The 60,948-nt window shown below is 37.0% G+C and overlaps 6 protein-coding genes and 1 long non-coding RNA gene across 8 annotated transcripts; 5 read left to right on the top strand and 2 right to left on the bottom strand.

Annotated features, from left to right (window-relative positions):
• The first annotated feature begins 17,324 nt into the window (after window positions 1-17,324).
• On the top strand, window positions 17,325-18,766 carry LOC112192044 (non-classical arabinogalactan protein 31). The gene is made up of 2 exons (XM_024331562.2): window positions 17,325-17,525; window positions 18,239-18,766. The coding sequence occupies exons 1-2, from the start codon at window positions 17,348-17,350 to the stop codon at window positions 18,580-18,582; spliced, it is 522 nt and encodes a 173-aa protein (XP_024187330.1). The 5' UTR covers window positions 17,325-17,347; the 3' UTR covers window positions 18,583-18,766.
• A 589-nt stretch (window positions 18,767-19,355) lies between these two features.
• LOC112194200 (uncharacterized mitochondrial protein AtMg00810-like) lies at window positions 19,356-20,408 on the bottom strand. The gene has a single exon (XM_024334444.1). The coding sequence runs from the start codon at window positions 20,406-20,408 to the stop codon at window positions 19,356-19,358; it is 1,053 nt and encodes a 350-aa protein (XP_024190212.1).
• Window positions 20,409-26,643: 6,235 nt separating this feature from the next.
• On the top strand, window positions 26,644-30,011 carry LOC112192043. 2 transcript variants are annotated; one of them, XR_005808060.1, is made up of 4 exons: window positions 26,644-26,894; window positions 26,984-27,304; window positions 27,667-28,480; window positions 29,789-30,011. It is a non-coding gene; the product is annotated as an uncharacterized LOC112192043 (long non-coding RNA). The 2 variants fall into 2 exon arrangements; XR_005808059.1 differs by having other exon boundaries at window positions 27,658-28,480.
• A 9,958-nt stretch (window positions 30,012-39,969) lies between these two features.
• Window positions 39,970-43,711, top strand: LOC112192041 (DEAD-box ATP-dependent RNA helicase 38). The gene is made up of 8 exons (XM_040517270.1): window positions 39,970-40,167; window positions 40,314-40,607; window positions 40,708-40,935; window positions 41,324-41,389; window positions 42,338-42,739; window positions 42,841-42,970; window positions 43,132-43,217; window positions 43,412-43,711. Exons 1-8 carry the CDS (start codon window positions 39,991-39,993, stop codon window positions 43,469-43,471), a joined length of 1,443 nt encoding a protein of 480 aa, XP_040373204.1. The 5' UTR covers window positions 39,970-39,990; the 3' UTR covers window positions 43,472-43,711.
• A 1,276-nt stretch (window positions 43,712-44,987) lies between these two features.
• LOC112194199 (DEAD-box ATP-dependent RNA helicase 38) lies at window positions 44,988-48,712 on the top strand. Its single transcript, XM_024334443.2, has 8 exons — window positions 44,988-45,280; window positions 45,414-45,701; window positions 45,832-46,059; window positions 46,301-46,366; window positions 47,001-47,402; window positions 47,499-47,628; window positions 47,817-47,902; window positions 48,430-48,712. The coding sequence occupies exons 1-8, from the start codon at window positions 45,119-45,121 to the stop codon at window positions 48,484-48,486; spliced, it is 1,419 nt and encodes a 472-aa protein (XP_024190211.1). The 5' UTR covers window positions 44,988-45,118; the 3' UTR covers window positions 48,487-48,712.
• A 292-nt stretch (window positions 48,713-49,004) lies between these two features.
• Window positions 49,005-49,954, top strand: LOC112192933 (dnaJ homolog subfamily C member 28). The gene is made up of 2 exons (XM_024332875.2): window positions 49,005-49,290; window positions 49,410-49,954. The coding sequence occupies exons 1-2, from the start codon at window positions 49,058-49,060 to the stop codon at window positions 49,834-49,836; spliced, it is 660 nt and encodes a 219-aa protein (XP_024188643.1). The 5' UTR covers window positions 49,005-49,057; the 3' UTR covers window positions 49,837-49,954.
• On the bottom strand, window positions 49,952-54,201 carry LOC112192932 (vacuolar protein-sorting-associated protein 37 homolog 1). The gene is made up of 7 exons (XM_024332874.2): window positions 53,952-54,201; window positions 53,482-53,694; window positions 51,589-51,676; window positions 50,770-50,809; window positions 50,621-50,667; window positions 50,411-50,531; window positions 49,952-50,273 (listed from the first exon to the last, which is right to left on the bottom strand). Exons 1-7 carry the CDS (start codon window positions 53,963-53,965, stop codon window positions 50,110-50,112), a joined length of 687 nt encoding a protein of 228 aa, XP_024188642.1. The 5' UTR covers window positions 53,966-54,201; the 3' UTR covers window positions 49,952-50,109.
• Between the last annotated feature and the right edge of the window lie 6,747 nt (window positions 54,202-60,948).

The raw sequence follows: 60,948 nt of genomic DNA, 5'->3' as shown, positions 1-60,948 counted from the left end.
TCCCAAGCCTCAACGCAACAAACTTGATCCCCGTGCCCGTAAGTGTATCTTTGTTGGTTATGCTGACTTCCAGAAGGGTTATCGATGTTATGATCCCCTTACTGGCACTTTACATGTCTCTCTTGATGTTGCTTTTCGTGAATCCGAGCCTTATTACTCAGGGGGAGCTTCTCAGTCTTCCCTTCAAGGGGAGAGAGGTTGTGAAGGGAATCCTCGTTCTATTATTGATTTTGATGTCTTTGAAGACTTGGAAAATTTGGAGGATACATTTGAGGGTAGAAAAAATTTGGAAACAGAAAATGCAGTTGCCGAACAGAGCATTGTAAATTCCGAAATAGACAATGCGACTGCTGAATGAAGTGTTGCGAATTTCGAAACAGAAAATGCGACTGCCGAACAAAGTGTTGTGAATTCCGAAACAGAAAATGTAACTGCTGAACAGAGTGTTGTGAATTCCGAGACAGAAGAGACGACTTTTCTGGATAGTTTGAATCAAAATCAAGATTTATCTGAAGCTCACACACAAGATGTTCCCCCTTCTACATCACCAACTGAAGATCCCGGTCAGAATGATCCTCCTCAGGTACCCCTAAACTTTAAAGAATCTTCTGGGTTAGAAAGTGTCGAACCTAGGAAATCACAAAGGGTTACCAAGGGAATTCCTAAGAAACAATATGAACCAGATATCAAAGCCAAAGCTAAATACCCTATAGCTAATTTTATGTCTAACTATAGGATTTCTGGGTCACATGCACTTGTTATTGATCAATTATCTACTATATCTATTCCTAGTAACGTGCAAGATGCATTGACGGATCCAAAATGGACAAAGGCGATGAATGAAGAATTGGAAGCTCTTCAAAAGAATGCAACATGGGAACCAGTACCTATGCCGGTTGGAAAGAAGACTGTAGGGTGTCGTTGGGTATTTACTGTGAAGCTTAATGTAGATGGAACTATTAATAGATATAAGGCGAGGTTGGTAGCCAAAGGATACACACAACGTTATGAGATTGATTATGAGGAGACTTTTGTACCTGTGGCAAAGATCAATACTGTTCGGATTCTAATCTCACTTGCAGCAAACAAAGATTGGCCCTTACACCAGTTTGATGTGAAGAATGCGTTTCTTAATGGGAATTTGGAAGAAGAAGTGTACATGGATGTGCCCCCAGGTGTTAAGAATTACCCAAGTGAAGTTGGCAAGGTGTGTAAATTGAAGAAGTCTTTGTATGGCCTGAAGCAATCTCCAAGAGCCTGGTTTGGGAGATTTTCAAAGTCCATGAGAGCCTTTGGGTACAGACAGAGCAATTCTGACCATACCTTGTTTATCAAGCGCAAGAATGGTAAGATTACAGCTCTTATTGTGTATGTTGATGACATGATTGTTACAGGGGATGATCCGAAAGAGATGAATGAGTTACAAAAGTATATGTCAAAGGAGTTTGAAATAAGGATCTGGGGCAACTGAAGTATTTTCTAGGTATTGAAGTTGCGAGGTCTAAGAAGGGAATTTCACTGTCACAGAGGAAGTATGTTCTTGACTTACTTACTGAAACGGGGATGCTGGACTGCAGTCCAATTGAAACACCCATTGAGATGAATCGCCATTTATCCTGATCAAATTCCAACTGATAAAGGAAGGTATCAACGTCTTGTAGGAAGGTTGATTTATCTTTCACATACTAGACCTGATATTGCTTATGCTGTGAGTGTTGTCAGTCAGTTTATGCATTGTCCTAGTGAAGAACATATGGATGCAGTTTTTCGGATTTTCAGGTATTTGAAGATGGCGCCAGGTAAAGGATTACTGTTTGAGAAAAAGGATGAATTGGAAGTTGGGGGATACACAGATACAGATTGGGCTGGTGATAAAACTGACAGGCGTTCTACATCTGGGTACTTCACTTTTGTAGGAGGGAACCTTGTCACTTGGCGTAGCAAGAAACAGAAAGTTGTGGCCAGATCAAGTGCAGAAGCTGAATTTCGAGGTATGGCACATGGAGTCTGTGAAATGTTATGGATCCGTAATGTCCTGAAAGATCTAGGTTACAAGCTTAGACAACCTATGGATTTGCATTGTGATAATAAAGCTGCAATTGAGATTGCACATAATCCAGTTCAGCATGATAGGACAAAGCATGTGGAGGTTGACCGTCATTTTATTAAAGAAAATCTTGACAGAAAGGTTATTCGTTTTCCATTTGTAAACTCAGAAGAGCAGTTAGCTGATGTTCTTACTAAAGAAGTGTCCAGGAAGATATTTGACATCTCAGTTGACAAGTTGGGCATGATAGATATATCTATGCACCAACTTGAGGGGGAGTGTAGAATAGCTGTAAATCTTATGTAATTATGATTCTTATTTATTTAGGTTATCATGTAATTATAGGAATGATTGTTTCCTATTAGAGTTAGACTACTCCTCTTGTCCTTGTATATATACCCCTTTGTGGGATGAATAGTATTATTATTGAAAACCCTAAAATCAAAGTATTCTTTTCTACTCTCTAAACGTGACATTTACTCAAAGATTTCTATATTTTCTGCTGTGTTAAAGAGTCTCCAGGTCACAACATATTAGGGGACCAAAACAGACACCATAAGCAAGATTTTCTGGGGAATTAATGCAATTATGGACAAAGTGTCAATCAGCTTCATACTATTCTGGTGTAGCCAATGCTCCCACTTGAGAGGTGTAGCTTCTATATATAATGTGAAATTTAGGTTAGCCATAACAAAGCCTTCATGTGGTATTTTGGAATTTTGGCGCAGGTCTTGCTCAATAGGTTTCTTAACTTACTCTTATTAGCACAACGTGGTTTAGATTTATAATGTATGACAAAAACTTGATAAATCTAATGGTTTCTACTTCAGTAATTACTAGCCTTCCTGCCCCACTTACACATGCGAGAATGTTTGTGCCTATTTAGTCTTTCCACATTATGTTCCCTACATTCATTATATTAGTTTTGAAATTAAACAAGATGAGAAAACAAAAGAAACTTTAAATAAATAAAAAAATATCCGATATTCCTTTGATAAACGATATATCTACCAATATTTAACTTCCTATCCTGATATATCCTCTGGCCAATATTTTAATCCTTAATCATAACAATAATACTACGACTTCAAAACGGTCTCTACAGTAGTAGAAGTTAACAAGATACTTCCTTAAAACAAAATTCATTGCTCAATACTTACTAAAAAAATGATAGAGAACTAGTCTATAAACACAAACCGAAAAGGCTGGAGTTACTGATTCCCTTCAAAAGATGACATATCCCTACACAAGTGAGGGTTTCAAGGATAAAAGATAACAAAAGCAGCAGTCTAAATCTAACCAACTAGCCTCAGTTAACAACTAGCCTCTAACAGCAAAAACCAAACAATAGCTCCAAAAGTCTTAGTTTCATCACTCCACCATTATGGGCTCTCTCATTCGCCACCTTGGATTCATAACCTGAACATGATTAAAACTACAAGAAAAGAACAAGACCAAGAACAAAGTAAGCCACCAACATAGAGCTTGACAACTAGGTAGACAAACATGCTTTCATAACAATCAAGTAACTTTACAAAACAATGTTGAACATATATATATATATATATTGGTTTGCTTATACTTTGTATTTGAACAAAATATAATCGAAACCACAACTTGTTGATTTGATTAATTTGCAGTAGCAAATGAAGCATGAACAAATCAACTTAACCCAACAAACTTGTGTACTTGAGTTTCTGAACTTATTCATACTTTTACATCAACCATCTCTTCCCTTATATAGGGTACAAGATTAACCTACAAAATATCTAGTAAAAGCATATTAAACTAGATTAAAAGTACTTTAGATACAAAATATCTAGCTTAATTTTGAGTGGAGCAAACAGTAATACAAGTGGTTGTAAAATATGTTTCACCGCAGCATGTTTCGCGACAGCGAACAGACTCAACATTCGAGAACAAACTTTGATATTCCCGGTAGTGACATCATCCTCGCGAACGCACTCATCTAGCGAATGCACTTTAGCAAATATTCGCGGATGGAGCAGGAAAGCATTAATTCTTTCAAACAAAACTTTAACACTGACTAGTCATCCTGGAGAGAAAGAAATATACCTTCAGTCATCCCTTCTCAAGTAATGGTTGAAGCACTGTTTCGAATAACGACAGATAACATATGCAAGGTGGTGAATGAGAGACAGAGAACAAAAACTTATCAGAAAAGATATAATTTTATCCAAATGCTTCCAATTCAATGAAATTTATCAGCAAAAAGAGATTACCATCGATTAGCCACTTTAACAGATGAAGAACAACGTCAACGATATATGAAGTAGAATGGGCAAAGATTCGTTTATACGTTGCTATCCAGATACTTGCAAAATCCCTCCGTCCAAAACTCTTGAAAGATAAATCTCCAAAGCCAACAGTGATCAATGTCATTAACGACATGTAGAATATGTCAAAGGTAGTTGACAACTGTTCAGTGGCAATCACATTTTGCTTCATTTATGTGAAGTAAATGCCCAGCATCCCAATTCCTACTCCACATTTGCCAAAAGCTATCATAAACTTCACCGCCCCTACCCAAAACTTGCCCCAACCACCAGACCAACCAAAATCTTCATTAAATGAAAAACATTTTTTCATCCAATTGGTCATGCTTTCAATGAAGTGATTGAGCATAACAAAGACCGGCATAGCAAGAATCAGCCAAATGCACGTATGACGCCTACCCTAGGAGTCCTTTGGAACCAAATCGCCATACCCCACAGTGTGATATAATTAATGCTTTCCTGCTTCATCCGTGAATGTTCGCTAAAACACGTTAGCGAGATGAGGTCATTGCGGAGAAAAGTTTGTGAAGTAAGTTCGTTGCGAATGTTCTCTAAAAGTGCGTTCGCGAGGATGACGTTATTGCAGGGAATAGTAAGAAGCGAGTTCACTGAGAAGTAGAATTCGCAAATAACAGTTCATAGAATATCTAAGTTTGTTCGAGAAGGTTGAGTCTGTTCGCTGTCGCGAAACATTTTGCGGTGAAAGTCTTAGCTGTGGTGAAACATATTTTACAGCCACTTGTATTACTGTTTGCTCCACTCAAAATTAAGCTAGATATTTTATATCTAAACTACTTTTAATCTAGTTTAATATGCTTTTATTCTAGTTATTTTGTAGGTTAATCTTGTACCCTATATAAGGGAAGAGATGATTGATGTAAAAGTATGAATAAGTTCAGAAACTCAAGTACACAAGTTTGCTGGGATAAGTTGATCTGTTCATGCTTCATTTGCTACTGCAAATTAATCAAATCAACAAGTTGTGGTTTCGATTATATTTTGTTCAAATATAAAGTAGAAGTAAATCAAAATTATATATATATATATATATATATATTCAACACAATGAAAGTTATCACCACCAAGAAATATAGACAATTAATAGCACCCTTCACATTGAATGTCCACTTCACAGGGGGATCTTTGTCGTTTTGGGGATCCATATCCTCATACAACTTAGCATTGTTGAGTGTGAACGACCAATCCAGAACAAAATATAGTAAAATGAGGAACACAGATGATACTGCAAATGTTTTCGACTTCAACACTCGGGAAAAAGAAAAAAAAACAACATGCAGGTTAAATATATTTAAAAAAAAAAACCATGCTTAGAAACACTTAGGGCTTGTCCGGTAACGTTTTTAAAAATGATTTTTCAAAAATCGATTTTGAAAATAAAAACGAGAAAACAAGATTGGATTTTTGATATCCGAAAATGTGTCCGGTAGCTTATTCCGAAAATAATTTTAAAAAATGAGAGAAGATTGCGACTAGAGATGAGAGAGAGACCTAAGAAGAAGATAGCAACGTGAGAATATGGAAGAAGAGAGCACATTCTTTTTTTTCTTTGTTTTGGAAATATATCTCCGTATTTTCTAAAATATGAGAATGAAAATGTGAAAACGTCTATTTGTCGTTTTCCTGTTTTACGAGTAAAATAAAAAATTATTTTCAAAAATTATTTTCTGCATTTTTGAAAACAGACCAACGAACGCATTTTCAAGCCATTTTCATTTTATAAAATGAAAAAGATGACTTGAAAACGTTACCGAACGCCACCTTAGCCTAATAGGAAAAATTTGAATAAAAAGAACATCAAAATTCACCCTCATTCTTCAGCCTCTCTTTGTTGCTGAATCTCTCTTAGCCGTGTCTCCCTCTCTTCTCGTAGTCTCGCCTTCTCTCTGGCAAGGTCTCCTTCTCTTGGTTCAACTGATCCTTCTCTTGGTTCAACTTACCTTTCTCAGTCTTCTCAGTCTCGTATGCAATGAAATTCTTATGTGCTGTCTCCAATCTTGTGTATTTGGTCTTTTTTGTTATGCTCCAACTAAAAACATTTGAGGAGTGATGTCAGATTTTATCCGTATCTATTACGTGTATTCATACATCAAGAGGTAGAGTGATTAGATATTGGACATTTAGAGATTTGATACTGACAAATGTGGTCTAACCGGCCCATGCCCAAGCCTACTTTGTTTTGTTTAGCATCTTTTCTATTTTGATTACTTTTTCTTGTAGAATAAGTTCAATCTTGTGTATGTGATCTTTTTTGTTATGCTCCAATCACTAAAAACCTCTTAGGAGTGATGTCGGATTTTACCTAAATCTATTACATGTATTCACACATCAGGAGGTAGAGATCGCCTAAGCACATGTGCATCCTTCAACGATTTAGAGTCATGACCCGGTTGGTATGTCGATGACTTTGTACCAACAATGATGGCCCTATGTTGGTTTCGGAATTTTCATGGTTGGATTGACCGTTTCTCTAGCCTTGTGGTATACTAGAGACTGTGTAACTTCTACATCATATTTATGGACTTAGGAAGTTAGATTCAAGCTTGTTGGTTTAGCATTATGTACTTGTTATAGCTCTTGTTTGTATTTTCTATATGGTTTGTAATGTATTCTTCCATATGAATAGAATCCTTTCATTTGATCAAAATCTAAATCAATGGCTGCAATTTATTTACTAAATACACTGCAATATCCAAGTACGTACGTTATCGATTTTGAAATTGCCAACGCGGCCCGTGAAAAAACAGAAGAAACATGTTTCCAATTTAGTATTGAATACTTTAGTCTATGGTTCCCTTCTTGGAAAACAAAACAACAACAAAAAGAAGGAAAACACATGTTATAAATTGCAAAGACAAACCAATCGAAAAACAAATGAAACTTCCATTCCATTCAAACAAAACCAAAAATAAAAATTTTAAAAGATGAAAAGAAAGAGTATAATTTTTTGGGTCAGGAACTCAGGATCAATGGACACACTATTTGACACAATTTTTTACATGTTATGTTAACCCTTAGATATTAACACATTCAATGGTCAAGATTAGTTATGAAAAATGACATGGTATTAAATTTCCTCCCAACAAAAACATAAAATTTGTTAAAAATTATTTTCTAAAATAAAATAATAAATCTAACAAGATATTAGAAAACAGAAAAACAAGTTCAAAAAGAAAAAGAAAAAAAGATCAAAAGAGCAAGAACTCATTTTCCGAACAAGAATGCCATTTTCCAGTCTTCCATTCATTCTTTGGCAAAATAATAAAGATGAAACAAATGAGAATTTCCTAAATATTGCGAACACAAGTTCTTCACAATTTTTTCTTTTTTATAAGAATTCTTTTGACAATCCATATTTTGGTACAGGAAATTTTAATCGTTCCATTACAAAATTGGTTTGTTGATCTTCTCCCAGATGTGCGTTTATATATGTGTGTATGTGTTCTTTGACTATTTACAATTCACAAAGCGTAAGAACGATTAACCCCAATCTCAAAACCTGAATCATGCAATAAAGAGAAACCTACAACCATAATTTTGATGGATATGGTTTTCTAATTGTTCTCTAACCTATAACTGAGAATCTTATTTTTTTTTTCTTGTTAAATGTTAAAAAAGAGGATCAAAAGATTTCACTCCTACCCCATGCTGACTCGAACCCATGACTTCGTACATAGGTAGTGGGTGCTCTAACCACTGAGCTATAACTGAGAATCAAATTTGTGGTGATCAATCATCTTCTTTCTCCCTCTCTACTTATTGTGGTTTTCTTGGCTTTATGTTCAATGCGAGATTCCTCCAAGAATGTTTATGGGTTATTCTTTATTTTCTTTTGATGTACTGAACAATTGGTCTATCAATCTTCCGCTTAACAAGAATATGAGATCGTGTTATGCTGTTCTTGCTTCTTTTTTTCTTTGTTCTTTTTTACTGTATTATCAATTCTTAATCATTTTTTGTTAAACCTTTTATTTTATTTTTGTTTTTACAAAAGTTTTACGTAATTTTATTTTATTTTTTGTTAAGAATAAATTTTATGCCAAGTCATTTGCCATAATTAATCATGACCATTAAATATCTTTATATTTGAGAGCTCAAATGAAGTGTCAAAAAGTGTGTCAAATAATGTGTCCATTGATCCTGACCCTAATTTTTTAGCTATATATAGCCCCCCACTGGCCTCAGCATTTCTCTCACACGCTAAGTTGAGAGGGAACACTATGAGTTGCAGAAATATGTTGAAAGTGAGTGTCTTAATGTTGATTGCCTTGGCTTTGGCAGCAACTAGTGTTCATGCTCGCTTACATCTATTTGGTCAGTTGCTTACCTCCAAGAACCAACCAGACCCTAATTCTGGTAACCTATTCCCTTGCTAGCTATAAATAAATTTAGTTGGTTTGTTGAGTCACAAATTACTTATGCAATTGTGTCCCATATTTATGAAAATTGATTTGTCTTCCATGCTATTTTGCCCTTTTTAATCTATTTCCTTTTATTTGTAGGAAACCTTGCATTGAGAATGAAATGACTATTTGAGGCTTGAAATGCGGAGATTTGAAGCCAGGGGAAGAAGACACGGAGATTGGAAGAAAATTGCAAATCGACTTTTCCGGCAGACTTTTCTGACAAACTTTTCCGGTGAGCCGCCACTCATGGATGGTCTTTTCTCTAGCAAAGGAGGACCATGGTGGTGAGAATCTCCCATCACTTGAAATTCGAATATCTCCCTACACCTTGTCCTTTTGTCACCTTGCCAATTTGGGACCATTTGGGGGACAATGGTGTAAGAACATCTCTTGCACACTTTGGGACCATAGAGGACACATATAGCTGATCAAAGAGAGACCAAAGACTAATTCTTCAGCATTCTTGACTCCATTCAATCATCTTCATCCTATCCAAGATCCATTTTTCTCTCTAGAGAAGACACCACCATTTCCACCACTAAAACCACCATCTCCACCTCTAAAACCTCCATTTCCTCCACCACTCAACACCACAACTCACCTTAGAGATTCCAAATTTCATTATTCTTACCAATATCAAGAGCTTGGAGCAAGGAGAAAGAGGTGACTACCACCACATCATGTTCTTGGAGACCCATCTCCACCACATCTTCCGGCATCATCAATAGTCACATTTTACTCCCTATCTCTTTATGTATTTGATGTTTAATAGAATATTGAAGCTTGCGTATCTAGCTATGTGTGAGTAGTGAACTAGTTAGGGCTAGGGTTGAAAGCCCTAGCCAAACTTACTTGTATTGATGCTTTTGATTATAAATTAATGCAAATTCATGTTGTCATTCTCACATGCTAAGTCAATTGTTGAATGCATTACTTAGACCTAATCAATTTGAGTTATGTGTTTGCCATGATATGAAGTTTTTCCTAGAGATTTATTACTTTTAGGCAAAAAGGGAGCATGAAAGCACACCATGTGTGCATGTGAGGGTAGTGAGCTAAAATCACCTAGAGATAGGATTGGTTTGTTTGCTTAGTTACCTAAACTCTAAGCTTTATGCATTTAGGGGCAAAGGATTGAGACCTATCCGGCAATTGAATTTGTCTCTAGGTAGTGAGCTCTAAACTTATCTGGTTAGAATTAATAAAATGAAAGGGGTTTAAGCCTTAGTAGTCCTATCCGGATGCTAAGAGTGTAGTTGGATAAATAGCTTTTCATCATTCATATTCAATTGCTTTAATGCTTGCAAGGGAGGCAAAATGTGAAACTCGATGCCCTAACTCCCATCCATTTGATAACAACTTGTTTAGTTTAGCTTAGTTTATATTATTGTTTTCATTGTTTCAATTTAAATAGAAACCAATCTCAAAGTCAAAATCAAATCTCTACACACCATCTTGCACATACTCACCATGAAATTTGGTTCACTTGTGAGCCTTTGTTTGTGATTGTACATTTGCATATTCTTCTAGTTTTTCCTTAGGTTTTCCCTATCTAGGAAAGCATTTACCAATTCTCGTGGGTTCGACATCCTTACTTAATCTCCTATTCTATAACTTGTACCTCTTGCACTTGAGGGTGGCTTCAATGCTAACATGGTTCATCTCCGAGATTTACATGTTCATTCTATTATATTATATGTTTTTGAATATATTTTATATTATGTTATATTATATAATAGATCTACATTACTGGTGCATGTAGTTGATTAACTTTATGTTGTTGAATTACAAGGACGAGGGAAAATTCCATATCTAGTTTGCAGACGCATCTCTGACAATTGCGTTATAGGCGGGCGCCTCAGTTTGCAGAGTGCTATTGCGAGGACCGAAAACCAGCTGCCCCACTCAAAAAATCTGGTAATTTAACTAACTTCTCGAGTAATTTGTACAGAGCATACGTCCACTGCTCGGCAAATTCACAACCAATCGAGATAAAGAGATCCAAGAACCAGTGAAACAATATAAACTAGACACTAACTATGTCCCTTCTTGGACATATATATATCTGATAAAATTGGAGTGTGGAAGTAGAATGACCGACAAAATATGAAGTTATTACTCTTAATTTATTTATTTATTAATTGCTAATACTAATATACCATTTCTTTTTTCTTTGTGTGAAGAAGAAGTGCAGGCGCAGCTGAAAGGAAAATCAGATGTCGATGAGTCCCGGAAGAGCATTCCATATCTAGAATGCATCAATAACTGTACATGATGACTGTGTATCTTGCACACGTATGTGGCCTCCTGAAGCCAGCACTTGCCTTTGCATTAACCACAGCAAGTCCAAGAAGCCAAATACTGCAGTCTAAGAAGTAGAAGAATTGCATAAAGAATTGGACTTGGTCTCCAAACCAGTTGCAATATCACATGATCGATGATGCCCTAGATTTCCTTTGAGTTGCCTCAATGACGTGTGTTAAGGCTTTAGTTTCTATGTAGAATAATCTTGCATGCTATGCCTATATGCATGCAAGCAGCTACGTTGTACTCCTGTTGTCATTTTCGATCAGCTAATCAGCTTGTTCTCAGTTTCCATCAGCTCATGATTAATTAACCAAAAATCCGATCCGGCTTTGGCCGTCAAACCCTACTCATAGGTGTAGCAAAAACAGGTTTGAAATATGAACGATAAAGCCTCAAGAAGAAGAAAATGTGTATGAAATCAATTAGACGTTTACAGATGATACAAACAACTCTAAATTACTTCAGAAGCTCATGTATGTGATAATGAACCACTTATCTCTAAAAACCTGGACCAGTTTCTAGCATATTCACGTCAATTGGTCATTTATTTATAGCGTATTCACCAAACGCATAAGATTATGGTTTAGAAATCTTATAGAGAGAAAAACAGTGTCCATATTATAGCATTGTTTGTCATCGATCAAAATCAAGAGCCGTGCAATTTCCGACCTAACTTTTCTGGACTACTGCATGCATGCATCAGCGTGGATATGACTTTGCACCGGAAACCAAAAAAAATAACAAAAATCTGGAACCCTGAAAAGTTGGTCTCAAAAACCGGGACCAGTTTCTAGCATATTCACGGTAATTAGTCCTTTATTTCTAGCATATTCACCAAACGCATTCCATTATTGTACTAGATCTTATAGAGAGAAGAAAGGTGTCCGTAATAGCAGCGTTTGTCATCGATCAATATACTCACGAATCGGTCGATAATACAGAATCCGACGAATCTGCCCAGCTTCAACATCCGTGCAATTTCTGACTTAACTTTTCTGGACTACTGCATGGATGTACGCGGTGTACCAACGTGGAAATGATTTTAAACTGAAGAAAAAAAAAAATCTGAAATTATGAAAAGATGGTGGTGACTGGTGACTCTAGCTCGTGATCGATAATATATAGGACATGCATGCTTCCTCTATATTGGAGCCTGCTAGGTATATATATACGATATATTGATATATATTTTTTTTGACTGTCGAGAGATATGTGTAGCTATGTAACTGTAGGTATTTTTTTGTTTTGGGGGGGTGGGGGGTGGGGTACATAACATGGGGAATTTTTTTAGGTATTCACGTGTTTGCCATACACCTATTTTGTTAAATATTTTGGACCATTAGATTAGTAATATATCTAATGATCCAAAATATTTAATATTTGGTAACTTGTTTAGTTATTAACCAATTACTATATTACATTGACCATTGGTATTGAAGAGGATGAGAGGGCCTCCAGATTTTGCGGAGCAATCCGGAAGAGCGAAACCTAGGTTTCGTGATGGCGGCGCGGAGCGTCGTGGTTTCCAAACTAGACAGAGGCGAGTGAAGGGCGGCGTGGACATGGAGAGGCCGTGGTCTCTTTTGCAACGAAGTCGGGATCTCGACCTGGCTTTTCAAAGGCTCCGGTTAAGCCAATGCTCGGCTGAGGGTGGTTCTATGAACATGGGGTGCTAGATCGGGTCGGAGCCTAGGCGTTGCTGTCGACTCCATCAAGTTTCGGGGCGATTGGGATTTGCATCGTTGTAGCGGCTTCCACTGACCAAGGTTGGGCTTAAGTCGGGGTTACTGGAGACGATGGCTCTAGTGCCGTCGAGCTATGGGGCTGTGCCGGGCTTTGTGGAGGAGGCAGGAGGGTCGGCGATGACCGGGTCGATGGCTTGGACTGGTATGCTGGAGATCAGTGCGGCAGAGGGTCACGGGTAAGAAGACAGTCCAGAAAAATCACCGGGAGACCCTAGTTTTGAATTAGGGTTGACTGGTTGGTTGACTAGGCTACTTTCTGGGCCGATGATGACTGGGCCTAGGGCACAAACTGGGCTGAAGATAGGGACTGGGCCTATTTGGCTCAAATCTGAAAATGGGGGCTATATGCTGCAAACTCTCAAGAAAAGCCCGAAAAGCAACCTGATGCCAAGGTTGTCAGCTACGGAGGAGGCTGCATATGGTGCTAGTTCCAACCCTACAGGGAAGGGACTTGCGCTTTCTTAAGTCCTCTCAGCTTTTAGACATTCTGGACTCAAACCTTTTGAAGTAGGGGTGATTTCTACATGCCTTTCTAAGACGTTTCTAGTTGATATTTGTACCATAATTGCATGTTTGGCAGATTAGACTAGATGAATATTTTTTCCTTAGAGAGCGAGATTATTCTTGCATAGATTAGGCTTGCTGTTCAGCGAGCGTCCCTTTAGACTTTAATAAGTTTAGTTGTGGCTTAGATAGGTTACCTGGATTATTCCGGGCTTTTTTTTTTTTTTTTTGGAAATAAGGGCTGATGCAGCTGCCCTCAAGCCTTCATTAATGAAACTGCTGAATACAATTGGGGGGGGGGGACATAAAGCCTAAACCCCGAACAATTAGTAAAAAGAGAACATCCCGAATAATAACAGGAGCCTCCACTAATCCTATGTATTCAAACATGCACCAACTAGCAAGAGTTGACATACCAGACATCTGGGCAACTCCATTTGCTTCACAACGGTGACATATTGGAAAGATAAAGCTCATACAAAGTCATAAAACAATTAAACCTGCTTTCCCACTATGCGCGCTGCCGACCAGAACAACCTCCGGCGACACTTCGTTTCATCCTGCCACTAGGAGGTTGCGTCCATTTGATAATGAATCGCCTCCTTTCCAAGACAGACGAGACACTTTGAGTGCACACATAGGCATACAGCCCGACTCTCCCTACAAAAACTAGATAGGGACTTATTGTAAACACAACTGAATGTAAATTTAAACCAAAACATAAATGAAATAAAATCCAAAACATAACATTAAAGGCAGCCCAACAAGGGCCCAAAGACGTGGCCCAGGACCCCCAACTAGCCCAACCAAGAGGATCCTATCGTCCTGCAAACCTCCAACCCCCGTGTCGCCGGCTTTGCGTCTCCCCCACATCACCACCACCTTGCCGGTAACTGACGATGAACGCCTAAAACATTAAAGCCCAAAGGACTAGGATAGATCTTGGTTTGGGACGCTCCAACACCAGCTCTGCATTTGCAGTCCCTTGCATCGCTGCACGAGCATCAGGCTCCATAACCGCCGCCACTTACCGTCCAGGATAGCTTCCACCAACCCACACCAAAATGCTGGGCACCACCACCTGCAGAGCCGCTCTCCATTCCACAACCCAGATCGAATCCGATATGACTTTGATCCCCAAACCTGCATCCCACCAACCTGATCCCGGTTTCTTCCACTCCCTTGGGTCCCGCTGCTCAACCATTGAGCCGCCCTTGAGCAGGAGTCCTGTCCGACCATGCTAGTCACACACTGTCGAGGTCAGAGGCCACCGCAGGCATGGAGGCGCAGCCGGACGAGCAAAATTTCTCTCTTAGGGTTGTCCTCTATGTTCTCTCTTGTCCGCCCCCGGGTTTCTTATGTAAGTTCTGTTAGACTCTGGCCTGTTTTCATGGCTTGATTATTAACGCAATCATTCCTATTCAAAAAAAAAAAAAAACAAATTACTGTTAGTTAAAAAGTATTTATTACTAATTAATTTTTTCATTAGCCAATTAATGTGTGATTATTAATTAACAATTACACTATTCACAATTACATTTTTTCTTTATTAAAAACAAAAAACTTCTAATCTAGGCTCACTGAATTAGTATTAATTAAATAGTCTTTGTTACTAATTAATTATAGCATTAGTATTTTTCTTAACCAAATATAATTCTTTTTACATGCATTTTACGACAACCACAACAATTAATGTAAAAATAGATAATCTTTGTTTTAGATATAGTAATTAATTTACATATAAGTGTATAACTTGTTATTACTTTTTTTGAACTAATTTATAAATATTACCACAATGTGTTATCATATAGGTAAACCATTATATTTTGACTAAAAGCACATATGTTCTCATTATTGTAATGAAGTTCTCCATTGAGTAATTTAAGTAATATATTGTGTAATTTCCATTGTCGAAGTTGTAATTATTTTCAGTCGACACAATTTACCACAAACTACAACAATTGATGTAAAAACGATAATTTTTGTTCTAATTGTTGTAATTACTCCACCTACAACCTATTTACTAGTTTAACAATTTAACAAATGTGACAACAAATTTGTTGTCAGAATGGCAAATCTTTATGTTTTTATCATTAGTGAAATGATTATGCATTTTACCACAATTTACGGCAATTTATGTAAAAATGGTCATTTTTGTTCTATTTGTAGTAATTACTCCACCGAAACTAATGTACTAGTTTGTGGACAATTTAGCAAGTGTGACAACAAATTTGTTGTCAGGGTGATAAATCTTTATGTTTTTATCATTAATGAAATGATTACTACAAGGACTACATATTTTACCACAACCCACAACAATTGATATAAAAGTAGTAACTACTTCAAAAACTATATCATTTACAAGATCTGACAACATTTGTGTTGTGAACATGGTAAAATTAATATTAGAGCAAAAGACATGTAAGTACTCAGTATTGTAAAGAGATTCTCCATTTGATAATCAATGTTATCCATTTGATAAAAGTTGTCCTACTATGATATTTACATCTTTGACCACTCGATTATAATAATGACAATAAGTGTAGTCATGTGTCCTAATTTTAGTTCTACTAGGTGTAATTTATTATTTTGACATTATTTATTACTTTTTTTTAACAATATTACATATCAAGAAAGAATGTGTTGTTAATATAGTAAATTTTATTTTTAAAAATGACACATCTCAATATTTAAGTGGGTAACCAGTTCAATAGGTTTTCTCTACATTAATTTATTAAAAAAAGAAATGAGGGTATGACATACATCAAGGTACCCTAGACGACCCCCATAACATGGATCTATTTACTCTATTGGATGTATAATTTGTAACAAGGAAGGACCTGACATATCCATTTAAATAGAGACAATGACTCACAAAAAAGAAGAAATAAAATAAATCTCATACATTTCACCAAAAGAAAAAAATTTACTGTCTACGTATGTATGGTTTCCTCTTCGTGATTTTTTTTATTTTTTTTTGTGTTAACCCCATCCCCCCTACCCTTGACGGTCCACTTCGAGAGTCATGACTAAACAGTGAAGAAGTAGCACTAGCCTTATGACCAAACATACAAAGGGCATCGCATCAACATCTTCCTCACTGGTCGAAGTATGAAGTATCTGCATATCCCACCTGCCATCAGCAGTAATCAACTCATGCAGTCTCATATAAGGGTTCACTCCCGGCTGTGATTGAATCTAATTAAAAGATTTATCTACCTGTAGCCAAGGATCATAAAAAACCCTAACAATCCTACTGTGCCCAAGTCCACCGAGACCCCTTTAATTTGCAACAGTTCACGTACGGCCCCATAAAAACTTCTCCACAAATCCACAATGATTTCTACCAAGGTGGGCACTCACAAAGTCTCACTCCAGAAAGTACTTGGCTTTTAGCATCTGGGCTACAAGTGACTAGGAAACTCCAGTAACCTCCGATCTTGCTTGATGCTTGAATATATACCAAAGCTTGATTAAAGGTGGACTATGTCTCGGATCCTACTCCACCTTCCCGTTTTGGTACTCAAACTCTCTCCAACATTCCTTTACCTTCATTATTCTTCCACCAAAATCTCACAAAAGAACTATTAATCTCCTCACAAAAGACACATAGTAGAATTCGGTAAGTAACTAAATTATTGGACACCAGGGTTAACCTAATTTAGTTAATGTACACATTTACTAATTTAAAAGTGTTTTTGGATCTCGGGAAAAAAAAAATAGAGATGCTAGCTAAGGACTAAGAAAAATTAATAGCAGCTAATTACTTGTTTAATTAATCTGATAATTTATTCAAGAATGTTAGCTGTTGACCTTTAATCGTATAGATGAATATATTCTAACATTCTACATGCCAAAATGCGATGCACGTCTCAAGTAGTGCCCTCCCACACTAGTCACGAACAAATTACAAATTAAGACCCATTGCATGGTTCTCCCATATATATATATATATGCTTCCTCTCAGTTCTAAATGAACTCTCAGAGAGAGAGAGAGAGAGAGAGAGAGACAGAGAGAGATATATGGCGATTCTGAAATATGCAGTAGTACTACTGATGATTGTATTGGGTTGCATCCATAATACAGTAGAAGCTTCGTTTAGTGAGGAACCAAAAGTCATACGTGTAGATGGGAAAGTACTATGCCAGGACTGCACCCAAGGTTGGAATGAATGGATTCATGGTGCCAGACCCATCAAAGGTACGTTAACACATAGTTTCTCTCTAAAATTCAAGTCTAACCCTGCTGTTAATTATGTTTACATCAAATTTTAAAATTCACCTTACTTAGGATTAAGAGTTGCAATTCTTGTTAGTGTTTTTTTTTTTTTCCAATAAGAAACAGCTTCTAGTGTCTACATCGTGTCATTTTGTGTAAAATGTTAGTTGATGTAACTCAATACAATATATCTATAATTGTGATATGTTTCGTGTTGATTTATACTACTGTTCCTTCTTATTTATTTAAATTAAATATTTCCTTTACTTCTCGACCAAACATAAAACTTCAGGATTTCAGACAGTAACTATTAATAATTGTCTTGTTTGTGCTTGAGACCTACCCGACCTACTTACGATTTGTGCTTAACCCACTCTGAATCCAGCTATTCGTGTGTAACGTACGGCCGGGCATATGTGATCTTCATTTTGGTCTCATCAATCTGTCCCAAACTCAATAACTGCTGTCATGCTCGAATGTGTAGTGCAAAAAAGTTGTTTTCCCTAACTGGAAAAGTCTACGAGTATCTTAGGGTTTTTACTAATAATGACTGACTACGAATTTCCTAAATCTAATCTGCGAGAATCATCCGCTAACACAAGTTTCATGTCTGCTATGCCAAACATGATATGAGAAGATTTGCAGTCATTTATAGAACCATTGCTTGTCATAATATTTCTTTTCAATCAGCGCAGGTGGTAAAGTATCTGTTACGTGTATGGATGAGAGAAGAAGAGTTGTGTACTATGGAAGCGATTTGACGGATGAGATGGGCCAGTTCGACTTGACCATAAACAAGTACACTATCCATGGTAGAGAACTCCAGGCTAATGGATGCTCGGTGAGGTTGGTGTCTTCCCCAGATGCTACTTGTAACGTTCTAACTGATTTTGCCGGTGGGCGTTCCGGAGTTAAGCTCCAACGCCCGAATTTGGTGTACCGGGATTTGGTCAAGTACACTCTTGGTCCGTTCTACTATACCACTCCAATGTGTGAAGAACCTGATACTCATGATGATGGCAAGGGACACAACTACTAATTCCACAATTACTCGATCAACCAAGTTCTATTATGTTCCGTTATTGCATGTGATTGTTAATTTGTCATGATATAAGCTTTGTTGCCTGATGTAGAAAGTATTGCATTTAAATCCATTTGGGCTTATAATTTGTTTCCAAGGATGTATTATATATACATATATAGAAGAATCCTGTTCATCAGTACTCGAAAAACGACAGAAAGCAAATAATCAAAAAGCAATGATTTCCCACAGATCGAGGATTTACTTGCGCTTATTTTTCATGAACGAAACGTGGCGAGAACAAAGTGAAAGTTTGGAGAGAAAAGAGAGAAAGCAAACTTGTATACGATTCTATTTGATCAATCTGAGAGAGTTAAGTACAAGAACAACTTATATACTTCTACAAGAGTTAGCAGAATTGCTCCACGTGTACTCTATCTAGAGGCTTCCAGCTAACTAATCATGCACTGTAACTAATTAACAATTAACAGCTAATTAACGACTAATAGCTAATTAACAGAATTAACAGCTAACTAACTAACAATATTAGATTTTAGCTCCAGTCTTCTAACACCCCTCCTCAGCTTGATGTGAGGGAACCAACATCAAGCTGTTGCAGAGATAAGAGTGTTGAGGGAAGCAGAGCCCTTTAGTAAACACATCAGCAAGTTGCTCTTTGGAGGCAATAAATTGTAGTCTGAGAGTCCCAACTTTTACTTTGTTCCTAGTAAAATGAACATCCACTTCAATATGTTTCAATTTGGAGTGATGAACAAGATTAGTAGCAAGGGCTAGTGCTGAAATATTATCACAATGGAGAGTAGGTACGGACTAAGTTTAATATGCAGATCTTGAAGCAAGTGTATAAGCCACTGGAGCTCAGAAGTAGTATGTGCCATACTTCGATATTCTGCCTCAGTTGATGATCTGGATACAGCAGCTTGCTTTTTACTATACCAAGAAATGGAGAATTGGTTGAGTAAAATAACAGACCCTGTGGTAAACTTGCGGTCATTAGGATCTCCAGCCCAGTCTGCATCACTATAGGCTTGAAGATTTACAAGGGGATCAACATCACCATGTGCTTGCAGTGTCAATGGAATCCCTGGACTAACACCCCTCCTAAAGACAATGCCATGATCCAAAGTGCCCCTAATATATCTAAGTACACGTTTGGCTGCATGAAGATGATCCTCAGTTGGTGCCTGGAGGAATTGGCAGATGCTATTAACACTATAAGCTATATCTGGTCTAGTGAAAGTAAGATATTGCAGGCAGCCAACTAAACTTCTAAAGTGAGCAATATCCTGAGAAGAGAGAGGAGTGCCAACATCTTTCAGTAGCTTAACACCAGATTGACATGGAGTAAGATGAGTGTGACAATCATTTAGACCAGCTTTGGGTAACAGATCCTTGGCATATTTATACCGAGAAACAAATAGACCATTTGTGACATACTTGATCTCCAGACCCAAGAAATAATGCAGATCACCCAAATCCTTCATTTCAAACTCAGTTTGTAACTGTGTCTTGACCTCCGCAATTAGAGCTTCACTATTTCCAGTGATAATGATATCATCCACATACAGAAGTAGGTAGACTTTGGATGAACCAGTAATCTTAACAAAAAGAGAAGGGTCTGCATAAGAAGATGTGAAGCCTAGGGCAGGAAGAAAAGCAGTGAACTTATCATTCCAAGCTCTAGGAGCCTGCTTTAAGCCATATAGAGATTTGAGCAGTTTGCACACATGATTGGGATACTCAGGATGTTCAAATCCTCCAGGCTGCTTCATATAGACCTCCTCATGTAATTCTCCATGCAAAAAAGCATTCTTGACATCCATTTGATGCAATTTCCAACCATAATATGCAGCTAATCCAAGAATGAGTCGAACAGTAGTGTGTCTCACAACAAGAGAAAATGTTTCTTCATAATCAACCCCATATTCTTGGCTAAACCCCCTTGCAACCAGTCTGGCTTTATGTCTTGACACAGTACCATGGGCATTTCTTTTGATTTTAAAAATCCATTTGCAAGAGACAAGATTTTATCAGGTGGAAGAGGAGTCAAGGTCCAGGTATTCTGATGCATAAGAGCATCATATTCTTCTTGCATGGCTTGATGCCAAACTGGAATGTGTAAGGCTGACTTGTAATTTTTAGTCTCAGTTTGATCAGAGTTAGCAGCTGTTTTGGTCAAGATTGACAGACAACAGGTTTTCTGCTTCACAATACCTCTCTTACTTCGAGTGAGCATGGAATGATCATTAATAATAGATGTTTCCAAACCAGCAATGGGATGCAAAATATTAGAAGTAGAAATGTGATGTGTAGGTCTATCAGGTGCACAATCTAAGACAATAGAAAGACCATTTCCAGGCTGAGTATTAACAGACACAGTTCCATTTTCTTCACCAAAGTGTATCAGTGTGTGTGTGTCTATGATATCTAAAGAATGATTTGGAGAAACAGTAATATCTTGTGACTGATTGGTCAAGGATAGAGTGTCTGACTGGGATGCAGGGCTGATTGCAGAAACATTGTGATTTTCATTAGGAAACAACTGATGTAAGCTTGTAGCAGAAGAAATGGACTGACCTGAAGAAGATCTTGTGGCAGTGAACTGAGGACTTGTGTGTTGAACAGGTGAGGGCAATACTGTTTGAGTTGTGGACTGAGTAATATTGAGAGATTGTGAGCAAGGTTGCATTGTTGCAGCTGGAATTGTCCTTGACTGTAGATTGCTTGGTGGAGAAGTGGACTGTCTTGCATATGGGTGTTAGCATTAAAGCTACCCTCAAGTGCAAGAGGTACAAGTTATAGAATAGGGGATTAAGTAAGGATGACGAACCCACGAGGATTGGTAAATCCTTTCCTAGCTAAGGAAAACCTAAGGAAAAACTAGAAGAATATGCAAATGTACAATCACAAACAAGGGCTCACAAGTGAACCAAAGTTCATGGTGAGTATGTGCAAGATGGTGTGTAGAGATTTGATTTTGATTTTGAGATTGGTTTCTATTCAAATTGAAACAATGAAAGCAAGTAATATAAACTAACCTAAACAAATAAAGTTGTTATCAAATGGATGGGAATTAAGGCATCGGGTTTCACCTTTTGCCTCCCTTGCAAGCATTAAAGCAATTGAATATGAATGATGCAAAGCTAATTGTCCAACTACCCTCTTAGCATCCGGATATGACTACTAAGGCTTAAACCCCTTTCATTTTATTAACTCTAACCGGATAAGTCTAGAGCTAACTACCTAGAAACAAAGTCAATTACCGGATAGGTCTCAATCATTTGCCCCTAAATGCATAAAGCTTAGAGTTTAGGTAACCAAGCAAGCAAACCAATCATATCTCTAGGTGATTTTAGCTCACTACCCTCACATGCACACATGGTGTGCTTTCATGCTCCCTTTTTGCCTAGAGGTAATCAATCTCTAGAAAAAAAACTTCATGTCATGGCAAACACATAACTCAAATTGATTAGGTCTAAGTAATGCATTCAACTATTGACTTAGCATGTGAGAATGACAACATGAATTTGCATCAATTTATAAACAAAAGCATCAATCCAAGCAAGTTTGGCTAGGGCTTTCAACCCTAGCCCCAACTAGTTCACTACTCACACATAGCTAGATACACAAGCTTCAACATTCTATTAAACATCAAATACATAAAGAGATAGAGAGTAAAGGGTGACTATTGATGATGCCGGAAGAGGTGGTGGAGATGGGTCTCCAAGAACATGATGTGGTGGTAGTCACCTCCTTCTCCTTGCTCCAAGCTCTTGAAATTGGTAAGAATAGTGAAATTTGAGATCTCTAAGATGAGTTGTGGTGTTGAATGGTGGAGGAAATGAAGGTTGTAGTGGTGAAAATGGAGGTTTTAGAGGTGGAGATGGTGGTTTTTGTGGTGGAAATGGTGGTGTCTTCTCTAGAGAGAAAAATGGATCTTGGATAGGATGAAGATGATTGAATGGAGTCCAGCATTCTGAATAATTGGTCTTTGGCCTCTTTTTGATCAACTAGGTGTGTCATCTTTGGTCCCCAAGTGTGCAAGAGATGCTCTTACACCATTGTCCCCCAAATGGTCCCAAATTGGCAAGGTGATAAAAGGACAAGGTGTAGGGAGATATTTGAATTTTAAGTGATGGGAGATTCTCATCACCATGGTCCTCCTTTGCTGGAGAAAAGACCCTCCATGAGTGGCGGCTCGCCGGAAAATTTTTCCGGAAAAGTCGCCGGAAAAATCGCCGGAAAAGTCGATTTGCAATTTTCTTCCAATCTCCGTGTCTTCTTCTCCTAGCTTCAAATCTCCACATTTCAAGCCTCAAATAGTCATTTTATTCTCAATGCAAGGTTTCCTACAAATAAAAGGAAATGGATTAAAAAAAGTAAAATAGCATGGAAGACAAATCAATTTTCATAATTATGGGGCACAATTGCGTAAGTAATTTGTGTCTCAACAATGGGAAAGAATCTTCTTCAAAGATAACATGCCTTGAGACAATATATTTCTTGGAAACTGGATTGTAACATATATATCCCTTATAACCAGTAGCAAATCCTATGAAAAGACACTTAACAGTCTTTGGTTGTAGCTTATTGGACTTATATGCAGTCATTAATGGATAGGAAGCACACCCAAACACCTTAAGAATATCGAGTGATGGACTGGTGTTATATAATTTTTCAAATGGAACCAATTGGTCAAGTATTGGTGTTGGCATTCTATTGATAAGATATACTGATAAAGCACAGGCATGATACCAAAACTCTGAAGGAAGTAAAAGCATTTTGCAGTAAAGTCACAGCTGTTTCTCTAACATGTCTGTTCTTTCTTTCAGCTATGCCATTCTGCTCTGGATATATGGACAGGACACTTGATGCATTATTCCTTTTGAGCTCAGAAACTCTTTGAATCTATTATTCAGATACTCACCTCCTCCATCTGTTCTAAGTGCTTTAATTGTAGTTGAGAATTGATTTGAAACAAAAGCACACAAAGAGGCAAAATGAGTGAAAACTTCACTTTTATTTTTCATTAGAAACATCCAAGTGTACCTTGTACAATCATCTATGAACAGTACATAATACTTGAAACCATCTAGAGACAAGTAGGGAGATGGCCCCCAAACATCTCAATGTATCAGTTCAAAAGGCAATTGACACCTAGAAGTTGAACTAGAGAAAGGTAATTTGTGAAATTTTCCTAAAAGACAGGCTTCACAAGTTGTTGTGGTTTCAAGGTCTAGAGAAGTACTGTTAAGATTACATTTATTCAACATCTGCTTTACTATTTCATTTGAAGGGTGTCCAAACCTCTGATGCTAAAGAGAACACTTCACATGCTTCCCAAGATATGCAGAATGTGTTTTCTCTATTGATGATTGACTTGAAACTGTTGAATGCTGCTGGAGTCTCTTAGGCAAATCAAAGGGAATGGGGTACAACCCTTCTTTACTCAGTCCTTTGTACAGTATTTTGCCCCACACCTTGTCCTGTATCACACACATGAATTCATCAAACCAAACAGAACAATTGTTCTGTTTGCATAGCTGATATATGGAAAGTAGATGAGTAGCAAGTTCAGGAATTAATAAGACATCAATAAGTTTAAGTAGTCCAAGTATAGCTTTACCAACATGAGTAATACTAAGTTTGTTACCATTTCCAATCTGAACAGTGTCTGAGGCAGTATATGGAGCAACATTATTGAGAAGTTGCACTTCAGATGTCATGTGGTTGGATGCTCCAGAATCTGCAAGCCAAAATTGAGGTCCAGAAGTTGAAGCTGCAAACATTGCATTCCCAGAAGATGTGTTATTTGAAGCAACAGGACTCAGTAGTTGATTTTGTTGTCCAGGGAAGCCAATAAGATAATAGCATCTATCTGCAGTGTGATTCATCTTTCCACAATATTGACAACCTCCATTGTTTGAGAAGATGTTACCCTGCTGAAAGTTCTGCAGAGACCTACAAGTCTTGGCCTCATGACCATTCTTCCCACACAGTTGGCATTGCAGAGAATTATTGCCATTTATGATTCAGGAACTGTTTCCATTTTGACTGCCAGCATTGTTAAATGCTTGGAAACCACCATTGAGACCATTTCCTGCAGTATTGTTATTTGAATTGAAGCCATTTCCTCCAAAGTTGTTAAAATTGCCATTTGTTCTGCCACCAAAGTTATATGGCCTGTTTCCATTACCATTTCCAAAGCGATTCTGCCCCCTTCCTGCATAGAACACTACAAGAGAAATGGTCTTTTCTGACCACGTCTTTCCGACGGATACTATTTTTGGTCGGAAATATAATTTTTTCCGACAAAAAAAAATTGTCCGTCGGAAATACACCTTTCTGATGGCCATTATTTCCGATGGCTATTAATCTCTCGAAAAAAGTATATATTTTGGTTGGAAATAATCATTATATGGCGGGAAGACTTCCTGCTAATTACTTTTCCGACCACACTAGAGATCGTCGGAAAATAATAGATCATTTTCCGACGAGACCTTTTGTCGTCGGAAAATATATGTAATATTTCCGACCAAAACGCTCACCGTCGAAAATAGTGAGATTAGTTTATGATATAGCATACGCCCAATATTTCAAATGAATTCTTTAATAAATTGTAAAACTCATAGTGAGCGTCTTGATGTTAACATAATATAAATAAGCAAATAAAAAAAATATTTGTGCATCACTAGCATGGAAGCAAATGTAGGTACACAAAAACGACCCAGTTTTACAAATAATTATTACTATATGACAATAAATAAAATAGAATATATCCTTATTATAAAATAGCAACAACTTTCTTAATTTTCGTCAAATGAATCAGATGAGTCCTCAATAGCAATGGTAGATTTTGGACAAGATGGGCCGACCTTAGGTTTTTCAATCTTTATTTGAGTATGTGAAACATGAGGCTTTACTTCAGGATCATCAGCGGTGAGATCAATAGGGTAATGAGGGTCTTTTCTGGGATAAAACCAAGCTGGTAAAACTCTTTCTCCCGGACAAGTAACACCTCAATAGCCATATATATTTCCGCGCCCTGATCACATCCATCAGTTGAATTTTTCAAATTTTATTTCTTTCACCTTGTTCGTCTTGAGAAGTATTTTTTTTTTTGTACAACCAATAAACATGCTATACAACAATAATAGGCATATAAAGATTTTGTATGATCCATATAATACAAATTGGAAATCGATAGATTTGGTATTACCCATGTACTTAACACTTATTAATAGGTACCGTGTAAAAAAACTAATCCAGTCGGCCTTCGTTTTCATGTTGGTCAAAAGGGTCAACCCAATGTACGTTTATGCTTTTCTAAGGGGAGACGAATCAAGGGAAGATAAAAGTCCTGAATTTTTTACATGAGTTGATGCACCTCGTCCGCGCAGGAGTGTTAGTGCTAATAGATCGAGAAAAGGAGTTGCGAGGGAGTGGTTATCGGCGTTTTAGCTTGATGAGTATTTAGAATTTAGGGTTGACCATGTGGAATGAGACCGAAATGATGACGAAAACACACACACATTCGATTCTGCCTCATTCGGATTCGCCTCGTGAGAATTCTTTTTTCAAAGGATTGTGTCTCAAATAGATTGTATCTCAAAGGAATTGTACCTCACTCGGATTTTTTCTTGACCAAATATCTCCTCAACAAGTTATTTTCTCCTCGACTAGATATTTCGGCCTCAATTGGATATTTCCACTTCGACTAAATATTCTCTCCTAGGCCGGATATTTCCACCTCAACTAGTTATTTCCACCTCAACAAGATATTTCTTCCTTGACTAGATATCTCCACCTTAACAGAATATATCCTTCTAGATAAGAAATCTCGTTATGTTACTAATTTTTTTTTTTTATTTTGTTGGACGTGTCCTCCATTTCTTTTCTCTACATAAACCATAATACATAGTTTTTTAATGGTCAATAATTAATTTTTTTATTGGACGTGTCCACTATATCTTTTCTCTACAAAAACCATAATATATAGTTTTTTAATGGTGAATATCGTTTCTCTACGTAACACATAATATATAGTTTTTTAATGGTCGATATCGAAAACAGCATTCAGAAGTCAGAACCACGAATCAAAAGCATTCAGAACCAGATAAGTGATCCAAAACTAAAAACTTTTGGCGGGTGAAATTATAATTTTTGCCGCCTCCTTACAATTTTTCACTCCCGCTATATCTCCCCAAAATTAGTGGAAACTCCCACGACTCTTCCAGTTATCCTTTCAATTTTGTCAATCAATCCTTATCGCGTTTAGAGGAAGAAAAAAAAGAAGAAGAACGCTGCAGGTTTTCTCTTTGCCTTCCTTCAATCTTCTTCATCTGCAGGTTTTCTGTTTGCGTCTATCATTGATTTTCACTGGTATTAATCGTTGCAGTTATGGCAAAGCAAAGACTCAAAAGGGCATCAAGCTTCTCACGTCCTGAGTCATCTGGTCTCCCTTCAAACCAAAACCGTCACAACGGGTCATCGACTCACAACGAAACACAAGACATGGAAGAGATAGGTTCTGAGGCTTCACTATCAGAAGAACAAGGCATGGTGTAAAAACTTATACATAACAAATTGTTATCTCCGTTTGTTAATTCCTTATTGTTGTCAATAGTGTCTGCATGTCTGGTCATTCTCCAAAAAAAGGTAGAGGGAAAGCCAAAGGTGAAAAAGGATATGGAATGGATTCCAAAATCTTTCGAAAAAGGTATTATCTATTTGTAGTCTTCTATAATGTTGCTTTAATTAAGCATAGTGATTCTTGGTGAGTATGTAAGTTTCTTGGTGAGTACACCTTCAAAAGGTTTAATGTGCAAACTGATTGAATTAAACATCTCTTATTGATTGATTTAATTAAACGTCTCTTACCGATTGAATGCTTCAAAAGGTTTATGCTGCATGTTAATCGTTTTACTGTTGTTACATTGATTAATTGAGAATTGATACTATATATCAGATGAAAAGTAATTTAAAATCAAGAAACATACTTGCTGCAAAGTGCAAACTGATAATATGCAAAAATGGACTGATTGTTATTATGTTGATTTGGATTTTGTTTAGTTTACACAGATTGATAAGACTGGATTTGAACCTAGTCCAATTGAATGCTTCAAAAGGTTTCATGTCTCTAAGGCCAAGAATGAAGAGGCGGAACATTGGATTAGTGAGAAAGCTAAAGATCTTTATGTATGTATTTACATCTTAGTTGGCTTATGTGTTTGCTTGTCGTGAGGTTGTCCAAATACTGACCCACTTCCCAACCCATGGTCACCTACAGGCCGTAAGCTCTTGCTCACTTGTTTCTGTTTTATAATGTTCTGGTTTTGAATATTACAATTAAAACTTGTTTTCTTTGAGCCCCTCATACTTGTTTGGGCATATTGCACTATGAAATTTATCTTTTTCACATCAATCAACTGGTGCCCATATTAAGGTGTGGGTTTTTGTCTATATGTTAATTCCTCAAGTATGTAGAAGTAGAAAAAAGTATATTCAATAGTAACAGTTGGTAGTAATGTTTGCTTATAATTTTGTTCAAGGAAACTATGCATACTCAAAACAGGATTGAAGAGGCATTCGGTGAAGAAGGTGAAGAAGTAGATGAATGGGGCATATATAAAGCTGTGATTGGAGGGCCGAGTCACGGCAGAATTCGTGGCTTAGGTGATGGCATGATACCACCTGAAGATGAAGAGAATATGTGGACTCTTCTAGCCACACTTGCAATAAGCGTACGTGCTTGGCGCGTGAGAAAGAATTTGAACAAGTGAACGAGAAAGTTACAACTCTTACCAACCAACTGGAAGATTTGAAGCAAGTGGTTATGACTTTGCTATCAAAAAACTCAAGTGATTCTGAATGCGCAACAGAAGCACCCTCTACGGTAATTTTCTTCTCATTTGCACTCCAAATTCTAACTTTTTACCATGTGACATGAGTTAATTAAGCACTGCTGGTTATTATTATATTTTCTTCTTGGGTAGTTTTTAGAGTTGCTTAGATGTAACTTCGAAGATAGATTCTTGGTCTAAACTTTGAGATACTTTGAGTTTGAGAAAGGTTTTCTTGTTTGCCTTTAGCATCTTCAATATATGCATGTTCATTATCCAAATCATCATCATAACTGCCTCCAAAACTTTGTGCTTCCCTATCAAATTTGTCATTTGAGTGCTGCATATCACCATGTCTGCCTTCTTCAAAGTCAGGTGCATGGTTACCATCCTCTTCATTTAATTTCTTCAAGGCCTCATAGTTGATTTTTGAACTTGGCCTCTTTCTATCATCCATCTCAGTAGAAATTTTGACTGCTTTGTTTGGAGGAGCAGCTTTCTGGGGTTTTCATGCTCGTTTTCTGCCCTTTCCCTTAGCAGAATCTTTGTTCATCGCTTTCCAAATGATGCTTTTATAGAATGTCTCCTTCTTGTTGTTAAGGTATGGAGCAATCTCGGCATCGTCAATGTCAGAGAGGCTTTCTAAGACATCACTTTCAGATTCTGACGCACCTTTATCATCAGCATGTAGTTTTCGCTTTGTTCCACATCGTTTCAGCAATGCCATAACCTTAATTCCCTTCCTGTTCTTCTTCCTTGATCTGTTTTCAGTTTCGGGTCTTTGGGATCGAATTTCAGTTTCTGAAAGGTTTTCTTATTTACAGTCATTATTCTAACACATTACAAATGCATGTAGAAAGAAACAAATAAAAAAAGGAAAAGAAGAATCATTTTGATCCCACTGTCAGTAGCTAAAAGAGTGTTGAACGTGTTGGAAACTTGATCGATATCAAGTTCGATCAAAGCTTTATGTTGCTGCTTTATTCTAAACAGGTGGGGCTTTAAAGAGCTGATACGTCATACAAATGGAAATGACATTACGGCTAATACAACTGTTTAACAATAGCTATTGCCCTTTAGATTAATCTTTTTGTTTTGTTAGATTAAGTGACTGATTAAGTTCATTCTCCTTTCTGTTTTGTTTTGTTTTCTTTTAACGAAACCATATTCTATATTGGTATAGATATGCAATATTTGTAAGTAAAGACACTTAGATATCTTAGTTGCTGCTTTCTTCTTATTGTGTTGCTGATGTCCAGTATTTTTTATTTATTTTTTTATTGTGTTGTTTTTTTTTATTCAATTACTTTGTCATTTATTTAACCATTAATTCATATTATTTCTGTTTGCTTATTTTTTAGGGAAATACCACAAAGAGTTCAGATGCAAATCATGAGGACAAATGATAGCTGCAAGAAATACTACTTTGTTGCTATTTGCTAATGTTAAATAAGTACTATATGTTTATGTTCTATTTTTAATTCCCTACTAGTTTTACGCTTATGGTTGTTATAACTTTTCCTGTTTTGTAAGACTTGATGATGAATATCTTGTTTCAAATAAAATATGGCTTAATCTTCTTTATTTTGTAATCTTCAAGTATTTATTTTTTTAATATATATTTTTATTCAAGAAGAATGCTTCAAAAAAATATTTTTGGTAGTGGGATGGAAAAATAAAAAATAAAAAATAAACTGACAACCAAAAGTGGGCAAAAATGATTAGTTTTGACAAACGTTTTGGTCAATAATAATAAAATATGTTTAGTCATAAATAATTATTATGACGAAGTAAGTCGTCAGAAATATGTAGTGGGAAACATGATGTCGTCATTTACATAATGTATTTTTGACGACATTAAAATATTTTTGACCGAATATTTCGACAGAAAAAATAATCTTTCTGACCACCAACGACGGCAAAATTCGGTCAAAAATGCTTGTTATTCCGACGACTGGTCGGTAATACAGCATTTATGACGAGAATATTCCTGACCACCACCGACGAAATTTTTTGGTTGGAAATAAGTATTTCCGACCTAAAACTGCTTTTTCCGATCGAATTTAGTCGTCAGAAAAAATGGTTCCTGTTGTAGTGGAATCCTGTCATGGTAAAAACATTCTCTGAAGTCATAATTGAATTAAAGCCATAAGGAATAGCTGGGATTGGCTCATATGCAGCCTGAGGTGACACAGAAGCAGGAATAGCTAGAGGAGCAAAACCAGGTGGTGTGGTGAGTGTAGGTGAAGCAGATACTTGTGATGACTGATTCTGAATAGATGCAGATGATGAGCTAGCACCAGAAGATTGTTGAGTCACCATAGCAGTGAGTGGTAGAACTGATGATGATCCTTCATTCTCAATGTCAATCTCAGCTACCTTGAGTAAGGTCATTAGTTCTCCCATGGAATAACTCACAAACTGTGCTCTAATAACAGTCTTTATTGCTGCAAATTCATATGGAAGTCCCCTAAGAACTGTGACAACCACATCTTCATCTTCAAGAAACACACCTACAGTTTCTAGTGCATCTCTAGCAGCCTTGATCTTATCCAAGTAAGTCTCAATGTTATCAGCTCCTTTCTTGAGATTTTGAAGATTTGATCTCAATTGCAGAATGTTCTGCCTATTAGGAGCAGCAAATTTCATTTTCATATTATTCCACATTTCTTGAGCAGATCTACTACCAACAGCACAAGACATTGCAATAGGACTCAAAGTCTGGCCTAACACATTCACAATACTCTGATCTTGAGCTTTCCAAGCAATATAATTAGCAGATGCAACATTAGTGCCATCAGATGTAGTAACAAACTATGGAGGACAAGGCAGAGTTCCATCCACAAATCCAAATAGATTTTGACCTTTCAGAAAGAACTCAAGCCTGAACAGCCAAGTAGCATAGTTCGATTCATCAAGCAAAATGTTTGGGAGATAAACTGTGGTTTGTGTAGTAGCCTGAGTATTCTGAGTTGGTGCCATAGTGATTTTTCACAGTAATCAAGTATCGAAAAATGTAGATCAAGATTTTTGAGGTATTTGAAGTAGATCTAGGGTTTATGGTAACAATAAGCTAAAATTTTCCAGAGAATTCAGAGATTTCTATATCCTTTGCTACAATTTCCAGTAATCACAGGTATAAAACTGAAAACCAAAGCTTCGATTGTATGGACTGAGATGAAAACACTTCAACTAATTCTTCGTGAAGATGAAGAAGAACTTATCTGAGATTCTTGAACAAAGTTGATGAATCGAATGTACTACTGTATTGAGCAACTGAGAAACTTCAATCGTTGATGAATTTCTTGAGCAAAATCTAGGTCACCGATCGCCCTGAGCTCTTGATACCATGAAAGTTTGGAGAGAAAAGAGAGAAAGCAAACTTGTATACGATTCTATTTTATCAATCTGAGAGAGTTAGGTACAAGAACAGCTTATATACTTCTACAAGAGTTAGCAGAATTGCTCCACGTGTACTCTATCTAGAGGCTTCCAGCTAACTAATCATGCACTGTAACTAATTAACAATTAATAGCTAATTAACAACTAATAGCTAATTAACAGAATTAACAACTAACTAACTAACAATATTAGTTTTTAGCTCCAGTCTTCTAACATAAAGAAGGGATAATAAAGGATCAGACATGTTAATATTTTGGAAGGATGACATACAAATAGGGAGATATCGTCTGCCAAATTTTATGCAGGTTTTGGAAGTTGTACCTTGCTGGAAATATTCTTAAAATAGCTGAAAAGAGATTGAATGAGAATTTTGGTCGAAATGAAATGGAATGGATTGTTACTTGTGGGACTATATATATGGTGTACTGACTGTACTTACCACATACGTACATGGTTTTTTTTTTTTTTAATGAATAAGGGATTATGCAATATTAGCTCCTCGGAGGCAAACGATGTAGGGAACAAGTCCCACCCTTAAGTCTTCATCTCTTGGCTCAACGTCTTCATCTCCATAAGTACCTCTTGCTCAACGTACTAGTGTTAACGAAGCATAGAAATAACGACCAAATTAAAGATATTATGGAACTTTACTCTCTATCAATCTAGTTCATGAAATTTTAGCTAGCTTTCCCTCTCTTTGTTCTAATTCCTTTTATTACTAGTTTCCACCGTCATTCGATCTTCTTCATTTTTTGAACTTTGATTTGAATGTATAGCTAGGTGTTTATCTCCTCCAAATTGTTTGTCCCAATCTGTGACATTTTTTTAATTAAATGAAGATAGAATTATGCGATATTAGATCCTCAGAAGTAAATGTTGTAGAAAACAAGCCTCACCATCAAACTTGAAAAAGATAAGCAACCACACTTAGAAAATCCACTGCATCTGTCTCCCTAGTTTTATTTTAATAATAACATTAAACAAGAAACTATTATTATGATTTGAGAATATGTTTCTTTAATATTATTATGGATTTGTATACCTCGTTAGGATACAGCAAAACCCCTTCTCTTCTACTGCAGTTTCATTTGGTCATTAAACTAATATTCATTTGGAATATCATGATAATCAAGTTTTGAAAGAAATTATTTTCTAACCCTTGTTTGTGATTGTGCCTCTCTTCTTGCACAAATTCTGCTATATATTATGCCATTACTTATGACATATCGTTCACATGTAATTCCTTGATAGTAAGCCCTTGACAACTTCTCAGTTCCAGGAGGTGGTGAACGTTTCTCATATGCAAATAAGTATAAATAAATTAGGAGCCAGTATGTAAATGAGCTGAAAATTAAAGTTAGAAATTAATAAGTGGTAAAATAGGCCTCACTGTGGTGGTAGAATTGGCTTGTCAACAACCTCCCATTCTTCATCACCAGGAATTGGGTTTATGGTTGGACCATATGCAAGCATATGTAATTTTTTTTTTGCGAATAGGCCATATCGACAGAGTCATTTGGCATCAAGTTCTTTGAAAAAATTGCACAAATTGCATGTGGACATGGAACTCAACTGATATTCCATCTTCTGCACAATTCCTTTTATTGAGATCTACATCATGTGTGTTATAAACACCTGATTGACATGAAAATCCTCTTCCTTGAATTTGAAACCTATTGTTTGAAGACTCTCTCGGTGCGTACTCATGGCTTCTGTCAGCATTCTTCTTCAAAAATTTTGCAATTCTTAGCCCCACCTTTCTTTTCCATTTAAGCCCTCCACACCTCCTGTTTGCCAATCTGATCATGACATTTAGTCTCAAATCTTCCAAAAGTCCTAAAATTGGCATCTTCCTAGCAGGCAAAATTTTTGAACTCCAGCTCTCACAATGATTGTTAAGTAAAACATCACACTTACAATCTTATTTGAAGTGTGATCTGCTCCATTGTTTAGCATGCTTATCCTTTAAAAAATTCCATACCAAGCTCAAATACTGGGTATTTCATATCAATTTTTCATGAACTGTCTCCACTTGGACCACATCTTCTTCTTCTCTTCCTCTCCCATTTTTGAATTCTCTCTTCTTCATCATCCTCACTTAAGGTACGTAGAATCAGTCTCACTATCAAACTTCTTAGAATCTTCACCTTCTCCATCAGATACATCACCTGCAAATCCCATGTTATTGTACTCATTCACATTTTCAGGGACACCATCAACATTTTCTTCAGAGAATACCTCATCATCCTCATCATTAAATTCCCGGTCACTATGTATAACGTCTTCAAAATCTGGATCATCACTGTCAGATTCTTCACTTTCTTCGGCAAACCTTCTTCATTATAACTCTTTTCCCCATAAATCTAATGTCATATCTCCTTGATTTCTTTTTCACCTTACATGTTCTTGCATTTGGTCTAACTCTGTTACCATTTACAACCACGTACTCCCATTCCATATCTTCAGTTGCTTCTCTACCTTCCACATTTACAAACCAATTTGTAAATCTCATATATAGCTTATTATTTTTAGGCCTACCCCCTTGTTTTTCAGTTTTCACCATATTTGCATGACATTCCTTTTCCGATCCATTTGTAATCTCTGACCCATTTGATCGATGTACCAACACCACTGCATTTTATTTTAATGGTTCCACTTCTTCTAAGTCCTCTACAACATTTCCTATGTACTATAGGTGATCAACATCTTTAATAGGTAGAATTCCAACATCCTCTAGCTTTGGCTCCTCCTTTCTTCTCACACCACCCCCAACAATGTAAAGTTCTAAGACCCTATTACTTGGCATAAATTGCAACGTCTTGAACATCTTTATTTTCACTAATTGGCAATAAGGCTTCTCCATTTACACTTCTAGGTAACTTGAACCAATACATAATTGTAGGAATTCTGTACTCCAAGTCTCCAAGTCTTCAGCAAAACAGTTCAGACAAGTCCATATGTCCATGAAATCTTATCTGTCTTCATTTTGTCAACATAAGCCACCTCTCCTCCCTTTTAAAACCTATTACCACTTCCAACCTATAAAACCTTTTCCCCCACCCAAAAAAAAAAATGGTGAAGTGCAATTGTGAACCAATTAGGATTTGCAAATAAGAGAACATTATTAGTCTCAATGAGAAGTGAGAATTTCTGGGGAAGAATTTAGGGGAAACAATCTGAAGACTCTCTTTCCAAGTTCATTGACATCAGTGGTGGAACCACGGTTCGGTCTGCAGGGGTTTAGACCCCCCAACGATTTAGGCTGATTAGCTAATTAATGAATGATTTCTATGAAATCATATATAACTTGCACAATCTTAGCCAATTGGACTCCCTCCAGTCTTCTTATGTAGTCATAATTAGATATTAAATACATAAATCAAAAACGTATGATGAAGAAGAAACTCAAAAGTAAATTGTAATACAAGAGATAGAAACGTTAATTAGATCTCATATTTATGTACTTACCAAAAAATACTTTTCAAATACTTAGTATTTACTAAAATTTAAAAGAATTCGATTAGGGGAATCGGAGATTAAATCTATATAGAAAACAAATTAAAAATATATAAAGAATTGACGCCTCATGAACCTTAAGTATTAAGAGGACATTAATTTTTTGTATATATCTACATTATATATATATATATATATATATATATATATATATATGGTTTATTTTCTTAACGAGATTAATTACGCAATATACGTGAGTGATTAACTTTATTTAGTGTTGGTTTATTTTTCCCTTCTCATTCTAGACCCCCCAAGTTATAAATCCTGCTTCCGCCCCTGATTGACATAAAGTCTAAGGCAAGTGGCATGGCCGGGTGGTTTGAGATGGGAAAGCAAGCAAGTAGCTACTGAACTGTAAAAAGAGTTGCACACAAAAAAGAGAATGAAAACAAAGAAAGAATATAATGAAAAGGCCACTACTGAACCATATTTATATTGAAGTGGTTAGAACATTTAGACTAAAAGAAAAATAGTAATAAACTGAACAGATCAGCTGAAAAAAAAAAAAAAAGGCAAAAGCACAACTCAAGGTCTAAACCCAGGTTTTGATTCACAAGCAAAAGACGTCAAAAAACAATTTGTTGAACATGCTATTGAACGTACATCACCACGCATGTACTTAGTATACTAATGTACATGGACAACGATATCGTTCTAAGAACCTTCTTGTATAATAGTTAATGTGGATCTAAAGAATTGTTTTTAGTGATTTTGAACCATCTGAGAATGGTGTAGCGATAATAACTTAGGACTTACGTTGACCACATACGTGCATTAATTACGTACAGCAGTGTTCCAACAAAAGTAGTCTTCCGGCCACTAATTAATCGCAGGTTAACTAATAAGTAATAATTAGGAGGCGATTAATTAGGATTTGGAGCTGGGACAGCTGTGTCAGTCTTAAGAATATTGCCTTAGAATATTCCGTAGATTCCTTACACACAGTAGTAAACAGATTTCAACTAGTAGTAGTGTTCGACTATAAACTCCCTTTACAGATCAGTTTAATCAAATACTGTAAGAGCTTTTTTCGCTTAATTAATAAATTATGTAAGGTAGACTGAATATTAGCTGATGTGGAGCCACAACATTCATTGTTCATTACATAATAATAATTAATCCCTATAGCAATATCCGCTAACCCTAACCCTAATGCCCATCAATGCTACTGCAAAAATGAAAAATAGGAATTTTTGACATTTTAGGAAACCTAAACCTATGCAAATACATAATTTTTATCCAATTGGTCAAATCTTTAACAGCTAGTATTCCTTATTCCTTATAAAAACCAAACTAGAACCATATTCCCATTAAAGGCCTAGGCTTTTCTATCTTAATGATCGAGTTCGATGGAGGGAAACAGTCAAGAGATGAGTGCCGATGAATATTTTCGCTCTCTTCCACCTGGTTATCGATTCAACCCTACTGATGGAGAGTTGATTCTAAATTATTTGAACCGAAAGATCTTGAATCAGCCGCTTCCCCGTAACAGGATCCATGACATAAATATTTACCAATACCATCCCCAAGAACTTTCAAGTTAGTATTATAATATCTTCTTCTTCTTTTATTTTATTAAGTTCTTTTGACTTCTCTTCTCAAAGTTGCGAATTTTTTAGAAGAATGTTGCTTGATGCATGCTTATTAACAGAACTGATGTATTGGTCCCTTAATGACTTCTACTGCTAATTAAGATGGGCCAAATTAAGCAGTCCACCCGCGTATTATTTGCTTTATCAATGAAATTGATCGTATATTGGTTACAGGTTCTTCAATGTTTGCACCAATATATTGTGTGATTGTAGATATTTTATGTAAGAGTATAACTGTATATACCTATAACCAGCCCCGTTGTTATGTTTTAGATGAGCTATCTCGAACTGCATATATCAACTTGTCTTTTACTGTATATTTGGAAGAGAAAAATAGAAGGTTTCTTTTCCTTTTTTGGATATGGATTTATGACGATAACACACAAATAAAGATAATGCATGAGAAAATTATTACTTTGTCATTGCACAAACAAGAGTAGACTACTAAAAAAATTTCATATATTGAGTACGTCGCACAATTTTATATATATACACTATCAATTTTTACATATATCATTTATTTTGTTAGTTATAGAACTTCATTTTTGTATTTGTTTCAGAGATGTTCGACATAATTAGAGAAGATGGCTGGTATTTTTTCAGTAAAAGGGACCGAAAGTATCTAAATGGGACTCGGCCAAATCGTGCAGCTCGTGGTGGACGTTGGAAGGCAACTGGAAGTGAAGTAAATATCATTGATGAAAATGGTGAACTAATTGGACACAAAAAAGTTCTCGAATTTAAAAAAGGGAGACATAAACAAGATATAAAGACGGAATGGAAAATGCATGAATATAGAATTAAGGATGAGAAGGAAGACATTCCTCGTCCAAAGAGGAAAAAAGGTGAAGGAAATATGCAGGTATGATGAACTCTGTTTGTAATTTTCTGTTTGCAAGTTTTTTTGTGGGCTTTTTCTAATTTTTTGTTTGTTTCTGTAGTTGGATACTGTTTTGTGCAAAATCTATTTAAATACCAGAGGCAATGGTAATACGGATGAGAAAGATGCAGTCACTACAGAAACTTCTGATCAAGGAATTATGGTTACAGATGCTGGTACATCTCATGACAATGATATATCAGTACTTAAGCAGGGAGTTGGTCAAGTTCAACCTCTTGATTCATTATTAATGATGAGCAGCATGCAACCACAGGTCCATAATAATACTACCGGAGGATTCAACAATGTGGATCGCATACCCAATTCTTCCACAATACCCGATTGTTTTTATTCGTCGACTTCGATGAATAACGGAATTATGGTTACAGACACTGTTACATCTCATGACAAAGATATATCAGTACTTGAGCACGGACCTGGTCAACTTCAACCTCTTGGTTCCTCACTGATGTGCAGCCTGCAACCACAGGTCCATACTATCGGAGGATTCAAGAATATGGATCACATATCCAATTCCTCCACGGTACCCAACATTTGTTTTTATTCATCAAATTCGATGAACGGAAATATGGTTACAGATACTGTTACATTTCATGATAAAGATATATCGGTACTTAAGCAGGGAGCTGGTCAAGTTCAACCTCTTGGTTCCTCACTGATGTGCAGCCTGCAACCGCAGGTCCATAATAATACTACCGGAGGATTCAACAATATGTATCACATATCCAATTCTTCCACAATACCCGACAATTGTTTTTATTCGTCAACTCCAATGAGCAACGGAGTATGTGACTCTACACAGTGTACGCATCATGGTGGGTCTATGACAAATGGAGCTTCTGGCTCCGGTTATCGGTGGGGATCCTTCACCCATCTCCATCATCAAAACTATAAGAATTACAGCATGTCCTCGGAGCAGATGCCCTCATCTTCGACGTGGTATCCTTCTGAGCATCCCTTGCAATATCCAACAGAGATTTGGACACAATCGGAGCCTGAAAATCATGAGATGCCTCAAGTGGATGATTCAACTTCAGTATCGTTACCTGCCCGATACATAGAATATGAGTCTATGCTTGTCAACAAGGAAGAAGCTGATATCATGCCTGTTCAGCATGCCAATAAGGACGAAGCTGATGATGATGGATTACAGTTTCTTAGCATTCCAGATGAAGTTCATAAAAATGATTCCAAATTGGCGTCATTTGATGACGAAATTAACAGTGGACTTGACTGAGCCCTGGTTCGAGTCATTTTCCATAGCAAATGCTAAACTCCTATTGACACCAAGAAAACTGGAAGAGAAATGAAGATGGATGAAGCAATAGGTTTGTTTCTGATGCGTTGTAGTAGGTTTGTCAAAGAAATCATGAGGAATAAAGATGTTTTGGAAGACTTTTCCTCCATATTTCTTTTGTTCTTTGGAAAAGAAAAGGGAAGAAAATCATAGGCTACTCTGTCAGTTCATTATATAGTTACCTTTGTTGTTTGATATTCTTTAGATGATATGTTGACGAGTTGAGTATATTCTTTCTTGTACTTACAGAAGAAGTCAAAGGAAAACTCAAAATACGTTAGGAGATAAACTAATGGTTTACACTCAGTCCGTATAAGAAAAAAAAATTCAGTTGAAAAAAAAAAAGTTGGGATTTTGTCCAAGTAGGAGAAAATCCTCTTTTCCCTTATTTATATTTTCGACAACTCACATGCTACAATTAATTTATCATGAGTCGAATTCACAACCTCCTACTTATAAGGAGAGACTATGCCACTAGATTAAATGATAATGTGCTTCTACGTGTCTTTATTAGTAAAATGTATTGATAAAATAAGCTATTAGTAGAAAAAGAGGGAGGTTCAAATACTAAATCAGTTTGAAGATTTGAATAGAAATACTCTTAGTTAAACCTCACTTGTAAATAAAATTCCAAAAAAAAAAAAATTATTACGTACAAAACCAAAATCACAAAATGAGAGAAAGAAAAAAAAAAATTTGCCGCAAATTTTGCGCGCTCAAAACTAAAGCAACCATAGATTCAAACCAACGCAACCACAGCGTCGTTCTTAAGCTACTCGGAGTCTATGTAAACCTCTCAGCCTCAGAACGTTTCAAACATGTACATCCCAATACTCTCTACTCTTCTTCAGAGCAATGGCCGAGAAAAATCAAAACGACGCAGTATCTACACCTCCGTCCTCTTTGGATCTCGAGCTTAACATCGCCGGCTTGAATATCGGCGACCACAAATCGTCAATTTGCCAAGCTGAGCTCCAAATCGCCGGCGAGAACAAATTCCTGGACGAACGTGAAGACTCGAATATCAGCGCTGTACGACCTCTATGTCTAACTGCCTTTTCGCTTCTTGGTTTCAACTTTCAATTAGGGTTTGGTACAATTCAGAGACAGCTTAGTGTTAGTTTTACGTTACGTTTTTGTAATGAATGTGGGGACTAAAGTTGTAACCGGAACTTTAGGTTACAAACGGCAACAAGCCGTACACGTCGGCGAGTAATTTCGAGGATCTGCATTTATCAGAGGAGTTGTTGAAGGGTTTGTATGTGGAGATGGGGTTCAAGAAGCCGAGTAAAATCCAGGCAATTACATTGCCTATGATTTTGACGACTCCATACAAAGACTTGGTTGCTCAGGCTCACAATGGCTCAGGGAAGACTACTTGTTTCGTGCTCGGGATGCTCAGCCGTGTCGATCAGAATGTGAAAGCTCCTCAGGCTCTCTGCATTTGTCCCACCAGAGAATTGGCACTTCAGGTCAAAATTCTGAATTCTTTTTTCAAACTTATGATGAATGATGAAAATATGTAAAGAAAATTTAGTGAAGGTTTTGTGTGAATGTGGCAGAATGTGGCAGAATGGGGAGGTTATTCGTAAGATGGGGAAGTACACAGGGATAAATGTAGAGAGTGCTGTTCCAATGGAGAAGGAAAAATCTACACCAGTGAAGTACCGGCCTCTGGTATCAGCACAAATTGTGATTGGAACACCTGGTACAGTTAAGAATTTGATGTCATACAAGAAGCTGGGTGTAAGCGGTGTGAAGATTCTTGTTTTCGATGAAGCTGATCACATGCTGGCTGAGGTAGTTATGTTGTACGTTCTTGTAGTTATTTGAACAAGTCTAAAAAGTTTCATGGTTACTTAACTCAACCATGTGATTGTGGTTCTTGATTATCCGATATTCTGTGTTTAATAACTGCATGGTACTTATGTGAAAGACTGTTCTGACTCCTAGCCTCGGTATCCTGTGTTTAATGAATGAAAGGTCTTTCTTAATGTGTTATAATGCTATATGAATAGACCTCTATCGACTAGGAAGGTTGGAGTTGGTTGAACAAAATTATGTTCGATCTTGTTCAGAATTTATTGCATTAGTATTAGCATGAGGATTGGAGAGTCCCTTTGTTCATAATGGTTTAAGATTTTAATGTGCATATATTGACCATATGTGGCTAAACATTTGTGTGCAGGATGGATTTAAAGATGATTCTTTAAGGATAAAAAAGGAGATAGAGAAATTTGACACTCACTGCCAGGTTTGTCAAACTACAGTTTAATTAGTTTTTATTGTGCCTAAATATAAGGTTTTTCCTTGAATGTTCTATTAATTTAAAATCTCTGTTTATGTGCATATCATGGTGCAATTACTAGAATTGATGCATGGCTCTGGTAGTAAAGCTAGTTTCCATTTGAGAGGTGGTTTTGGGGGTAGAAATCATTACCTATGTGGTTTACTTGTGCCAGACAGTCTGGAAAAGAACATTTAAGATCATCTTTGATTTGATTGTGACATGCATGCCTGATCCCATTGGGGTTATTTTGAGATCAGCCTCAACTTCAGATTCTCAGTTTGGTTGCTGGGTTTTCAGAGCAATCTGAGGTAAAGGCCGTGCTAGAAGTTCTAATACTGGCCAAAGACAATGGTTTCAATTCGTAGCTAGGCTGATACAGGTGTTGCAAAAGAATGATCTTTGTGCCTATAACATTTTTGATCTATTGCCTTATTTGATGGATTTGTGTTGGGAGGCAGCATAATTTAGCTAAAGAGAGGTTCTGCCCTCAGGTTTGGCTGATCAGCCCCATCATGCTGATTTCTGTGATGCTTGTTGATGTCCTTGTAGCCCTCCCAATGTGGTTTCTGAGAGCTTTATAGCTTTGGGGTTCTGGTGTTCTTCCAGTTTGTTATTCTTATGTAGTTGCTTTCTGTTATGTTAGTTGCTATTTCTGGTTGCTTGTATTAATGTAAAGTTCGATCACTTTCAATGACCAACATATTATTTGGTTAAGCACTGTTACTTCTGGAATATTACCTCTTTAATATCATGATTGGATCTCTTTTTCTATACAATTGACATAAAGGAAACAAAGGAATAACTAAGGTGTACAAAATTACCACTGCTTGAACTGAGAATGTTTGGGTTGTGTTGCTCAGTATTGATTGAGAAAATGTATAAGGATGGGTCTTTTCTAAAAATTGCTTCCAGGTGCTCCAGTTTTCTGCTACATTCGATGAAACAGTCAGAAATTTCATCTCAAGGGTGGTGAAGGACAAGAATGAACTATTTGTTAAGAAAGAAGAGCTATCCTTGGCAGCTGTGAAGCAGTACAAGGTCTACTGCCCTGATGAACTAACCAAAATTGATGTGATCAAAACCAAGATATTTGACCTAGGGGAGAACATTGGACAGCGAATCATTTTTGTAGGGTCAAAAGCTAGTGCAAGAATGTTGCATAAACAACTTCATGAGGATGGTTATGCAGTTACAAATGTTCATGGTGCCCTCACTCCTGAACATAGAGACAAGACGATTAAAGAATTCAGAGAGGGTTACACCCAAGTTCTTATTGCAACTGACATGCTTGCTCGAGGCTTTGACAGCCAGCAGGTACCATCAGCTATTCCTATTCACCTCATGTCGATTATTTTCCCTCTGTCTTTCATGCCCTACATTGACCTGCTCAGTGCTGACATGATCCCTTATTGTAGGTTAACTGTGTTGTCAATTATGATCTTCCAATAAAGTATCAAGCTTGGTCTAGGAAGCAAGCAGCTCCAGAGCCTGATTATGAGGTGTACTTGCATAGATGTGGTCGGGCAGGGCGTTTTGGCCGCAAGGGTAAGTCATCTGATCAGAAATCTGTCTTTTCCATTTTCTGTTTCATATGTATGAAACTAACTACAAAGATACTGCATTGCCTAAAACATAGACCTACTAAGTGCTATTAAGTTTCCTAATTAGAATGAGTCATGAAAGCTGGTACATATGTGATTTTGCAGGAGCTGTGTTTAACTTGCTGTGCCATGATTCTGATCAACAACTCATGGGAAAAATTGAGCAGCATTATAGCATTCAAGTACCGGAGGTAAGAATAATCTTCCATGGTTCCACCTCATCCTGTTCCTATAAAAGATGGGAATGAGACTCACATTTTATACATTAGTGAACACTGAGGAGCTTTACAAACAAGTGATACAATTTTATAGGTTCCAGAATTATTCTTCTGCCTTGTATTAGATATGATAAGTATTGAATTATCTAATTTCTTCTTGTTAACAGGTTAACATAAGTGAAGAAGCTTTTGACGATGCTCTCAAGTTAGCGGGATTGAAGGAATGACCGACATGACCAAAGTATATATCCTGGGCAAAGAGAAAACAGAAGGAATGAGAACAGAAATCAATTGGTTTGCCCTTTTGTTATGATTCTGAATTTTTTCATGAAATTTAGGTGGCAGCTGTTGTTTTGATTGCCAAATGTTCTTACATTGCAATGTGCCGGGTTCAAACAGAAATTGCAAACCAAAGCTGAATCATATCATTGCTGTAATTACAAGCAACATGCTTGGTTTACCATTTATTAATTACTTGCCTTATCTTTTGTGCCCTTTGTTCAAGTATCAGTGGTAGTAGTATATATACTAGTATTTTTACAATGAATTCCTCTGATTTTATGCCTGTCTTTCTATATATGCTCTCACGGCTTATTTATACTCTGATGATTCATGAGTCATGATTATATGCATAGCAAGGTCGTATGTTTTGCCTTATGGCTCTTCCCATTAAGCTGTGCTTGTGATTTAGGGTACAAGCTGTGATCATCTTTCAGACCAAAAACAAAAGACTTTCTGATGCTGGAGAATGGAAATTGTCGTAAGGCTATCTTTTTGGGATATACGAAACGTTTATTTTTATCTCTACACTTAGCTGTGTTTTCTCTCGAGGAGGGGGATGCCAACGATATTTTGACTGCATCAAGCCATCAATAGCTAACAGATATCTTTGCATTTTGAGAGTCTTTTTCAACTATGTGTTATGTTGAGCGACTATTCCAGATATCTAATGATAAATTTTAATCACTGTTTTAAGAGATAACCGAACTTGGCAGAATTGTCTTTCACTCAATGCACTTTCAAGTTTCAACTTTCAATTTTGACTACTTTAATTTAGATATCCAACTTTTAGTTAAATCCCAATTATCAAATTTAATAAACTAAACAAAAAAAAACAAAATTTTTATTTCAAGAAAAATAAAATAAACTACATGGTGTGGTAAAGTTGGTCGAGCAATCTAGCATGAAATCTCAATGTATGGCGTTCGAGTACGTCCTAAGAGCAAGTTCACATGTTGGGTCACCGGGTCAGTTACTATTCACAGTTTTTTAGTGTTTATATCCATCATTTGGGTCACGGACACAGTTTCCAAACTGACCTGGGTCATCAGGTCAGTTTGCAGGTCACGAAATTGATCCAAGTCAGTTTGGAAACTGTGCCTGTGACCCGAAGGGTGGAAATAAATATAAAAAACATTGAATAATCTCAGTGACCAAACGGGTGGACTTGCTCTAACTTCCACAAATTTGTAGCTAACAGGTTTGAGGAGGCATTCAGGTTCGTGCACCTACAGCAGGAGATTAATCTGACTTTGTTAGAATATACTCTTGTGAACCTCAACCCATATACTCAACTGTGTGTTATTAACTCGGTAATGTAACCAATCTAACTTACTACCTCATAAAAAAAATATATAAAAAAAAATAAAAAAAGAGGATTGTGGACCCATGCAGAGAGCCATGCATTACACATACGACACCTTTTTACCCTAGTTTGCTTGTGTAACTCGAGTCCTATAGCCCTATAGACTTGCTCTATAAAACTCGCGCCAAAAGCCACTCGATACTATTCCCACTTCAAAAAATCGCCTCCGTACTTCGCCGCCGACGGTTTAACTTTATCCGATCAGCCTCGTCGTAACACTTCCGACACCATGTACTCCACCCTGGCCCATGCCAAACAGTTTCTTGTTCCGCACGTCCACCGGAACGACGCCGTTTCATCCCCTCTGGGATTCGATCTCAACTTTTCCGGCCTGAACATCCACAGAGAGAACATGTTCCTCGACGACCCTGAAGACTCCACTTTCACAATCGTACGACCCCCCCCCCTCTCTGGAATTTCAGATTGATACTGTTCATCTTAGGGTTTTTGATACAAATTTCAGAAAGCTTTGATTTTTAGGGTTTTTGATTGTTGTTAAAATTGGGGATTTTGTTGTGGTTTAGGTGAGTGACACGCGGTACAGTTCGGTGAGAAGTTTTGAGGATCTGAATCTGTCGCCGGAGGTGATTAGGGCTTTGTATGTGGACATGGGCTACAGGAGGCCCAGTAAAATTCAGGCAATTACTCTGCCGATGATTCTGACGCCTCCTTATAAGGATTTGGTTGCTCAAGCACACAATGGTACTGGGAAAACTACTTGCTTTGGGCTCGGGATGCTGGGCCGAATCGATCCTGGTCTGAAAGCTCCTCAGGCGCTCTGCATTTGTCCCACCAGAGAGCTGGCCATTCAGGTCTACTTTATTGGATTATTGTTCCAAATTGTTACTTTGTTCGTTTTAAATGTCTATAGAAAATTGTGGACATTGAATGAATGCCTTGCATAGTGGGAAGTAATGTGATGGCGGTAAGTGAATGTGGCAGATATTGGAGGTGCTTCAGAAGATGGGGATGTACACAGGAATAAAAATGGAGTGTGCTGTCCCAAGTGTGACGCCGAGTTCTACATCTGTTCGTGACCGAGCACCAGTGACAGCACATATTGTGATTGGAACTTCTGGTACAGTGCATAAGCTTATGTCATACAAGAAGCTGGGTGTAAGCAAATTGAAGGTTCTTGTTTTTGATGAGGCTGATCACATGCTTGCCGAGGTAATTAATCATTTAGGGCTTGTATCATATGTTTATTGTGGTTCTTGACTGTTTGGATAATTTTAATTGTTATAATGTGAGTCTCTGATTGTGTGTTCTCTTGAGCATTAGTAAGAGACTAAGAGCTGTCGCAGAATGTAATGCATTTGAGTGGCTTGGGATAAGAATTTTGTTTGTTTGTTATGCTTTATGCGTTGGTTGACATATAATGGATCGTAAATGGCTTGACATGTTTGTGCAGGATGGCTTTAGAGATGATTCTTTAAGGATAAAGAAGGAGATAGATAAATTTAGCCCTCACTGCCAGGTTTGTCAAACTATCTTTAAACTTTTATGGTGTTCATTGCTTGGTCCCAACCAAAGGTTTTGTATATGCCTTTTCATTGTTCTGTTTATTTTCCTGAATGATTCTTCCAACATGTTTCTGATGAAATGTGGGCTGTTTAAGTTTTAAACAATTGACTGCTAGTAGTGACTTAAGGATAAGGTAGCATGGTTTGTCTAAGAGAATTTTATCACCATATTTTATTTTGAGTATTATCTATTTTTCAATACCTTCTATTGGATGAGTAGGCAGTAAGGTACACGGTTTCGATGCATAAATGTGATGCTGGACTTCTTTAGTAATGAAAATTTCCCTTAGTTATGTTAAGGGTAGACCAGCTCCATCCATTGTAGAACAGGGCTGATACAGCCCATCACTACATGAAGTTAGTCTGCCAGTAGTCCCACTACATAGAAGGTTTGAAATAAGGTATAGGTACATTAATGTACTGCATATTTTTTCATGAAAATTACAAACGTGTCTAGTATAATAGGAATGTTTATGACATGCAGTTCAACAGCGACTTGTGCATACTGTGTGTCTGTGGATTTCATGAAAATATTAAATTTGCATGGTGTGGTAATTATATGTTCTCCCTCTATCATTCGTTTTCCAGGTGCTTTTGTTTTCTGCTACTTTTAATGAAATGATCACAAAGTTCATACCGAGGGTGATGAAAGATTATAATCAACTATGTTTAAAGAAAGAAGAGCTGTCTTTGGAAGCTGTGAAGCAGTACAAGGTCTACTGCCCTGATGAGCTGAGCAAAATTGATGTGATCAAAAACAAAATATTTGATCTAGGAGATTACATTGGACAGAGAATAATATTTGTAAGGTCGAGAACTAGTGCAAAAATGTTGCATGATGAACTTGTTGGAGATGGTTATTCGGTTACTACCATACATGGCGCCCTCAGTGTTGAAGAGAGAGACAAAATAGTCAAAGAGTTCAAAGATGGTTTAACCAAAGTTCTCATATCAACTGATCTCCTCGCTCGAGGCTTTGATCAACAGCAGGTGCTGGCTTTTCCTATTCAGTTTCCCTCCATGCATTTCCCTTTCTGTATCCTATGCCTTATAAGATTTACATGCTGACAAGATCTCTTTATGTAGGTTAATTGTGTTGTCAATTATGATCTTCCAATCAAGCGTGGAGCTTCTTCAAGCACACGGGATCCTCCAGAGCCTGATTATGAGCTTTACTTACATAGATGTGGCCGGGCAGGTCGTTTTGGGAGCAAGGGTAAGTGTGGGATCAGGAATCTATATTTTTATTTTCTCTTTCATGTGCGCACTCTAGCTCTCTCCATGTAATACAGTTGTTATTAAGAAGGTAGTAGAAATATTTCCTTACTATATAAAACTAAAAATTTTGACTTAAATATTAGAATGTGTAATTGAAAGAGTGGGGTGGTATATGTTATCGTGCAGGATCTGTGTTCAACTTGCTTTGCCTTGATACGGATAAGCTGGTCATGGCAAAAATTGAGCGCTACTATAACATCCAAGTACCAGAGGTAATAACTTGCACCTCTATTCTACGTTAACTTCCAAATATTATACGGTTGGAAAAATTGACATTTGATTGACTATCATAAGTTTAAAAATTATTTTGGTCCATGTTCTTTAGCTTAGAACTTGGATATAATGATATGAATCTCTTATTGGGATAAATGTTTACTACGTCTAGGGGTTAGGCCTCATTTGGTGCGTAAGATTGGATTAGATATGCAACTCATTAGATTGAAGTAAGAAATGGAGGCTAATTTCCAACCTATGTGCAAGTTGAAGGAAAATGGATTAAATTGTGAAGGGAACTTGCCCTTACCAATTCGGACAAATTGGTGGGGCATCAACTCCTTATAACCAATCCTAACTACTTTCGTCAACTTGGAGTTGGAAGTTGGTATTCATTTCTTCCATTGTGAACATGGATGTAATCAATTTATAGTCGAATCCAATGCTAGACACCAAACAGGGCCATAATAGGCATGTATGGTAAGTTTTGCTCTAACTAATTGCTTTCATGTTCCATTGTTTACAGGTTAAGATCAGTGAACGGGCTTTTCAAGGGGCTCTAAGAGCTGCGGGGTTACTGTAATGACCACGCAGCCTAACTCAGTTTAACCATTTTGTGATCAAACATAGGTAGCACTAGCAGCTGCTAGTAGTTTTAAGATCGTAATATCACCATGTATCTATCTATGTCTAGTTTAAGGTAAATGTTAGAACTTAGAAGACGGCAAGTAGCTTAAGAAGTGTCTCTTTTGATTAGTGTAGTGTAAACCGATGATCGGAATTATTTATTTTTATAGGTTCTTATTCAAGAGATCACCCCTACAAAAATGAATCCAACATTTTTCATAAATACTAAATTAACAGTGAGGATAACTGAACAGTTATGTGATGAAAGAAACAGAGGTTTCACCCAAAAAAAAAAAGAAGGGCTTCTCAACCCGACCCGTCGCAAGTATTTGCCCGGCCCAAGTCCATCCTCTAACCTTGTAAACAGTAAACACAAGGCGGCTTTTTTAAACGCCGCGGTTCTTCTTCAGCCACGTGGCAAAATCTTAGCCTCCAATTGAGGCGGTCACAAAATAAATCCCGGCCACCGATGCCCAGTCTGCCAGAAGCTTGGAGCTGAAGAAGAGTCGGAGTTGGGATCTGAAGCCATGGCGACCCGACTTGCGCGAAGAACAATAGCTTCATCTTCTCTGTTCCGGCGATCAACGGCGATCACCGTCGGCCACGGTGGCTCCGAATTGAGGCGGCCTTTATCGTCGTCGAGTAGCAAATCCGAGAAGCCGGAGAAGAAGAAGCCGCTGGACCGTCTATCGACGATCATAGACGCCGTCAACGAGCGCAAACTCCCTCCTGAGCTTCGCGGCCAGCGCAACACCGTGAGGTACCGGTGAATTCATACTGATTCTGGTTCACTCTTCATCATCATTAGTTGAATAACTGAATTTGAATTTGAGTTCATCATTAGTTTAATAACTGAATTTGAATTTGAGATGGGGGCAGGTCGGAAACTGATATAATAAACGTGGTGGAGCAGAGAATATGGCATTCGATGGAGGAAGGGCAGTTTGAGAATTTGCCGGGGAAAGGGAAACCGCTGGACCTGAGTTGCAACCCTCACGCAGACCCGGCAGATGACACATTGTATAGAATTCTATCGAAGAATGGTTGCGCGCCGCGGTGGGTGGAGCTGAACAAAGAGATCAGGAGTCAGGCGGCGGAATGGAGGAGGGCTCTGAAGAAAGCTTGGGAGATGAGAAATGGTGATGGAGATCAGGAGAAATGGGTGGAGACTAGTGAGGCTTTGAAAGTGCAGTTGAAGCAGATTAATAACAAGGTTTTGGAGTATAATCTGATTGTTCCTTTTGGGCGCCAAATGTTTGGAATCAAGTGGGAGAAGGAGCTGGATGGTATGGAATTGAAAGAGTGATATTGCTGTTCTAGAGTCTAGACTATAGAGGATTGTAGAAGAGAAAAATGCTAGATACTATTATTTGGAAAACGTATGGGATTGAATGAGAAAGCTTGTGCTTGATGTTTTACACTAATTGAATACTAATAATGCTATGACAAGCAATTTACCAAATTTTACACATACACAGTAACAGAAATCAACCATCTAGGAGCATTGTTTCCAAATTGTTCTCTTATGTATCTATTAGAAATTGTACATTTTTTTTTTTGGTTCATAACTATAACAATTTCAGCCAATTGAAGATGTTTTTGCTGCAAGATGAACAAGCGCTCGCCGGTGGTAAGTGTTGCGGAGCTTCTTATATTTCGGAACAAAAGTCCCAAGATCGATTTCACTATCGAGGAGTTGCCTGTGCAGGTTTTCAGATTCCTCCTCCGTCTTATTCATTGCTTCTGCAGTTAGAAATAGTATTTCATGACCAACAAACTCCCAATCATGTTGAGAAAAAGTAAAGAAGTCTAATATGGCATATATTGCATATTGCTTCGACAATACTAACATAATAAATTTTATTAGTGATACTGCATACCTTGAAGCCTTTGGAGAAGGGAAGAAGGTGAACATAACTTCAAAGTTTCTTCTTTCTGTCGCTCAAGCTCATTTAGCCTCTCTTGCGCGGCAGCCAACTCTGTCGTTCTAATTATTCTGCACTGTGATCACAAAACCCAGAAGGAGAGTATTACAATCAATACAATGAGATTGCCACTAGTATGAGAAACCAAAAAGTTATAAACCCTACCTGGTTTCTAAGTTCCACCATGCGCGGTTCCTTTTCCAAGTTTTCCCCTATTTGATGAAATAATAATTAGACTCCCGTTTTTTCATATAATTCAAGAACAGGCAAATAAAATTTAGGACATGAATCCAGAAAATGATTTAAAGACTCACTAGTTAACTGCAGAGTTTCCTTTCGTAGCTCTTCCCTTAACTGACATCAGGAAAAAGAACAATGTCAGAAAATCAGTAGTATCAAGAAATAAAGCAAATTCATATTAAGATACAAACTATCAATCTATAAGGTTTTCACAAAATGTAAAAAAAAAAAAAGGCCATCATATCAAAGCACGCATCTACTACTATAAGAGAACTGTCTTTAATCACAGCTAATCATAGGATCTCAGTAATGCCCTTCTATTTATCAGTTTCTATCACCTACATCCTAATTTCTCTCACTTGGATTCTGTATATTCTCTTTTCACAACTTCCATTCTTCTGCAGAAAAGTTCCATCATAGTACACATGCATCACATGAGTGGTGTTTCTAGTTGAATATAACAGCTAGTATAGATCCTACCAAGATCAATGTGAGTGTGATTGTAAGTGTGTGAGTGAATATGCAGAGTACAACTTACTTGAGAAAAGCACATTTTCAATACATGGCCTAAAGAGTCTTGATTACTAATCATTATAAAATGAGAAAACATCCAATCAATAGTTTAGGCTTGCAAAATTAATTGAATGGACCGTATAACCACAATCTCTATGATGCTATGCACAAGTTCTTTTGTCACTCCTTCACATGATCTATATGTCCAAGTGCTATATTTGTGGAACCAATTTCAGCCAAGTGACATTCAAAAGTCAAAACCAAAGAAGAAACAAACATCTAGACTACACTTGAACTTACTTATACAACCTATTAGGTGTGATTCTATATCTTAAAAAAGTATGACAACTGCAATATTAAAAGTAACATGTAGAACTTACATTATTTTGAACCTTGACCTGATCGAGCGACAGGAAAAATTGATGGTATGCATCCTTGTCAGACAAAAGCTTTCGTAGTTCATCAACACTAAAAGTATTAGCAGGAGAAACATAATGATTAGTCTCTGCAGAAAGGCAAGAACATTACTATATATGACATGAGACGGTTTATCTCTGCACTACTGGACACATTAGACGTTAATATTCAAAACAATGTATTCAAAGCGTGCAAAGAAAAATAAAAAAAGTTAACAGTCACAACATCATAAAATATCTGTGCACAATATAATTATGATTCTCAATTATTGGGATGATACAGATGAAATTCATTGTGTCAACAACTTCTATTCTTGACATAAATAAATATAAAAATCTAGAATTGTCGTTACTTTGTAGATTCCTATTGCTGAACATTTCTAACAGAAACAGAAAACAGTTAAGAAGACTATAATAAAACTACTAGCAGGGGTCCTAGGAGTCATACTTAGGGCCAGGCTGCAACACACTACCCTAGAAAAGCACAGGCTGCCCCTTATTAAGGTCAAATATGAAAAGTAAAGACTACAATGCCTCAGAATAGAGAGCTAAGATAATTGTAGAATATATAAGATAATCCTAACAACCTTAGGCTTTCATAAAACGAATCTCTAGATTCTATAAGATAATCCTAAATAAAGATGTTTCCCATCCAACATCAAGAAGAAATCCTAATAGCAGCTAATTTTATTTAAAAAAAAAAAAACCAATACCAATCATGCAAGATTCCAGGTAGGCCATCTCTAGGGAATGCCAAATTAAAACTTGGACCCTAAACTCTCTTTAACATGTCTCCTATATACCTTTAAACCTCTAATGGCTTCTGTTACTAATGTCCCCCATCAACAATGCAGCAAAGAACATTAGAGCAACCACATTTACTATGCTGACAACTTCTGGTAAGATGAAAATGCATGAACTTAGACTACAAATATATTACTCATACGACAATAATAAGAAAGAGAATGTTCTTTTCTGGTCAGAAACATGTCAAGGAAACACTGTTAGAAATCAAAGTTACAACGTTTCACTCTTCTTGTACTACAAGTGTAAGAGAACAAGATAGATAGGAGAGAGGAAAGTAGAGTAAACTGATACTAGTAATTACTCGCTTTCACTATGCCAAAGCCTCCCCCGTAATATAATAAGATCAAACCATATAAGTTACCAAAGTATAATAAATGTGTAAAAGAATTTAAACCCCCAAGTTATTACTTACTACAAATATATCATTAACCAAAGTGGGAGAAGAGTATCAATCAAGTGGGAAAGTTAAACCAAACAGAGTCCTGAAGAGTCTTGAATAGATTATTTAAATAATTTATTTTTAAAACAACTTTCTGTATGCATTACCAAACATATCCAACTTTCAATCCCTTACACACAGTTAGATTTTCTATTTCTACATGAACTGCCCTCAAATTAGAAATGCATTGCGTGTGCAAAACATGTAATTTTCAATAAATAACAATTCAAATAAACCGAATTTCTAAGCTTCTGTGCCCGGTATAAATACAAACTGTTTCCTTCTATTAGTCATCAACTACTTTTCAACATTCTTCGGTCCATCAAAACCTTCTGAGGTACGTTCTCAATTTCAAGTCATGAACCAGTTCAAACAAAACTTACAACTACTCAAAACAATCAATAAGGGATGGCAACAAAATGGGCTGAACAAGCATTTGCAGATTATCTAATCTAATGCACAAGAAGCAGCAAGTAGATATACACCAACCTAGAAACACGAACTTAATACACAATGCATATAGACGACGATCATATAGTAAAAAACTGTGCTATGAGTAAACCATCATTTATATACAGTCAATAGCTATCCGTAGCACCAGGATCCCGTACCTTTTGTCCTTCAAAGAAGCAATAACACCGGCAGCTTCGGTGGGAGAAACAGGTGAGGGGGAGTTACCCCTAGAACTCAAATTGGAAGCGGAAGAGGTTCTACTCGGAGTTAAAGGACGAGAAGAGCTCGGGGAGTTAACAGAGTGAGGATAATAGGACTGCTGTGCTGAAGCGTCCTCAGGACGTGGCTGAGCTTGTGGCTCCTGTGATCCCCTGTACATAAAAACACAATCAAAACCTCCATCTTCCAAAACCAAACTAAAATCACAATTCAATGCAATTCGCAACCAATCTAGCATACACAATCAAATCAGTTCACCGCAGTTTCAAAAACCAATTCAATCAATAGTTCAATACATCAATTCGCAGAAACAGTTGCATAATTTAAACCGTCATCTGCTATGAAATTGTAAAATGAAGGATTCGGTATCGGAATTCACCGCTGGAATTACAAGGAAAAGCGAAATTACCAGAATTTGAACATGGCTGGGAGAGGTCCGATCAAAATGGAGCTGAACCGAATCGGAAGCGAGTAGAGTCCGCAGAGAAAATAGAGAGACGACGACGGCGAAAGTTGAAGAGGAGAAAGAGTTCCGAGAGGTGGAGCTGGGTTTTCCCGGTTTGGGTATCAACGGTTACGTCTCCGAGTCGTGGTGGAGATCGATGTCACAATACGCGTGGAAGATGAGGACCGGCAATGAAAAAGTAGAGGAAGCAGCTTTAGCTTAGCCGTGTGGGTGTTCTTTCCTCCAAAACCACTTGGGCCTCGTGAGAAGTTTCAGGCCTACTGCATTATCTCCACATAAATCAATTCTTAAAGCCCAATCATCAGTTTTTTTTTTTTTTTGGTACTGACATTAAATCGTTCGTTCACACTCTGAATTATCGAGTGACATAAGCTAAAAATTTCAATTTTAATTACAAAGATGTTGGCCTATATTAATTTACCTCCTAAAGTTGTATGACTTGTATATTGCATTTAAATTGTTAAGGTTCATTCTAAAGCAATCATGAAGTGGAAAATGAATTTAGAGAAATCAACCACTTGATTGAGAGATTGTAATGTTTTATGGTGATTGTAAAAAATTCAGGTAATTTGATTCTCGTTTCGAATTCGATCAACTAGGCCAAATTTAGTTACTCTTATAAACTTATATCTATACATCATACACTCCAAAGAGCAACCCCTATCAATTCAAAGAAAATGGAAAAATGGACCGTTGGATGACTTATTACAATAAATTATGAGTGTGGTAAAAAATTTAGCCAATTTCACCATATTTTCGAATCGGATTGAATTGGTCAACTGTCGTCACTTGTATGTCTTCTTAGTTGACCGATGGCATGACGACCAAGAAACGTGCTTATTTTTTCACATCACGTTTGTAAATATTTCATCGATGGATGTGCGTGGACATAAAAAAAAAATAATTAATTACAAACACATTGGCCTATACCAATTTTCCTCCTAAAGTTGTATGACTTATACATTGCATTTAAATTGTTGAGGTTCATTCTAAAGCAACCATGAAGTGGAAAATGAATTCAGAGAAACCAACCGCTCGATGGACAAATTGTAATGTTTTATGGTGGTTGTAGAAAATTTAGCTAATCTGGTTCTCGTTTCGAATTCAATCAACTAGGTCAAACTTAGTTACTCTTATAAACCTATATTTATATATCATACACTCCAAAGAGCAACCCCTATCAATTCAAAGAAAATGGAAAAACCGACCGTTGGATGAGTTCATTACAATAAATTATTAGTATGGTAAAAAATTTAGCCAATTTCACCATATTTTTGAATCCGATCGAATAGGTCAACCGATATGTAGAATATATATATGCACTAATGCACATATTCTATATAGAAGTATAATAACTTCCACACACACACACACACACACACATATCTACATATATATATATATATATATATATATATATAAACACACACACACACACACACAAATATATATATATATATATAATATTTTACTGGCTTTTACGGGTCGGGCCTAGCGGGCTTTTAAGGGCTGGGTTTTTGCGGGCCGGCCCACTACCCACCGAGGCGGACTTTTTAACGGGCCGGACCGGGTTTTTAGCCCTCAGAGCCGGCAGGCCTCCATCGGTCCACTTGATCCGCAAGCTTTTTGATGAGGCCTATTGAGTCCATAAGAGGACAATCAAATAACTCGTTCTTTTAAGGTGAACAAATAATAGGTGGATAACTCCGGCAAGACACACACACACGTGACATGAGCCCATATTGAGGACTTGCTCATAATACCATAATATACAGCGCAAAAACATGACTCACGGCCCATTATTAATTATCATTGCACCGATATTGTTTTCAACTTAACCACATGTACCACTAGATTTGACATTGTGTCACAAAAGACTACCAAAAGTATTAGTTATAACTTATAAGTAGATCACTTTCACTGCACTTTTGAAACCACTTCAAGCCTTATTCTAACCAAATACACACGCCAAAGAATTACAGAACATGACGAACAATAGATGCACGCGCGTACTGCCCGATTGCATTCACGCAGCCTATAATTAACCTCTCTGGTCTAACCAAAAACGGTTAATCTAACCACAATGCGACTAAGAGCAGACAGCGTCCAATGCAAACCTCTGAGCTAACCCACCTCACTCCCTCTTCTGAATTGGTTTCCACCATCACAGCCCTTTGAGCACTAAGCTTGGCTGCTTTAAAAGCTAGCTGCAACGCAAAGGCTGGAAACTCTGACGGGCGAGAGAGAAGATCACTATTCGTAGACCCTAAAAACTCTTGCGCCTTGACTCTAAACTCCCCTTTTTCTAACACACTGGCCGACTCTTATTCTCATTGTTTGAGGGTCTATCATTGAAGCCTTGCTGTTGTGGTGACAAATATATACTTCTGCTTCTAATTTGTTGTTGTCCGCAGGACTTCCATCAAATAAAATATATGCAGCAGAAAAGGAGATTCTCATTTTGGTTGCAACTTGCAAGGTACCAATAATGCAATATCCAAAGGTATCAATGAGATTTTGAATAACAAGCAGATAATCACTTTGTGCAACATATCCACTTAACCATTTAAATTCGCAGAACATAAAAAAAATTTCCTTTCAATCTGCAACTTTTAGCATAACAAGCATGTACAGGGAGATCGACTTAATCACATGTCATATTATACCATTGCAGATCATCAATTATAGAAATTTCACAACATATAAAACAATCATATCAACACATCAAGATATTCAAGTTCATTCCGGAAACCATCACATCACAAAAACAAATTCTGAAAATTAAGTTTCATCCGGTCACCATCTACTCTAGCCTAGGTGCACGCCATGCCGGGAATTCCTCTATTGTTCTTGCACATTACGATGATCAAAATATTCCAATTTTAAAAACCCAAAAAAAATTTCCAGAAAACTCTAACCTTGTTCATACTTAATTTGCTGCAAAATTTATCACGGAAGCATGAATTTTTAACCAAAAAACAGCAATTGATCAGTTTGGCCTCTTAATCTGCAGTGATTGGAGTCTTGAATTCCATAGAGGATATAAACATCCTCTGCGCTTTCAATCCTAGACGAAGAACCCTAATCCCCAAAAAGAATATGACCGTTAGAGTCTAACGGTCATCTGTAGAGGGGTTCTGAATGGAGTTTGGTCCGGGTCAGCACCTGAGGGTTTTGGGCTGAAGGAACTTCTTAAAATTTGGCCCATTCGTGGCCTGTTTCTTTAGTAAGGTTTTAGAGTAAAAATTTAATAGGTTTTTACTGAAAATAAGATTTTGGTTCTTCCAAAAACGATTAATCAAAATTGGTTTATGTTTGTGAAAACCTGAAGCTCTGATACCAATTGTTAAACTGAATGAGCAAATCAAGACCAAGATCAATTCACAAGAACATAAACATACTGAATATTAATCAAGACCACATGAACCAAAATATAAGTTTAGAGACTAACCTTCTTCATTGTTAGGTGCCATTTCTGCAGACAAGTTGACAGTAGCTAGTATTGATCTTCTCCTCGTCTCTGAATACAAGCTCCTTTCTATGGGGCAGGACTTAATGCTTTTGTGACAGGGAGAGCAGGGACCAACACTTCTATATATATCGGTTATGTTCCTAAGAATCCTCCCATAAAAATATTTCTTAGAAACCAAGTCACCAACAACTAGAAAACCTAATGCAACACAAAATTCGAATTACAATTGCAATTGCAATCCAACTAATGGATTCCTAACCTATGAGCTTGATATAACTGTCTCAATAGGTTTCTAGGTATTTGCATGTACTAGACATACATCTCCTATTAATGATCAAAGTTCAAATCCAATTGTAAACTGAATATAGATGATGATAGGTCCACTTTTATTCTAACATTGTGTGACAAATATATACTTCTGCTTCTAATTTGTTGCTGTCCGCAGGACTTCCATCAAATAAAATATATGCAGCAGAAAAGGACATTCTCATTTTGGTTGCAACTTGCAAGGTACCAATAATGCAATATCCAAAGGTATCAATGAGATTTGAAAATAGGATTGGAAGGTAAGCTGCATTATTAACAAAAATGCTTGGCTATTTAACGACATTGGATAGTTGGCTAGCTAATCATGTTGGTGGTTAATATCAAAATAGCAATATTTAAGATTAGACTATATTTATACGCGTTGAGTGGATTGAGCTGTTGGGTATTGAAGGGGCTTGAGGTGTGTGGACACAAGAAAATGTCCTGACTGATTATTGATTCTGACCCTAAATAACACAAGTGACTAAATTTGGTTCCATGGAACTGTGATCTCTGATACCATCAAAATCGATAATGAACGTTCTCAAACCAAATTATAGGTGAGAATAATTACATACATTCTTAACTAATTCACTGAATTCCATTACTTAAAGCCTTCAACATTTCAGTCCGACACCTCAAATTCTGAATAACTTCAAGATCGATCTTCTTCACCCTGAACGCCTTGAAGTCCCGATTACGAAGCCAATACGCTGAGATAGAAACTTCGAAAAGCCGAAACTAAGATCCGGACATAGGACCCTTTAAAGTTCAAAACCAAATGCCATTCTGGTTTTCTTCTTTTAAAAGGAGGACACAAAAGGATTTTCAGATATGATCTATCACTATAATAGGAGTATAGGACCACTTTGCTATACGACTCTCTTGTCATCCAGAAAGGGTCATTGTACGTGATACAGCGACCCAAGAATATATAACTTGGCTGGAAAAGTTGAACGATCTCCCTTTCTAGGGTTAGATGTTACCATAAACGGACAACAACATTTCCCATTCTGAAATTGCATGTTATTGATTCAACATCCGACTAATTTAGCTCAACCACAACTTAATTTGAAAATAACAAGATAAATGTAGCCTTTTTTTTTTCGGTCGCTAAATAATAAAGCAAAGGTATCTCAAGTAATGTGGCACTATAGGACCAATTATAGGGACACTGTTCTAAGATACTCAACCTCACCAAAAGGTAACAACAATGGGGATCGGAGCACCTCCTTTAACAACAATGCACTATGAATTTTGTGACCAGACCTAGCTAATCACATTGTGCTATGTGTATCATACACTAGTTAAGAAGGTAGAACTCTAGTTAATCACATTGTGCAATGAGCATAGTTAGAATTTAGAATCAAATAGTAGATAGTAAAGCTTTATGGCATACCAAATTTGAGATGTTTTAGGCCCGCTTTGGAAAGATTCATACGGTGGAAGTGTCTAGCAAATGTAAACAACTACTTTGAACAGAATATATATCCTCCCCTCCTGTCAATGATATTTATTGCTTACTATATGTTCTCATAGTTTTTTTTTTTTTTTGCAGGTTTATTTTCTTTAAAATAAATTCGATAAGGGATTATGTGATATTAACTTTTTGGGGTTAGATGATGTAGAGAACAAGTCTCACCCTCAGTCTCAAAAAGAGACTACCAATATATCATGATTTTCGGGTTACCGGTTGCCCTAATTCTCATGTACTTTATGGGGTTTTTCTCTTACCTTATCTTCCCTAGTCCGCATTCCTTTTTGATCGAGAAAATGTCATGTGGTTCAGTGGTTCTTTCTAGTTTTTACTTTCTTGAAACATGAACCAATTTTCCTATAAAAACCCATTCAAATCTAGCCTACGTAGTTGTCTACTCAAGTTCCTTGTGTAGTAAGCCTCCCACTGGGTAGGTCAAAATTAATCCGCGGTCCTAATACTTTAGTGTTATAATTGAGGCAAACATGCACAAACATTTTCTTAAGAGACGTCAGACCAAAAAAAGATAAAAACCCAATTATAGTAACATGCTTGAAGATTATGACATACGATATTAAGTAAGTATTATGTGAGATCGATCAAAGTTCAAGTTCAAGTTCTCAATGATGCCAGCCCTTATTAATTCCAACAAAAAAGGTAATATTCTTTTAAATTTTCCCCTTTCTAATAGATTTTGTTTACTTTGGAAAACAAATAACACAAAGTAGTTTCTCATTGGTTAATTAAATATCCATGCAATAGTTATAAGAAGATCCTGTTCCACGTACACTCTTGTTATGTAATGCATTTAATTAATTTGGGTTATTCATATAATATATAAATGGGAGATCGACAGCTTCAATTCACCGAGCTTTTGGTTTCTTGGGGGAGACTATCATGAAGTCATGAACAGCTAGTTCAGCTTCAGCTTTAGCTTTGTACGTGCCAACGAAAACGAAAGTATTGACTAGCTACCAACTTGTAGATGGAGAAATATATCACCTTGCACATGCTTTATAGGTTTGCATCACTTCATTTGAAGATGACTGTTATTTGATTTATCTTGGGTTGCTGAAAATTAACTATATGCATGATCAACGTTAGAGGAATATTAGGCCTAGTGTAATTGGTTTGTACAAAGTTATTAGTGTTTTATTTTTATTTTTTGTCTCCGAGTCGGATACAATTCATAAAAGCTCAAAAGAACAAAGCAATACAGGGAAGAAAAGGGGAAAATAGCAGCAAAGCAATGAAAGAAAAGAACCAGAACAAGATAAAAATATCAGCTAGTGCTTGCTGATATTGAGTGCAGCACTGGTACAAAGATAAATTAAGGAGGGCCAGGGAGACCATCAGAAGAGTGAATGCTGATTAAAGAGCTAGCTTGGCCGGTGGTCCATTTACCCAATCCGAAGAGCGCAACCTCGATTTGGCAAGCTTAGCCGCTGCATCTGCAGCCCGGTTGGCTTCACAGGCAATCCAATACCAACTGATATGAGAGAAGGAAACTTTTCAGCTTGTGGAATGCAGTTAAGTTCGAAGGGATAAATTCTCTAATTCCAATTTTGTTGTTGAGAAATGCTATACTCATGGAAACTTAATTTTTCCAAATCTTTGTGTGCCAGATATTGATTTAGTTGTGCCAATTAATTAGCAGACCTTTTGGGGAAACAAAATTTCTAGAG

Source organism: Rosa chinensis, chromosome 3 (genome assembly GCF_002994745.2).
Source record: "Rosa chinensis cultivar Old Blush chromosome 3, RchiOBHm-V2, whole genome shotgun sequence".
Classification (NCBI taxonomy): Eukaryota; Viridiplantae; Streptophyta; class Magnoliopsida; order Rosales; family Rosaceae; genus Rosa; species Rosa chinensis.
The sequence above is the reverse complement of the archived record's forward strand: the minus strand, read 5'-3'. Positions and strand labels throughout refer to the sequence as shown.

What these genes read in the sequence shown, in the direction of transcription:
- LOC112192044 (XM_024331562.2), top strand. Translation starts at nt 17,348, where the DNA reads ATGGCGATTCTGAAATATGCAGTAGTACTACTGATGATTGTATTGGGT. An exon ending in TGGTGCCAGACCCATCAAAG is followed by an intron (nt 17,526 to 18,238) that starts GTACGTTAACAC and finishes CAATCAGCGCAG; the next exon opens with GTGGTAAAGTATCTGTTACG.
- LOC112194200 (XM_024334444.1), bottom strand. Translation starts at nt 20,408, where the DNA reads ATGGATGTCAAGAATGCTTTTTTGCATGGAGAATTACATGAGGAGGTC.
- LOC112192041 (XM_040517270.1), top strand. Translation starts at nt 39,991, where the DNA reads ATGGCCGAGAAAAATCAAAACGACGCAGTATCTACACCTCCGTCCTCT. An exon ending in CCAGAGAATTGGCACTTCAG is followed by an intron (nt 40,608 to 40,707) that starts GTCAAAATTCTG and finishes AGAATGTGGCAG; the next exon opens with AATGGGGAGGTTATTCGTAA. An exon ending in AGGGCGTTTTGGCCGCAAGG is followed by an intron (nt 42,971 to 43,131) that starts GTAAGTCATCTG and finishes GTGATTTTGCAG; the next exon opens with GAGCTGTGTTTAACTTGCTG.
- LOC112194199 (XM_024334443.2), top strand. Translation starts at nt 45,119, where the DNA reads ATGTACTCCACCCTGGCCCATGCCAAACAGTTTCTTGTTCCGCACGTC. An exon ending in CTGATCACATGCTTGCCGAG is followed by an intron (nt 46,060 to 46,300) that starts GTAATTAATCAT and finishes ATGTTTGTGCAG; the next exon opens with GATGGCTTTAGAGATGATTC. An exon ending in AGGTCGTTTTGGGAGCAAGG is followed by an intron (nt 47,629 to 47,816) that starts GTAAGTGTGGGA and finishes GTTATCGTGCAG; the next exon opens with GATCTGTGTTCAACTTGCTT.
- LOC112192933 (XM_024332875.2), top strand. Translation starts at nt 49,058, where the DNA reads ATGGCGACCCGACTTGCGCGAAGAACAATAGCTTCATCTTCTCTGTTC. An exon ending in GGCCAGCGCAACACCGTGAG is followed by an intron (nt 49,291 to 49,409) that starts GTACCGGTGAAT and finishes AGATGGGGGCAG; the next exon opens with GTCGGAAACTGATATAATAA.
- LOC112192932 (XM_024332874.2), bottom strand. An exon ending in GGAAACTCTGCAGTTAACTA is followed by an intron (nt 50,668 to 50,769) that starts GTGAGTCTTTAA and finishes TTCATCAAATAG; the next exon opens with GGGAAAACTTGGAAAAGGAA. An exon ending in TGGTGGAACTTAGAAACCAG is followed by an intron (nt 50,532 to 50,620) that starts GTAGGGTTTATA and finishes TTGTGATCACAG; the next exon opens with TGCAGAATAATTAGAACGAC.